This window comes from Triticum dicoccoides, chromosome 2B, assembly GCF_002162155.2.
Source record: "Triticum dicoccoides isolate Atlit2015 ecotype Zavitan chromosome 2B, WEW_v2.0, whole genome shotgun sequence".
Classification (NCBI taxonomy): domain Eukaryota; kingdom Viridiplantae; phylum Streptophyta; class Magnoliopsida; order Poales; family Poaceae; genus Triticum; species Triticum dicoccoides.
In genome coordinates this window covers 123,212,771-123,284,859 of record NC_041383.1, presented here as the reverse complement: position 1 = coordinate 123,284,859, position 72,089 = coordinate 123,212,771, and positions in this window count along the sequence as shown.

The following is a 72,089-nucleotide window of genomic DNA, read 5'->3' as shown; positions in this document are numbered from 1 at the left end:
TGATTTTTAGAAGTTTAGGACATTTTCTGAAATTTCCTGAATTAAAATAAATCCAGAAAATGATTTAACTGCGTCAGCACCACGTCACTGTGACGTCAGCAGAGTCAACTGGGTGTCCCAGGTCAAACCTGCCCAGTGGGGTCCACTGGTCAGTGACTGGGGCTGGTTAGTGCCGCTGACGTGTGGGCCCGGTCAACGGCCACATCAGCTTGGTCAAAACTGACGCGTGGGGCCGCTCTGGTTTAGTTAATCCTAAACAGATATTAAACTGGGTTAATTAGGGCGTGGGGCCTAGGTGTCAGTGACACGGTGCGGTGTTTAGTGGCTAATTAGGCCAGCCACGTCAGCAAGTGACGCCGGCGACCACGGCGACGGCGAGACCTCGCCGGAGCTGCTCGGGACGGCGCTACAGCCCGCGGCTGGTCGCGCTGAGGGCACCAAGAGGGAGCCCGTGCTCCCGCGCATCTAGGGGCGCACGCAGCTGGGCACGGGGAGGCCGGGGTCGACGGCGGCGACTACTTAGGCGGCGGCTGGAGCTCGGGTGGTGGCGGGTTTGGCGCTACGAGCGGTGGTTTGGCGCGCTGGGGGCACTAGGGAGGAGCTCTTGCTCGTCCGCATCCAAAGGAACGGACGGGAGGCCGCGAGGTGGCCGGAGTTGAGCACGGCGTCGACCTCGGCGGCGGCCGGAGGTCGGGCGAGCTCGGGGTGGGTGTTAGGGAGCACGGCAGGAGGAGCTGGTGCATGCGTTCGGCTCCTGGGAGCACGGTGAGAACGGCGACACGCTCAAAAGCGGGCGGAGGCAGCTCTGGCCGCGGCAGCGACATGGCACGGCGGCAGCGAGATTCGGGCACGGCAGAAGAGGCGGCTAGAGGGCGGGAACGAGCTCTAGGAGGAGGGGAAAAGGCGGCGGGGCTCACAGTGGATCGAACGAAGGGGTCGGCGAGCTCGGGGAAGCTTCTGCGACGGCGAATTGACGGCGGCGATCTCCGGCACCGGAGATGAAGACGACGATGCTCCGGTCGACTGGGGCCTCCTCTGGTCGCGTGCGTCGGGTGTGTAGCTCCACGGGGTCGAGACGGAGCTCAGGGATGCGGAGGGGGAGCGAGGGGGTGGCTGTGGCCGCGGCGAACGGCGTCGGTGGCGACGAGCTCCGCTCGGGCAGAGAGGGAGAGAGAGCAGAGGAGAGGATGGGGACGAGAGAGTGAGCGACGGGTTCCAGAAGGGGTGCGTGGCATCGTCCAGACGCGTCGGGGCAGCGGTGTGAAGCAGGAGGTGGCGCGCGCGTGCCCACGCGCGGCGACCACACGCCCTCCTGCCTACTGGCAGGAGGTTGAAGACGGTGGGGGCGACTGCTGGGCTGGGCCAGCAGTGCTGGGCCGTAGCTGGGCCGCCAGGTAGGTCCAGGTAAGCGACAGGTAGGTCTTCTGCTCCTTTTTTTATTTTTCTGTTCTGTTTTCTTTTATTTAATCTTTTGCCACTGTTTTGAATTTAAAATAATCCAAACAATGCCAAAAACTCCTCTGAATATTTTTAGTTTGCTAGATGGACTTTTCCAAAAGCTCATAAAATATTTCAGGGGTATTTGAAATTATATTCTAATTATATGAATATAATTCAAATTCAAATAGCTAATGATTTAAATTCAAAGTCCCAAGATTAAGTCCCTAAAAATGTTCAATATTTTGGTTGGGACCAGAACCCTTGCCAAAAATTATCAAACATTTAAGAAGAACATTTTTGGAACAATGAATGAGATTTTAGGGTTTTAGCCCTTCTTTTATTTAAATTTTGAGGCTTCCAAATTTCCTCAGTTCAAGTTTCAGAAATTTAGACATGATTCATGAGTGCTCTATGATGCAACTAATACAAGCAATAATCTAGGGCTGTGACATGTGTGGCATTGTGTTATTTTTTTTACTTTCTTCTTGTGGATGGGAGTTAGACAAACTACAACATATTCCAAATTTGTTGATAATTTGATAGTATATTTGTTGCTTCAATTTTTTTGTGAGAAATATGTTGAATTCTATATCCACTGAGTGAATCTTGTGAGAAACATACTTACACAATTTTATCAAACGTAATTGTCATTTTGTTTGTGAAGATCACTGATGACCCACAAGTATAGGGGATCTATCGTAGTCCTTTCGATAAGTAAGAGTGTCGAACCCAACGAGGAGCAGAAGGAAATGACAGGCGGTTTTCAACAATGTATTCTCTGCAAGCACTGAAATTATCGGGAACATATAGTTTTGTGGTAAGATAATTCGTAACGGGTAACAAGTAACAAAAGTAAACACGGTGCAGCAAGGTGGCCCAATCCTTTTTGTAGCATAGGACAAGCCTGGATGAACTCTTATATAAAGCAAAGCACTCTAGAGGACACATGGGAATTATTGTCAAGTTAGTTTTCATAATGCTCATATGATTCGCGTTCGTTACTTTGATAATTTGATATGTGGCTGGACCGGTGCTTGGGTGCCGCCCTTCCTTGGACAAGCCTCCCACTTATGATTAACCCCTCTCACAAGCATCCGCAACTACAAAAGAAGAATTAAGGTAAACCTAACCATTGCATGAAACATATGGACCCAAATCAGCCCCTTACGAAGCAATGCATAAACTAGGGTTTAAGCTTCTGTCACTCTAGCAACCCATCATCTACTTATTACTTCCCAATGCCTTCCCCTAGGCCCAAATCATGGTGAAGTGTCATGTAGTCGACATTCACATAACACCACTAGAGGAAAGATAACATGCATCTCATCAAAATATCGATCGAATACCAAATTCACATGATTACTTATAACAAGACTTCTCCCATGTCCTCAGTAACAAACGTAACTACTCACAAAGCATATTCATGTTCAAAATCAGAGGAGTATTAATTATCATTAAGGATCTGAACATATGATCTTCCACCGAATAAACCAACTAGCATCAACTACAAGGAGCAATCAACACTACTAGCAACCCACAGATACAAGAGATGAACTAGTGTCGGGGAAACGACACACATGGGATCACGTGGATCCCTTCTACGGTTCAGCAAGGGAAAAGGTGTGCACGAAGAGCAGTTCCAACGATCAACACGAGGGATTTTTACCCAGGTTCGGGCTGCTGAGAAGCATAAAACCCTAGTCCTGCCTTGGTGTATTGAGAGTTCTTGAGCTCTGGCTAGTTGCCATGCATGCAAACTGGGCCAGGAAGTCCAAAAGTCCCCCTCTGTATCGCCGTGGGCCTCCTTTTATACGTATAATGGCCTACCATAGTGGCGTACAGTGCATATAGGAGGTGTAAAGCTATTATAGTGTACGTGCTTATCACTGGCGTCTTACGAAAAATGCACTCAATGTGTCATTTATGTGTCCCCAACTTTCTTGGGGACGGGGAAAGAGCCCGTCCCGTCCATCACCGCCTCACCCCATCTCGACATGCATCCAGGACGACGAGGCCTACGATGCCAGGCTGGCAATCTAGTCGCTACGCTGGAGCGGTGGCAGGGTGTGGCGAAACCTTGCCGGTGAGAGTCTTCATAAAGATCTGCATGCCACCATGCAGACGCTACTAGATCTTGGCCTTGACATTGTCGATGGTGTCCAAGCTCTCAACCTCAAGGGTGATGGTCTTGTCGGGGATCCACAACCATCCCGACAAGAATCTTGCCGGGAGCCCAGCTTTAGGTCTTCTGTTTTCTGACTATTGGCTTGAATGCTTCCTTGCTCGTCTCGTATTTGCTTCCAGTTGTCCCCATCAAGCCTTGCCGCGGGTACGACTGCAACTGCCCCTGGATAACTATGGGGTACTAAAGGGCCCAAACTTTAGTACACTGATAGGAGCCCCCGGGCCTGGGCCACACACGGGTGCAAGGCGTTGTTGGGCTAGGCCCAAACAGTGCACGGGCACGTGTGGCAGGGGTTAACTATTCTAATCATCTCGTCTGCTGCACCCCCCACAATCCGCATTGAGTGCGTGACGTGGGATACGTGCACGGAATGGCTGTAGCAGCATCACGCTCGTGAAAATGCTTTCACATCAAACAGTAAAGAGGCAGGCTCACGCCTTACCCATAAAAAGAGGAATCCGCCGATGCATTGCTCATTTACCTCTCGCCCGTTCCAATCTAGAAACCGCAGCCGTCTTCTTTCTCTAGCTCAAAGCAAAGTTTTCCCCATCCGCCGTCGCGCTCTCATCGTCCTCGGCTCCTCGCCCCCTCAGTCACCATGGTGCCTAAGGCGAGCAGGGAGAAGGAAGTGCCGGAGAGCAAACTGGCAAGGTTGCGGAAGGAGCACGTTGTCTTCTCCCCAACGCTCAATGCAACACATTGAAGGAGCGGTACTTGCGCATGTGGTCGAGGGAGAAGAAGGCTCACCCCACCACTCGCGTGAGTCCAGCTTCCACCGAGGGTGGCCCAGATAAATTCCCCTTCTTTGATGACTACTTTTATTGCAGGCTCTGCCCTCCATTTTCTGATTTCTTTGTTGACATCATGTACACATTCGGCTTCCACCTCTTGGATTTTGCGCCGAATGCCATGACATGTATGTTAGTCTTCGCCCACCTCTGTGAGAACTTTGCCGGAGTTATCCCCAATACATCCCTCTTCCGCCACTACCTCATCTCCGTGTCTAGGCCGGAGAGGCCCTTCCTGGTTTTGTCACTTGGATTCCTAGGGCATGGAACAAAGAGATATATCCAGAAAGGGTCTTCCGTGATAAGTGGGATGAATGGCGGGGCAAGTGGTGCTGGGTTACAGAGAAAGACCCACAGCCCTTCTGTTCACCCCAACAAGCGAGGCTGACCCGCGACAATGATTGGAGTGCCCTCGACTCTCAAGACGAGAAGCTCACAATCACAATCACCAATATCAAACACCTCAAAGCTGCCGGGCTCACGATAGAGATGGTCGGCGCTAATTTCCTCCACCGCCGCATCGCCCCTCTACAGAACAAAGGGAGACCAGACTGGGAGTTTCGGAACGCAGAAGATATCATGAGGTTGCGCCCTGTCTTGAACAACAACTTGATGGTCATGCAACACACAGCTCTCTACCACAAGCTGTTCAGGGCCCACAGGTCGTACAAGTTACCGGCAAGCATCGTTCCCCTATGCAACAACTCTGTTCTGTCCTCAATCATCGTCATGATGCTGGTGTTCAATGCCCACGGCCTTGACGGAACTTGGGTCAAGCCATCTGTGGAGCACACACAGGAGTTCTTCGACAACTTGTTGGAGAGGGCCATTCTGGAGGAGTCGTACCTCATCAGCCCAACTACCGACGAAGAAATAGCATATATCACCAGCAGGGCAGAAGAGGTGAGTCTTGCCACAAAGGCCGGCAACGTCGGCTTCCTAGAAGAGGAAGCCAGCGAAGAGGGAAACCTTGCCGAGCAAAAAGAAACTGCCGAGGAAGCGGAGTGGCACAGTTGTCGGGGGCTCTTCTGTCAAAGATATAGCCGAGGAGCAGCTGCACGAGGAGCCCCCATCTTTGGGGAAGAAGAGTCGTGATAACCCACAAGTATAGGGGATCGCAACAGTTTTCGAGGGTAGAGTATTCAACCCAAATTTATTGATTCGACACAAGGGGAGCGAAAGAATATTCTCCAGTAATAGCAACCGAGTTCTCAATTCAACCACACCTGAAAGACTTAATACCTGCGACAAAGTATTTAGTAGTAAAGTAGTATGGAAGGAACGGTAACGGTGGCAAAAGTTACTTAGCAAAGATCAGTATGAAACGAGCTCGTAGGAAATGGATGAATGATGGATAATTATGTCAGATGGCATTCATCATGCAACAGTTATAACCTACGGTGACACAGAACTAGCTCCAGTTCATCAATATAATGTAGGCATGTATTCTGAATATAGTCATACATGCTTATGGAAAAGAACTTGCATGGCATCTTTTGTCCTACCCTCCCGTGGCAGCGGGGTCCTATTGGAAACTAAGGGGTATTACGGCCTCCTTTTAATAGACTACCGGACCAAATCATTAGCACTTAGTGAATACATGAACTCCTCAAACTTCGGTCATCACCAGGAAGTGTCCCCACTATTGTCACTCCGGAGTTGCCGGATCATAACACATAGTAGGTGACTATAATTTGCAAGATAGGATCAAGAACACACATATATTCATGAAAACATAATAGGTTCAGATCTGAAATCATGGCACTCGGGCCCTAGTGAAAAGCAGTAAGCATAGCAAAGTCATAGCAACATTAATCTTAGAACATAATGGATATTAGGGATCAAACCCTAACAAAACTAACTCGATTACATGGTAAATCTCATCCAACCCATCACCGTCCAGCAAGCCTACGATGGGATTACTCACACACGACACCGTGCATCATGAAATTAGTGACGGAGGATGGTTGATGATGACGATGGCGAAGGATTCCCCTCCCCGGAGCCTCGAGCGGACTCCAGATCTGCTCTCCCGAGGAAGAACAGGGCTTTGCGGCAGCTCTGTATCGTAAAATGCGATGAATCCTTCTCTCTAATTTTTTTTCTCCCGAACGTGAATATATGGAGTTGGAGTTGAGGTCGGTGGAGGTACAGGGGCCCACAAGGAGAGAGGGCATGCCCTAGGGGGTGGGCGCGCCCCCACCCTTGTAGCCAGGGTGTGGGCCCCCTTCAGTTGATTCTTTCGCCAATATTTTTTATTTATTCCAAAAGTTATCTCCATGAAGTTTCAGGTTATTCCGACAACTTTTATTTCTGCATAAAAATAACACCATGGCAATTCTGCTGAAAACAACGTCAGTTTGGGTTAGTTCCATTTTAAATCATGCAAATTAGAGTCCAAAACAAGGCAAAAGAGTTTGGAAAAGTAGATACGTTGGGGACGTATCAACTCCCCCATGCTTAACCCATTGCTTGTCCTCAAGCAATTCAGTTGACAAACTAAAAGTGATAAAGAAAAACTTTTAGAAATTCTATTTGATCTTGTTGTTGCAAATATGTGAAGCCAGCATTCAAGTTTTTAGCAAAGATTATGAACTAACCATATTCACAATAACATTTAGGTCTCATGTTTAGTCATATCAATGGCATAATCAACTAGCAAGTGATAATAATAAATCTCGGATCACAACACTTTCTCAAAACAATCATGATATGATATAACAAGATGGTATCTCACTAGCCCTTTCTGAGACCGCAAAACATAAATGCAGAGCACCCCTGAAGATCAAGGACTAACTAGACATTGTAATCCATGGCAAAAGAGGTCCAGTCACAATCATACTCAATATCAATTAATAACAATGCATACAAATGACAGTGGGGCTCTCTAACTGGTGTTTTTTATAAGAGGGTGATGACTCAACATAAAAGTAAATAGATAGGCCCTTCATAGGGGGGAGCATGGATTTGCAGAGGTGCTAGAGCTCAAGTTTTTGAAACAGAGATAAATAATATTTTGAGCGACATACTTTCATTGGCAACATAACAACAAAGAGATCTCGGTATCTTCCATGCTACATACATTATAGGCAGTTCCCAAATAGAATGGTAAAGTTTATACTCCCCCACCACCAACAAGCACATTCCACGGCTGGTCCAAAACAATGGGTACCGTCCAACTAACAACAATCCTGGGGGAGTTTTGTTTGCAATTATTTTGATTTGATTTGAGCATGGGAATGGGCATCCCGATTACCAACCATTTTCTCGTGAGTGATGAGCAGAGTCCACTCATCGTGAGAATAACCCACCTAGCATGGAAGATATAGACAACCCTAGTTGCTACATGAGCGATTTGAGCATACAAAACAGAATTTCATTTGAAGGATTAGAGTTTGGCACATGCAAATTTACTTGGAACGGCAGGTAAATACCGCATATAGGTAGGTATGGTGGACTCATATGGAACAACTTTGGGGTTTATGGAAGTGGATGCACAAGAAGTATTCCCGCTTAGTACAAGTGAAGGCTAGGAAGAGACTAGGAAGCGACTAACTAGAGAGCAAAAACAATCTTCAACATGCATTGAGATTAACCAACACTGAGTGCAAGCATGAGTAGGATATAAATCACCATGAACATAAATATCATGGAGGCTATGTTGATTTTGTTTCAACTACATGCGTGAACATGTGCCAAGTCAAGCCACTCGAATCATTCAAAGGAGGATACCATCCTATCATACTACATCACAACCATTTCAATAGCATGTTGGCACACAAGGTAAACCATTATAAACTCCTAGCTAATTAAGCATGTCATGAGTAACTATAATCTCTAGCAAACATGTTTCATTCATAATAGACTAAATCAGGAATGATGAACTAATCATATTTACAAAAACAAGATAGGTCGAGTTCATACCAGCTTTTCCTCATGTCAATCATTTCATCATATATCATCATTATTGCCTTTAACTTGCACGACCGAATAGTGTGGATAATAATAATAATACTGCACATGCATTGGACTAAGCTGGAGTCTGCAAACATTTATTCAAAGGAGAAGACAAGGTAATATGGGCTCTTTGTTAGATCAACAATAATGCATATGAAAGCCACTCATCATTTTCATCGTGGTCTTCTCCTCTCGACCCCCAAAGAAAAGAAAAGGATTTCAAAGAAACACACTGAAATGTTTTTGGAGTTTTTGTTTTTCTGAAGGTAGTAAAACAAGAACGAGAAAAATGATTTACACGGGAAAGCTCCTAACAAGCAAAAGAAGAACGAGAAATCTTTTTGGGTTTTCTTTAATAGTACTACTACACAAACATGGAAAGTAAACTAACTAGAAGCTACAACTATTTTTTTGTTTTTTCTCAAAGTTTTTCAAACATACAAGAAGAAAGCACGAAAAGAAAATAAACTAGCATGGATAATACAAAGAAAAAGTATGAACACTGACAACTAGAATGAGTGTGTGGACATGAATGTAATGTCGGTGAGAAATATGTACTCCCCCAAGCTTAGGCTTTTGGCCTAAGTTGGTCTAGGGCCACCACTGGCCCGGATGATATCCAAAATCATAGTTGGGGTCGTACTGTGTCGCGGCAGCTACCGCTTGGCGAGCTGCTTCCTGGAGGCGAGCGGCTCCGCTGTTCTCTCATACTCGTTTGCCTCCTCTCTAGTTATAAAATATCTCCCATTTACCTGAAAGTTAAAGAAGGCAGAAGCAGGAAGGGTAATATGGAAAACACACCGTCTGCCAAAGATTAGTCGGTACTGGAGGGACTAGTCGTTCCTCTCAAGAAACTGGTAGCGTACCATAGCATTATAATCTATAAAAGCGGGTGGCAACTCAATGTCATTCTCTCTTATAGATACACCAAGATAATTAGCTAAACGAGTTGCATAAATCCCACCAAATAAACGTCCATCTTTAACATTAAGATGTAACTTCCTCGCAACAATGCCCCCATGGTTATATCACTTATCACCCAACACCGCACATTTGAGGACACTAAGATCTAGAACACAAAGGTGGCTATGATCATGCTTACTATTAATGCATCTACCTATAAAGAGAGCAAAGTAATGAATAGAAAGAAAGTGAATGCTCCTTATGGTAGCTTGTGTGATATTTCTAGTTTCTCCCACAGTGATGATAGCAAGGAAATCATTATATTCAAATTTGTGAGGATCACTAAGAATGCCCCACCGTGAGATTTTGCAAACAGTATTAAAATCTTCAAGATCCATGGTATATGATTTATCATAAAGATCAAATAGAACAGTATGGGTATTGCGCCTGGATGAAAACTCAAACCTCCACACAAAGGAATCGGTAAGGGAATAGTATTGTCGGCACTTATATGATATGAAGTCCTCAAGATTAGCATTACGTACATATGCATCAAATTCATCCTTGAAGCCTGCATGAACCATAAATTCGTCCGACGGCCATTCACAAGGCTGCACTTGAGCTTCCCTTGGTGGTTCAAGGTCCGGCTCACGTATTGCGAGCCTCGGTGCTTGCTTCCTCGAAGAACCACCTTGGTACATTTTTCTAAACATTTTTCTTCCTTTGAAAAATTTCTGAAATTTTTACTGACTCAAAATAAAAGTGAACCAAACTCAACAAGATTGATAGAAACTATTCCTACAAGTGCCTAGAGGCTAAATCATGCATCAAAACTACTTTGGACCATATAAATTTGACATGCAGGCTCAAGAACAGGGTCACCAAAGCAGCACAAATTTGCAATAAATAAAGCACTAGAACAAAAACTAATTGGACTAGAGGAGTCACGTACCAAAGAACAATCCCACAAAGCAGTTTTGTGAATGGAGCTTTGAGCAAGGAGATCGAAAATGGCAGCTAAATGAACAAGAACACTAGTTTGAGCTACGTGATGATTCTTTCTGGAGGAAGACAAAGTGGATGGGTGCTGGAATAAGTGGAGGGGACCCATGTGGGGCCCACAAGACAGGGGGCACGCCCAGGGGGTAGGGCGCGCCCTCCGTCCTCATGGCTCACTGGTGCATCCCCCTAGTGTGTTCTCGTTGCCAGAAATTCTCAAATATTCTATAAAAATCATACTAAATTTTCAGGGCATTTGGACAACTTTTATTTTCGGGTATTTTTTATTGCATGGATAACTCAGAAAATAGATAGAAAATACTATTTTTTTTCTTTATTTAATCTAAATAACAGAAAGTAAAAGGAGGGTACAGAAAGTTGTTCCTTCTAAATTGATCCATCTCATGCTCATCAAAAGGAATCCATTAACAACGTTGATCAAGTCTTATTCACAAACTTCCCCCGAATGACATGAAACCGGAGAATTTTCAAATAACACTAGGTTACCTCAACGGGGATATGCATGTCCCTAACAATAAGAATATCATATTTCTTTTTGATAGTAGGAAGAGGTAATTCAAAACCTCCAATAGTAATAGTTGAAATTTTTCCAATAGAATTAATACTATGAACTTGAGGTTGCATCTTCGGAAAGTGTACCGTATGCTCATTACCATTAACATGAAAAGTGACATTGCCTTTGTTGCAATCTGTAACAGCCCTGCAGTATTCAAAAAGGGTCTACCCAGGATGATCGACATACTGTCGTCCTCGGGAATATTAAAAATAACAAAGTCTGTTAAGATAGTAACATTTGCAACCACAACAGGCACATCCTCACAAATACTATGGGTATAGCAGTTGATTTATCGGCCATTTGCAAAGAGATTTCAGTAGGTGTCAACTTATTCAAATCAAGTCTACGATATAAAGAGAAAGTCATAACACTAACATCGGCTCCAAGATCACATAAATCTGTTTTAACATAGTTTCTTTTAACAGAGCATGGTATAGTTGGTACTCCCGGATCTGCAAGTTTCTTTCGTATTCCACCCTTAAAAGTATAATTAGCAAGCATGGTGGAAATTTCAGTTTCTGGTATCTTTCTTTTAGTAGTGACAATATCTTTCATATACTTAGCATTAGGAGGCATTTTAAGCATATCAGTCAAACACATACGCAAAAAGATAGGTCTAATCATTTTAGCAGAGCACTCAAAATCCTCATCATCCTTTTTCTTGGATGGCTTAGGAGGAAAAGGCATGGGTTTCTGAACCCATGGTTCTCTTTCTTTACCATGTTTCCTAGCAACGAAATCTCTCTTATCATAACGTTGATTCTTTGGTCGTGGGTTATCAAGATCAACAACAGGTTCAACTTCTACATCATTATCATTACTAGGTTCAGCATCAACATGAACATCATCATTAACATTATCACTAGGTTCATGTTCATCACCAGATTGGGTCTTAGCATCAGAAATAGAAAAATCATTGGGATTCTCTAGTGTGTCAATAGCATGTTCACTAGAAGCATGCAAAGTCCTACCAGTTTTCTTTTTCTTTTTATTAGAAGGACTAGGTGCATCAGTATTAATTCTATGAGAATCTTACTCAATTGTCTTAGGATGGCCCTCAGGATACATAGATTCCTGGGTCATTTTACCACCTCTAGTCATAACCCTAACAGCATTATCATTGTTCTTATTATTTAACTCATTGAGGAAATCATCGTGTGCCTTAAGTACTTGTTCTACTTTAATTGTAACCATGGAAGCATGTTTACTAATAAGCTTAAGATCACTTTTAACTCTAGACACATAATCACTCAAGTGTTCAACCATATAAGCATTATGTTTCAACTGTCTACCAACATAAGCATTAAAGTTTTCTTGTTTAACAATAAAGTTATCAAACTCATCCAAGCATTGACTAGCAGACTTATTATGAGGGATATCACCTTCATCAAATCTATAGAGAGAATTTACCTTAACTACCTATGTCGGGTTATCAAGACCATGTATTTCTTCAATAGGCGGTAAATTCTTAACATCTTCGGCTTTAATACCTTTTTCTTTCATAGATTTCTTTGTGTCTTGCATATCTTCAGGACTGAGAAATAGAATACCCCTTTTTCTTTGGAGTTGGCTTAGGAGTTGGTTCGGGAAGTGTCCAATCATTATCATTACTCAGTATATTATTTAATAGAAATTCAGCTTGCTCAACCGTTCTTTCCCTGAAAACACAACCAACACAACTATCCAGTATAAAAGATATCAAGTATTTCATTTTTCTTGAGAGGATGATCAGGCAAATCATTAACTAATTAGAGAAGCCTCCCCCAAGCTTGTGGGAGACTCTCTTCTTCCATTTGCACAAAGTTAAATATTTCCTGTAAGGAAACTTGTTTCTTATGAGCAGGAAAATATTTTGCAGAGAAGTAGTAAATCATATCCTGGGGACTACACACACAACCAGGAGCAGGAGAATTAAACCATATCTTAGCATCACCCTTTAACAAGAAAGGAAACAATCTAAGAATATAGTAATAGCGAATTTTTTCCTCATGAGCAAATAGGGTGGCTATATCATTCAGTTTAGTAAGATGTGCCACGATGGTTTCAGATTCATAGCCATGGAAAGGATCAGATTCAACTAAAGTAATTAACTCAGTATTGACAGAGAATTCATAATCCTTATGTCTCGTGGAATTGTCACGTCAGATGTCCTAGTGAAAGGACTTAGTCGTGGAGCCATCGCAACTAGGAAGCTTGAAGGGTTTTTATCGGGACAAGAGACACGAGGTTTATAAAGGTTCGGCCCCTTACGGTGAAGGTAAAAGCCTACGGTCCAGTTTTGAGTGGGATTTCTTATGTCTTGATAACCATGGACCAAATCGCTTGACCTAGCTTTCGAGTTAATTATTACTTGCCCTGAACCACCGCCGGGTCGTCCCTTTATATACAGAGGTCGACGCCCAACGGCTCTATAGAGTCCCGGCCGGCTTATAAACAGTATCCACATGGTCTCTTAATACTTCTGCCTTACAACACAAGTCACACCTATACGGCGGTTCATCACTACGGACCTTAAGTCGCCGCTGGGCCTTGGGCTCTTACTAAGCCGCCGTCTTCAACCTTGAGCTTTGGGCTTCAAGGATGCTTATAGGTATAACCCGGCCCCTCCCGGCGGGTCATACCTAATAGTTATATCCCCAACATTAGGCCCCAGATTGATTTGAACTGGTTCATGTTAGTCTTTGACACTTAGAAAAAGTCTTCTGCTCCTTGCTTATGAAATTTTCTGTAACCTGCCATGACGTCATCCTTCGAATTTGTGGTAACCCGCCATGACATCACCTGTCATAAATGCATGTTTTCTCCAATACATCTCAACGGATCTCTGTCTTAATGCCCATCCGGAAATTGAGGCGCCTTTGTAGCTGGATAACTATGTTTTTTCGGCCTCCTCGTTTTTCGCACCCACCTAATAGGTTTTTCCTTATAAATAGACCCGATTAGGTCTCTTCTCATTCTCCATTCGCATCTTCTTCCTCTTGCCCCCATCTGCCACTGGAGCTTCGCCGCCATCGCCACTGCGCCCTTCGTCCTCGTCGAGCTTGACCGCTGCATCGACCTGATTTTGACCAGAGAACGACAAAGCTCCTCCTCCACAGATCCTCCGCAGTAAGTGCTTACCCCTTCCGCGCCATAGATCTGCATTAGGGCTAACGTGTTCCTCTGTACGGGCACAGTTCATCCGAGCTGTTGCGATTTTCTTGCCACGGCTTCGCCTGATCCAAAAAACCCCATGGAACTGATGCGGTTCGTGTTCCGCATCCATTTTGATTAACAGCAGATCTCCTTTCCTTGTAAGAAAACCTCATCATAGCATATGAACTTCTCTGCACCCTATTTTTAGGTCTAGTAATATTTCTTTTCTGAACCTTTATTTGATCCAAAATAACTGCTGCAAACTGTTTGTACAACACTTAGGCAAAAATCCATAATTTGTTAGATTTAGCCGGTGATGGCGACTCTGATCGCCGGCTTATAAGGAAGTAATGCTCAATTAATAATCTGAACCACCTCTGTCAGTTTAAATAATGCTGACGGCTTATAAGACCTATGGCGTCTTAGGTAACCAGGACGTAACTATCCTTATACCATTAGGACCCTTCACAAGTCGCCATATTGCAATTCACCGTAACACTTTTATCCTGCCCAGCTTAAATTTGAATCGGCCCCTTTTACTTTGTATTAGGATTTTAAACAGAATGACGCCCAAGGCACCTACCTCTTGCAACTGGGTGAAATCCATTGTCACTGACAGCACCTCGAATGACTTTGTGAAAACCGGCTATCTGCCGAAGAAAGAAGTCATGCCTTATCGTGCTCCTAACCCGGATGAAGAATTTCCTCAACCCAAAGACCGGGAGGTCATTTTTTTCATAGATCATATGAACCAGGGTTTTACTCCTCCCGGTTCAAAGTTTTTCTGAGATGTGCTGAAGTTTATTGACCTTCGCCCACAAGACATTGGACCCAATTTCGTGTCTAATATCTGCAACTTCCAAGTGTTCAGCGAAGTTTATCTTGGTGAAGAACCCAATTTACTGCTCTTCAGAGAACTGTTCTACTTGAACCGCCAGACGGAGTTTGCCAGCGGCCAGAGCTTGGAACTTGGCGGAGTTCCGATCCAGCGCCGCAGGGATGTGATCTTTCTCTATGCTAACCCGCCAAGCCATCCCAAAGATTGGAACACGACATGGTTCTACTGCAAAGATACCTCTCCGGCTGACGAGAACCCTCTGCCCGACTTTCGCGCCCTTCATCTTGACACCAATCATCCTTTGCCTGACAAGATTACTGCCGCAGAGCATAAATCCCTTGCTCCTACCCTGGCCAAGATCAAGGCTCTGCTGGGGAACGGGTTGACTGGTATTGAACTTGTTCGGGTCTGGCTTGCCTGACGAGTTATTCCGTTGAGCCGCCGCACTGTCTTAATGTGCGAATATACCGGCTCCAATAATGATCCCCTGCACCACAGCCCTGACGACTTACCTGCTCATGTTATCAATGACACAACCAAATCTCTTCTCAATATGAAATTTTTATCTTATTTTTTTAATGTTTCACCCATACTCATATATATGCTCAATCCTTGCGGGCGGGTGATAAATTTTGGAAAGTTAAATATGATCATGAAGCGGCCAAGAGAGCCAGAAAAGAAAAGAAAGCTGCCAGGAAAGAAGCTGTCAAAAGGAAGGGCAAGAAAGCTACCGCTTCTGACCTGCTTCGGCTGGCGGACTCTTCTAAGTCGGAGGTAGCCCTTGACTCCCTTGTCTTATTTTTTAATCATCTTATTGACACTGATCATCAGCAGGAGGACACCGGGACAAGCCGTAGCAAGGCCGATGAGGTAACTATCCTTTCCTCCGACTTCGAGCCTTTGCAAAGACAGAACATCCGCAGAGTGACCCGGAAAGTAAGATTTTCTCATCCTCTAGCTCATCATGATCCTCAATTTCTTTTGAAGCGGCAAACTCGTGAGAGCCGGAGGCAGACCCGGACCAGCAAGGATGCGGAGCTCTCCTCCGGCTTACCAAACGCTCCAAGGAAACACCGAAATGAGGTTACCTCTATTTTGAATAAGTTTTACCCCTTGGCGGGTCTCTTTAGTCAACCACTCAATCCCTCTGACTCGGATTATCAGGATACTTCCCCTTCCTCCGGCGAGTCATTGCAGTCTAATCTGCCAACCTTCAAGACTGCTCCAGGGTATACTAACCCGCTCATCTTGCATTTATTTAAATCCCTTGCACCTGTATTAATCTTTTATTTTGACACAGTGGTCAAGCCAAGCCCAGCAAAAGGGTTAGAAAAAACAAACCAACTGAGGACAGGGTTATGACTGAACCGGTTCTTGAGACAGTCGTACCAGACTCAACCACTCATGATCCGCCATTTGAACCAGCTCAAGACTTAACTCCTCCTGCCACCGACCTGCCCACTGATCAAGCTGTTGATGAATCAGAGAATTCGGAGGCTCCTAGCCCAGTCGGAACAGATGATCCTTCCAATGCTGATGTGGAGATTACCGGAACCGGCTATGTTGAGCCGGGAAGGCCAACTGTGCTGGCCAAATGCCCCGCCAAGGAAGAACTTCTAGACCAGCACCGAGTTAAGATCGATGTCACTAACTATGCTCATATGAGCATTGGAGATATCTTCTCTGGCTATGTGACCCAAGTACACAGCAGCCGGAACCTTGAGATTGACATGGTGAAGCAGATGCACCACAAATTCAAGGTATAACCCATTCTCTCTTGTTCATTATCCTTTAGTATGTTAGCCCCCAAATCTGCTGCTTATGATGCTTATGCTGTAGACTTAGAAACAAACTTAGCAACATAATGAAAGGTAAAATTTCCGGCTTACCATGTAGTCCCCAAGGGGCGGCTTAACCAATATGGTTGAGCCGGTTCTTTATAGAGAAATTCTTATGGTTCTTTGAACATCAGTACGCATTAGCCCCCAAGTGCCAAGTATTATTGCTTGCAAAATGCTTGGGACTTACTCTTATAAATCGCCATCTGATGAACCGTCATGGAAAAGAAAACTCTCTGGGACATTATCCCCCAAGTGACAAGTGTTGGTGCTGGCACAATACTTGCGACTTGAATATTGCATAAACAATTTGCTTGACTTGAACTTTGCACTTGTATAGGCCACCACGAGCCAACTCGAGTCTGAGGTGACTAATTTGAAGAGCCGCCTTGATACCCAAGAGTCGGAACTTGAAAAGGCCAACACCAAGTTCAAATTCAATGTTTCTGAACAAGAAAAACTGAAGAAAGAATTTGAGGCTGAAAAGAAAGCCTGGGTGGATGAAAAGACCGCACTGATAAGCCGAGCTGAGAAAGCAGAGGTGGCTCTAGAAGAGGTCACTGGTGAATTATCTGGGTTAAAGCGCCATGTCTCTCAAACGGTCTCAGCCATCTTTGGTAAGTCGCCTTACCATTGTGTAAATATCTAAGCCGTGCAATGGATCATAAGCCTGGAATTAACTCTCCTGATTATGCTTATACAGGCCCCAGAAGCTCAAACTTGAACCAAAACATGCTGACTAAACTAAAGGCAATGTACACCTTGGTGGAACAATTGTACACCGGGTCTCAACGTACAATTGCTTCGGTGGATCTGTCCAATGAAATGCCAATCCTCCTGGTATAGGTCTTGAGGAAGCTTTCAGTTCTTCCGCAACGGATCAATGAACTGAGATGGTCAGCTGCAAGAGCCGGAGCGATAAATGCTCAAAGTCGGGCTAAGGCCTAGTTACCGGAACTAGACCCGGCGGATATCGCCATCGGCTACCCAAGCCTGAAGGAGGATGGCACGCCTTTTGAGGACACGGATTTTCTCGCCTGTGTCAAAGAAATACGCCCCATGGCGACTCTGATAGCAAATGAAGTGGATCTTACCAAGTATGAGGCAGGTTACGATGAAGAAAACTGGAGAATTCCAACGCCTCAATATGACGTGACCAGTCTGATTCCCCCACTCCGTAAGCATACCTTTGCTCCTGAAGTCGACCCGGCTGACCTTGTTGACACTAAAGCTGAATTTGAAGCCTTAAACAACATTGACTGGTCGTCGTCAACCTTCCAGGAAAAGGAGCAGGGCAAAGGCGTGGAGAGGGCTAACCCGGACGCTGCAGGCCAACCATGAAGGTGAACCTGCTGTGGCGGCTCATACCTGGGGTGTAAAAAACAATGTGAACTATTTGGACTCAATGAGTCCTGTAATAGGATAGAGATAACTTTGTTGTGGCCGTGCCATCATGCACATTTTGATGCTTAACGTCATTAAGCCTTCGTGTTGTATCCATCCATGTTACTTGTCATCTGCTGACCATATGCTTGATCAGGTCTCAAAAACTGTCCTTCAACAGACTGCAAAAAATCCCTTGACACAACTATAGATTAGCTTGTTGCAAAAAACACAACTATGATCTTATGCTTAAGACTTCTCAAATTGGCACCACCGGTTTATATGACCTGGTAAGTAAGGGTGATAACCCAATCTTTGGATACCCGAAAATTTCGAAGATACAATGATGCTTATGGATCGGCGTCTCATCAGTCAATATTGAGGCGGGTTATAGCAATCATACTTAAAAGTTGTAACCCTCAGAAAAAATCTCAAGTCAAACAAGGGGGTTTCCAAAGACAACTTAAATCGAAAGAGAAGTAAAAAATGGCAAGGCTACTGATTCGAATACGACCAGTAAACCGTTCCAGAGGGGTTTAAGCTAGGATTCGAATATGATCATGTAGCCCCCAATGGCTTTGGCATTGCACCGATCAAGAGGGTACCGAGAGCTGTGTTCTCTTTGGTTCGAATATGACCTATGTTTGAACAGGAAGCCCCCTAATGACCTTGAGAGTTTTTAATGACTCTGATTCGAATACAATCAAAGTCGGTTCCCAAAGGGGTTAAGCTATGATTCAAATACGATCAAGAAGCCCCCAAGTGAGCTCGGTAGTGTGCCAATCAAAAGGGTACCGACAGCTATGTTCTCTTTGGTTCGAATACGCCCTATGTTTGAACAGGAAGCCCCCTAGTGATCATAATTTTTAACGGCTAGATTCGAATACGATCATAAGCCGGATCAAAACGGGCTAAGCCGGATCAAATGTGATCAGCTCCCAAGTGATCACGTGGGAGTATAATGATAATGATAATGACAAATTTACCTTGTGAGGAGGAAAAAAAGACAAAGGTCCTGCTTTATTATTTATCATAGTATATACATTGGCAAAATATATACATCAGGGGAGCCTATGGCTCAAGTGTAGTAGGGCCGAAGATGAGCAATATTCCACGGCCTCCGGGTCTCTTCCTCCGACTTACGTTAGTCTTTGCGATCTCGAACATCAATAAGGTAATATGACCCGTTCTTCAAGTTCTTGCTGACCACAAAGGGTCTTTCCCAGGGTGGTGATAGCTTGTGTGCATCAGTTTGATCCTGGATAAGCCGGAGCACCAAATCACCTTCCTGAAAGGCTCTGGACTTAACCCGGCGGCTGTGATATCGGCGCAAGTCTTGCTGGTAAATCACCGAACGAGCTGTTGCCAAGTCTATCTGTTCATCTAACAGGTCGAGAGCATCCTGACGCGCCTGTTCATTGTCTGCTTCAACGTAAGCCGCCACACGCGGCGAGTCATGATGGATGTCACAAGGGAGAACGGTCTCAGCTCCATAAACCATGAAGAAAGGCATATAACCCGTAGATTTGTTAGGAGTAGTGTTGATGCTCCATAACACAGAGGGTAACTCCTCAACCCAACAACCCGGCGTTCGCTGCAGGGGGACCAAAAGCCGGGGCTGGATGCCTTTCAAGATCTCCTGATTGGCTCTCTTGGCTTGACCATTGGACCGAGGGTGAGCCATTGATGAAACATCAAGCCGGATATGCTCACATTGACAGAATTCCTCCATGGCGCCTTTAGACAGATTAGTGCCATTATCAGTGATAATACTGTGGAAACCCAAAGCGAAATATCACCTTCTTCATGAATTGAACTGCCGTAGCTGCATCACACTTACTGACTGGCTCTGCCTCAACCCACTTTGTAAATTTACCAACTGCCACCAAGAGGTGGGTCTTTTTATCTTTGGACCTTTTGAAAGGCCCAACCATGTCAAGCCCCCAAACTGCAAACGGCCAAGTAATTGGAATCATCCTCAGTTCTTGAGCCGACGTATGAGCCCGTCTTGACAACTTCTGACAACTCTCACATTTACTGACCAGATCCTCCACATCAGCATGAGCCGTCAGCCAATAAAACCCATGACGAAAAGACTTGGCCACAAGGGATTTTGACACGACGTGATGACCACAATCCTTCATGGATCTCACGTAGAATTTCTTGGCCTTCTTCAGGGGAGACGCAACGCTGAAATGCCCCTGTAACACTGCAGTGATGCAACTCGCCATTGACAATCGTCATGGACTTAGACCGCCGGATTATCTGCCTGGCCAAGGTTTCATCCTCAGGCAACTCGCCCTGTGTCATATAAGCCAGGTACGACACCGTACAATCTAGAATGACATGAAGAGCCGCCACCAACTGTGCTTCTGTGTCAGGAATAGCCAAATCTTCCTCTGTAGGTAGCTTGACAGAAGGGTTATGTAAAATATCCAAGAAAGTATTAGGCGGCACCGGCTTACGCTGAGATCCCAGCCGGCTTAAGGCGTCAGCCGCCTCGTTCTTTCTACGGTCAATGTGCTCCACCCGATAACCCTTGAAGTGTCTCGCAATTGCATCAACTTCACGGTGATAAGTCGCCATGAGAGGATCCTTAGAATCCCACTTGCCTGATACCTGCTGAGCCACTAGATCTGAGTCGCCGAAGCACCTTATGTTGGAAATATGCCCTAGAGGCAATAATAAAAGGATTATTATTATATTTCCTTGTTCATGATAATTGTGTTTCATTCATGCTATAATTGTATTATCCGGAAATCGTAATACACGTGTGAATACATAGACCACAACATGTCCCTAGTGAGCCTCTAGTTGACTAGCTCGTTGATCAACAGATAGTCATGGTTTCCTGACTATGGACATTGGATGTCATTGATAACATGATAACATCATTAGGAGAATGATGTGATGGACAAGACCCAATCCTAAGCATAGCACAAGATCGTGTAGTTCGTTTTGCTAGAGCTTTTCCAAAATCAAGTATCTTTTCCTTAGACCATGAGATCGTGTAACTCCCGGATACCGTAGGAGTGCTTTGGGTGTACCAAACATCACAATGTAACTGGGTGACTATAAAGGTATGCTACGGGTATCTCCGAAAGTGTCTGTTGGGTTGACACGGATGAAGACTGGGATTTGTCACTTCGTATGACGGAGAGGTATCTCTGGGCCCACTCGGTAATGCATCATCATAATGAGCTCAAAGTGACCAAGTGTCTGGTCACGGGATCATGCATTACGGTACGAGTAAAGTGACTTGCCGGTAATGAGATTGAACGAGGTATTGGGATACCGACGATCGAATCTCAGGCAAGTAACGTACCGACTCACAAAGGGAATTGTATACGGGGTTGCTTGAATCCTCGACATCATGGTTCATCCGATGAGATCATCGTGGAACATGTGCGAGCCAACATGGGTATCCAGATCCCGCTGTTGGTTATTGGCCAGAGAGCTGTCTCGGTCATGTCTACATGTCTCCCGAACCCATAGGGTCTACACACTTAAGGTTCGGTGACGCTAGGGTTGTAAAGATATTAGTATGCAGCAAACTGAAAGTTGTTCGGAGTCCCGGATGAGATCCAGGACATCACGAGGAGTTCCGAAATGGTCCGGAGGTAAAAGAATTATATATGGGAAGACGAGTTTCGGCCATCGGGAAAGTTTTGGGGGTTACCGGTATTGTATCGGGACCACCGAAAAGGTCCCGGGGGTCCACCGGGTGGGGCCACCTATCCCGGAGGGCCCCATGGGCTAAAGTGGGAGGGGAACCAGCCCCTGGTGGGCTGGTGCGCCCCCCTGGGCCCCCCTCTGCGCCTAGGGTTGGGAACCCTAGGGGGGGGGCGCCTCCACTTGCCTTGTGGGGCAAGTCTCCCCCTCGGCCGCCGCCCCCCCTAGGAGATCCCATCTCCCAGGGCCGGAGCCCCACTTGGGGTCCCTATATAAAGAGGGGGGTGGGAGGGAAGCCGCACCCTGACACCTGGCGCCTCCCTCCCCACTTGCTACACCTCCTCCTCCCGCAAACGCTTGGCGAAGCCCTGCCGGAACCCTGCTGCATCCACCACCACGCCGTCGTGCTGCTGGATCTTCATCAACCTCTCCTTCCCCCTTGCTGGATCAAGAAGGAGGAGACGTCATGCTGACCATACGTGTTTTGAACGCGAAGGTGCCGTCCGTTCGACGCTAGGATCTCCGGTGATTTGGATCACGACGAGTACGACTCCCTCAACCCCGTTCTCTTGAACGCTTCCGCTCGCGACCTACAAGGGTATGTAGATGCACTCCCCTCTCTCATTGCTAGATGAACTCATAGATTGATCTTGGTGAACATAGGAATTTTTTTATTTTATGCAACGTTCCCCAACAGTGGCATCATGAGCTAGGTCTATGCGTAGTTCTCTATTGCACGAGTAGAAGACAAATCTGTTGTGGGCGTAGATGTTGTCAACTTTCTTGCCACTACTAGTCTTATTTTGCTTCAGCGGTATTGTTGGATGAAGCGTCCCAGACCGACCTTACACGTACGCTTACATGAGACAAGTTCCACCGACTGACATGAACTAGTTGCATAAGGTGGCTAGCGGGTGTCTGTCTCTCCCACTTTAGTTGGTGCGGATTCGATGAAAAGGGTCCTTATGAAGGGTAAATAGAAGTTGACAAATCACGTTGTGGTTATTCGTAGGTAAGAAAATGTTCTTTCTAGAACCCTATTGCAGCCACATAAAAGATGCAACAACAATTAGAGGACGTCTAACTTGTTTTTGCAGCAATTGCTTTGTGATGTGATATGGCCAAAAGTTGTGATGAATGATGAATGATATATTGTGATGTATGAGATCATGTTATTGTAATAGGAATCACAACTTGCATGTCGGTGAGTATGACAACCGGCAGGAGCCATAGGAGTTGTCTTAATTATTGTATGACCTGCGTGTCAATGATTTAACGCCATGTAATTACTTTACTTTATTGCTAAACCGTTAGCCATAGTAGTAGAAGTAATAGTTGGCGAGCAACTTCATGGATACACGATGATGGAGATCATGATGATGGACTTCATGGTGTCATGCCGGTGACAAAGATGATCATGGAGCCCCGAAGATGGAGATCAAAGGAGCTATATGATATTGGCCATATCATGTCACTACTATATAATTGCATGTGATGTTTATTATGTTTATGCATCTTCTTTACTTAGAACGACGGTAGTAAATAAGATGACCCCTTATAATAATTTCAAGAAAGTGTTCCCCCTAACTGTGCGATGTTGCTAAAGTTCGTCATTTCGAAGCACCACGTGATGATCGGGTGTGATAGATTCCTACGTTCACATACAACGGGTGTAAGACAGTTTTACACATGCAAAAACACTTAGGTTAACTTGACGAGCCTAGCATGTACAGACATGGCCTCGGAACACAGAGACCGAAAGGTCAAACATGAGTCGTATGGAAGATACGATCAAGATGGAGATGTTCACCGATGATGACTAATCCGTCTCACGTGATGATCGGACACGGCCTAGTCGACTCGGATCATGTAACACTTAGATGACTAGACGGATGTCAAATCTGAGTGGGAGTTCATTAAATAATTTGATTAGATGAACTTAATTATCGTGAACTTAGTCTAAAATCTTTGCAAAAATGTCTTGTAGATCAAATGGCCAACGCTCATGTCAACATGAACTTCAACGCGTTCCTAGAGAAAACCAAGCTGAAAGATGATGGCAGCAACTATAAGGACTGGGTCCGGAACCTGACTATCATCCTCACAGCTGCCAAGAAAGCATATGTCCTAGAAGGACCGCTAGGTGAAGCACCCATCCCGGAGAACCAAGACGTTATGAATGCTTGGCAGTCACGTGCTGATGATTACTCCCTCGTTCAGTGCGGCATGCTTTACAACTTAGAACCGGGGCTCCAAAAGCATTTTGAGCAACATGGAGCATATGAGATGTTCGAGGAGCTAAAAATGGTTTTCCAAGCTCATGCCCGGGTCGAGAGATATGAAGTCTCTGACAAGATCTATAGTTGTAAGATGGAGGAAAATAGTTCTGTCAGTGAGCACATACTCAAAATGTCTGGGTTGCACAACCGCCTGTCCCAGCTGGACATTAACCTCCCGGACGAGGCGATCATTGACAGAATCCTTCAGTCGCTCCCACCGAGCTACAAGAGCTTTGTGATGAACTACAATATGCAGGGGATGGTGAAAACTATTCCTGAAGTATTTTCAATGTTGAAGTCGGCAGAGGTAGAAATCAAGAAAGAGCATCAAGTGTTGATGGTCAATAAAACCACCAAGTTCAAGAAAGGCAAGGGTAAGAAGAACTTCAAGAAGGACGACAAGGATGTTGCCGCGCCTGGTAAGCCAGTTGCCGGGAAGAAGTCAAAGAATGGACCCAAGCCTGAGACTGAGTGCTTTTGTTGCAAAGGGAAGGGTCACTGGAAGCGGAACTGCCCCAAATACTAAGCGGACAAGAAGGCCGGAAACACTAAAGGTATATCTGATATACATGTAACTGATGTGTACCTTACTAGTACTCGTAGTAACTCCTGGGTATTTGATACTGGTGCCGTTGCTCATATTTGTAACTCACAGCAGGAGCTGCGGAATAAGCGGAGACTGGCGAAGGACGAGGTGACGATGCGCGTCGGGAATAGTTCCAAGGTCGATGTGATCGCCGTCGGCACGCTTCCTCTACATTTACCCATGGGATTAGTTTTAAACCTCAATAATTGTTATTTAGTGCCAAGTTTGAGTTTGAACATTGTATCTGGATCTCATTTAATACGAGATGGCTACTCATTAAATCCGAGAATAATGGTTGTTCTATTTATATGAGAGATATGTTTTATGGTCATGCCCCGATGGTCAATGGTTTATTCTTAATGAATCTCGAACGTAATGTTACACATATTCATAGTGTGAATACCAAAAGATGTAAAGTTGATAACGATAGTCCCACATACTTGTGGCACTGCTGCCTTGGTCACATTGGTATCAAGCGCATGAAGAAGCTCCATGCTGATGGAATTTTAGAGTCTCTCGATTATGAATCATTTGACACATGCGAACCATGCCTCATGGGCAAAATGACCAAGACTCCGTTCTCCGGAACAATGGAGCGAGCAACCAGCTTATTGGAAATCATACATACTGATGTGTGTGGTCCAATGAGCGTTGAGGCTTGCGGAGGATATCGCTATGTTCTCACTCTCACTGATGACTTAAGTAGATATGGGTATGTCTACTTGATGAAACACAAGTCTGAGACCTTTGAAAAGTTTAAGGAATTTCAGAATGAGGTAGAGAATCAATGTGACCAAAAGATAAAATTCTTACAATCAGATCGTGGAGGAGAATATTTAACTCATGAATTTGGTACACACTTAAGGAAATGTGGAATCGTTTCATAACTCACGCCGCCTGGAACACCTCAGCGTAACGGTGTGTCCGAACATCGTAATCGCACTCTATTGGATATGGTGCGATCTATGATGTCTCTTACTGATTTACCGCTATCATTTTGGGGATACGCTCTAGAGACAGCTACATTCACTTTAAATAGGGCTCCGTCTAAATCCGTTGAGACGACACCGTATGAATTATGGTTTGGGAAGAAACCTAAGTTGTCGTTTCTAAAAGTTTGGGGATGTGATTCTTATGTCAAGAAACTTCAACCTGAAAAGCTCGAACCCAAGTCGGAAAAATGCGTCTTCATAGGATACCCTAAGGAAACCGTTGAGTATACCTTCTACCTTAGATCTGAAGGCAAGATCTTTGTTGCCAAGAACGGATCCTTTCTGGAAAAAGAGTTTCTCTTGAAAGGAGTAAGTGGGAGGAAAGTAGAACTCGATGAAGTACTACCTCTTGAACCGGAAAGTAGTGCAGCTCAGGAAAATGTTCCTGTGGTGCCTACACTGACTGGAGAGGAAATTAATGATGATGATCAAGGTACTTCGGATCAAGTTGCTACTGAACTTCGTAGGTCCACAAGGACATGTTCCACACCAGAGTGGTATGGCAACCCTGTCCTGGAAATCATGTTGTTAGACGACGGTGAACCTTCGAACTATGAAGAAGCAACGGCGGGCCCAGATTCCAACAAATGGCTTGAAGCCATGCAATCCGAGATAGAATACACGTATGAAAACAAAGTATGGACTTTGACAGACTTGCCCGATGATCGGCGAGTGATAGAAAACAAATGGATCTTCAAGAAGAAGACGGACGCGGATGGTAATATTAACATCTATAAAGCTCGACTTGTCGCTAAGGGTTATCGGCAAGTTCAAGGGGTTGACTACGATGAGACTTTCTCTCCCGTAGCGAAGCTGAAGTCCGTCCGAATCATGTTAGCAATTGCCGCATACTATGATTATGAGATATGGCTGATGGACGTCAAAACGGCATTCCTTAATGGCTATCTTAAGGAAGAACTGTATATGATGCAGCCAGAGGGTTTTGTCGATCCTAAAAATGATAACAAGGTATGCAAGCTCCAGCGATCCATTTATGGGCTGGTGCAAGCATCTCGGAGTTGGAACATTCGCTTTGATGAGATGATCAAAGCGTTTGGGTTTATGCAGACTTATGGAGAAGCCTGCGTTTACAAGAAAGTGAGTGGGAGCTCTGTAGCATTTCTCATATTATATGTAGATGACATACTTTTGATGGGAAATGATATAGAACTTTTGGACATCATTAAGGCCTACTTGAATAAGTGTTTTTGAATGAAGGACCTTGGAGAAGCTGCTTACATATTAGGCATCAAGATCTATAGGGATAGATCAAGACACCTCATAGGTCTTTCACAAAGCACATACCTTGATAAGATATTGAAGAAGTTCAATATGGATCAGTCCAAGAAAGGGTTCTTGCCTGTGTTGCAAGGTGTGAGATTGAGCTCGGCTCAATGCCCGATCACGACAGAAGATAAAGAAGAGATGATTGTCATCCCCTATGCCCCAGCCATAGGATCTATTATGTATACCAGACCAGATGTAAACCTTGCCGTAAGTTTGGTAGGAAGGTACCAAAGTAATCCCGGCAAGGAACACTGGACAGCGGTCAAGAATATCCTAAAGTACCTGAAAAGGATAAATGACATGTTTCTCGTCTATGGAGGTGACGAAGAGCTCGTCGTAAAGGGTTACGTCGACACTAGCTTCGACACAGATCTGGATGACTCTAAGTCATAAACCGGATACGTGTATATGTTTAATCGTGGAGCAGTAATCTGGTGCAATTGCAAGCAGAGCGTCGTGGCGGGATCTACATGTGAAGCGGAGTACATGGCAGCCTCGGAGGCAGCGCATGAAGAAATATTGATGAAGGAGTTCATCACTGACCTAGGAGTCATACCCAATGCGTTGGGGCCGATCACTCTCTTCTGTGACAACACTGGAGCTATTGCCCTTGCCAAGGAGCCCAGGTTTCACAAGAAGACCAGGCACATCAAGCGTCGCTTTAACTCCATCCGTGAAAATGTTCAAGATGGAGACATAGATATTTGCAAAGTACATATGGATCTGAATGTCGCAGATCCGTTGACTAAACCTCTTCCGCGAGGAAAACATGATCAACACCAGAACTCTATGGGTGTTTGATTCATCACAATGTAACTAGATTATTGACTCTAGTGCAAGTGGGAGACTGTTGGAAATATGCCCTAGAGGCAATAATAAAAGGATTATTATTATATTCCCTTGTTCATGATAATTGTCTTTTATTCATTCTACAATTGTATTATCCGGAAATTGTAATACACGTGTTAATACATAGACCACAACATGTACCTAGTGAGCCTCTAGTTGACTAGCTCGTTGATCAACACATAGTCATGGTTTCCTAACTATGGACATTGGATGTCATTGATAACGGGATCACATCATTTGGAGAATGATGTGATGGATAAGACCCAATCCTAAGCATAGCACAAGATCGTGTAGTTCGTTTTGCTAGAGCTTTTCCAATGTCAAGTATCTTTTCCTTAGACCATGAGATCGTGTAACTCTCGGATACCGTAGGAGTTTTTGGGTGTACCAAACGTCACAACGTAACTGGGTGACTATAAAGGTATGCTACAGGTATATCCGAAAGTGTCTGTTGGGTTGACACAAATCGAGACTGGGATTTGTCACTCCGTATGACGGAGAGGTATCTCTGGGACCAGTCGGTAATGCATCATCATAATGAGCTCAAAGTGACCAAGTGTCTGGTCACAGGATCATGCATTACGGTATGAGTAAAGTGACTTGCCGGTAATGAGATTGAATGAGGTATTGGGATACCGACGATCGAATCCCGGGCAAGTAACGTACCGACTGACAAAGGGAATTGTATACAGGTTTGCTTGAATCCTCGACATCGTGGTTCATCCGATGAGATAATCGTGGAACATGTGGGAGCCAACATGGGTATCCAGATCCGCTGTTGGTTATTGGCCGGAGAGCTGTCTCGGTCATGTCTACATGTCTCTCGAACCCGTAGGGTCCACACACTTAAGGTTTGGTGACGCTAGGGTTGTAAATATATTAGTATGCAGCAAACCAAAAGTTGTTCGGAGTCCCGGATGAGATCCCAGACGTCACGAGGAGTTCCAAAATGGTCCGGAGGTAAAGAATTATATATGGGAAGTCGAGTTTCGGCCATCGGGAAAGTTTTGGGGGTTACCGGTATTGTACTGGGACCACCGAAAGGGTCCCGGGGGTCCACTGGGTGGGGCCACCTATCCCGGAGGTCCCCATGGGCTGAAGTGGGAGGGGATCCAGCCCCTGGTGGGCTGGTGCGCCCCCCCTGGGCACCCCCTCTGCGCCTAGGGTTGGGAACCCTAGGGGAGGGGGCGCCTCCACTTGCCTTGGGGGGCAAGTCTCCCCCCTTGGCCGCCGCCCCCCTAGGAGATCCCATCTCCCAGGCCCGGCACCCCCCTGGGGTCCCTATATAAAGAGGGGGGTGGGAGGGTAGCCGCACCCTGACACCTGGCGCCTCCCCCCCTTGCTACACCTCCTCCTCCCGCAAACGCTTGGCGATGCCCTGCCGGAACACTGCTGCATCCACCACCACGCCGTCGTGCTGCTGGATCTTCATCAACCTCTCCTTCCCCCTTGGTAGATCAAGAAGGAGGAGACGTCATGCTAACCGTATGTGTGTTGAACACGGAGGTGCCGTCCATTCGGCGCTAGGATCTCCGGTGATTTGGATCACGACGAGTAGGACTCCCTCAACCCCGTTCTCTTGAACGCTTCCGCTCGCGATCTACAAGGGTATGTAGATGCACTCCCCTCTCTCGTTGCTGGATGAACTCATAGATTGATCTTGGTGAATGTAGGAATTTTTTTATTTTATGCAACGTTCCCCAACACCTTACCCGGCTTAAGCTCATCTCTTTAGCCATCCGGAGACCATGGAGCAAGGCTTCATACTCAGCGGCGTTGTTAGTACAGGGAAACATCAACCGGAGCACATAACAAAATTTATCACCTCGAGGGGAAGCCAAAACAACTCCAGCCCCCGAGCCCTCCAATTGCCCAGACCCGTCAAAATGAATTGTCCAATATGTGTTGTCCGGCTTTTCTTCAGGTATCTGCAGCTCTGTCCAATCGTTGATGAAATCCACCAGCGCTTGGGACTTGATAGCTGTGCGCGAAACATATTTTAGGCCATGAGCCCAAGCTCAATGGCCCATTTGGTGATTCGTCCTGTGGCCTCTCTATTTTGAATGATATCCCCTAATGGGGCAGAACTAACCACAGTGATGGGGTGGCCCAAGAAGTACTGCTTAAGCTTCCGGCTTGCCATGAATACCCCATAGACGAGCTTCTGCCAATGCGGATATCGCTACTTGGACTCAATCAGCACCTCGCTGATGTAGTAAACCGGCCGTTGAACTGGGTGTTCCTTGCCAGCCTCCTTGCGCTCCACCATGATGGCCACGCTGACAGCACGCGTGTTAGCAGCCACGTACAATAGCAAGGGCTCCTTGTCAATGGGAGCAACAAGAACCGGGCTCAGCCAACTGTCTCTTCAGATCTTCAAAAGCAACATTTGCAGCATCACTCCAGATGAAGCTATCTGTCTTCTTCATCATTTGATATAATGGCAGGGCCTTCTCTCCTAACCGGCTTATGAACCGGCTTAGAGCAGCGATACGACCCGCCAAACGTTGAACGTCATTGATACATGTTGGTTTGGCCAGAGAGGTGATGGCTTTAATCTTCTTTGGGTTAGCCTCGATGCCCCTGTTAGAAACCAGAAAGCCCAAAAGCTTGCCTGCAGGCACACCGAAAACACACATGGCCGGGTTAAGCATCATCTTGTAAACCCGAAGATTGTCAAAGGTTTCCTTGAGATCGTCAATCAAGGTATCCTTCTCTCTGGATTTAACCACTATGTCATCCACATAAGCATGAACATTGCGCCCAATTTGTTTATGAAGACAATTCTGCACACATTGCTGATAAGTTGCCTGGGCACTCTTGAGCCCAAAAGGCATTGGAACATAGCAGAAGGCTCCAAACGGAGTAATGAATGTCGTTTTCTCCTGGTCTTTAATCGCCATCTTGATCTGATGATAACCAGAGTAAGCATCCAAAAAACTCAAATGCTCACAACCCGCTGTAGCATCAATGATTTAATCAATATGAGGGAGAGCAAAAGGATCGGCTGGACAAGCTTTGTTTAAGTCCGTGTAATCCACACACATACACCAAGTGCCGTTTTTCTTAAGCACAAGCACCGGGTTAGCCAACCACTCTGGATGAAATACATCGATGATAAACCCGGCTGCCAAGAGCCGGGCTACTTCTTCACCAATGGCCTTCTGCCTCTCTTCATTAAATCGACGAAGAAACTGCTTGACCGGCTTAAACTTTGGATCAATATTAAGAGTGTGCTCAGCGATTTCTCTCGGTACACCTGGCATGTCAGAAGGTTTCCATGCAAAAATGTCCCGATTCTCAAGGATGAACTCGATGAGCGTGCTTTCCTATTTGGGATCCAAATTAGCACTGATACTGAATTGTTTGGATGAGTCGCCTGGAACAAAATCAACAAGTTTAGTATCATCAGCCGACTTAAACTTCATGACCGGCTCATGTTCTATGGTTGGCTTTTTTAAAGATGTCATGTCTGCCGGGTCGACATTGTCCTTGTAGAATTTTAACTCTTCCGTCGTACAGACCGACTCAGCATAAGCCGCGTCACCTTCTTCACATTCTAGAGCCACCTTCCGGCTCCCGTGCACCGTAATGGTTCCCTTATGACCCGGCATCTTGAGCTGCAAGTACACATAACATGGCTGTACCATGAACTTGGCGTAAGCCGGCCGCCCGAACAGAGCATGATACGGGCTCTTGATCTTGACTACTTCAAACGCCAATTTCTCGGCTCTTGAGTCATATTCATCTCCAAAGGCTACCTCCAATTCAATCTTGCCGACCAGGTACACTGACTTACCGGGTACGACTCCATGGAAAACAATGTTGGACTGCTTAAGGTTCTTATCAGTTAGCCCCATGCGATGGAAGGTCTCATAATAGAGGATATTGATGTTGCTGCCTCCATCCATGAGCACTTTGGTGAATTTGTATCCACCCACTTGAGGGTCCACCACCAGGGCTAAGTGACCCGGATTGTCAACCCGGGGAGGGTGATCCTCTCTACTCCATATGATAGGCTGCTCAGACCATCTCAAGTAACGAGGAATTGCCGGCTCAACCGCATTCACATCCCTCTTATGAAGCTTCTGGTCCCGTTTACATAAACTGGTGGTAAACACATGGTATTGCCCATTGTTCAGCTGCTTTGGATTGCTCTGGTATCCACCCTACTACTGCTGCTAACCGCCCTGGCCAGACTGTTGGTTATACCCACCTTGGTTGCCCTGGGAATTTTGAAAATTAGAATTTGACCTGCCGCCCGAGCCATGAAAACCGCCACCACCTGAGCCGCCCTGTCCATTGTTACCGTCAAACATGTCAGAATTTTTGAAAGCTTTCATGATCGTACAGTCCTTCCACAAATGGGTAGCCGGCTTCTGCTGAGTGCCGTGTCTCGGACAGGGCTCATTCAACAATTGCTCAAGTGTGGGACCTGACCCTTCAGATCGGGGAGGTGGCCTCCCTTTGCGCCGCTGGTTATTACCCTGCACGCTCGTGTTAGCCATGAAATCCAAACTACTGCCAGCCTTACGTTTATTACCTCCTTGATTTGCCGGGTTGTGCTGAGGGCCTTTGCTGTTGTCGTTCTTCTTTCCCTTCCCTGCCTTGTCATCATCAGACTCGGGATCCTTGGTACTATCAGAATCGGCGTACTTGACTAGAGCCGCCATCAGCGTGCCCATATCATTACACTCACGTTTGAGCCGCCCCAGCTTTTGTTTCAGAGGCAAGAAACGGAAATTTTTCTCCAACATTAAGACTGCGGAGCCGTCATCCATCTTATCAGATGAATGTATTATGGCTTTAACTCGACGCACCCAATGGGTTGTAGACTCGCCCTCCTCTTGCTTGTAATTCGTCAGATCCACGATCGACATGGGCTGCTTGCATGTGTCTTTGAAGTTGTGGATGAACCGGGCCTTTAACTCCGCCCAAGAGCCGATTGAATTAGCTGGCATGCCTTTCAACTAGGTGTGGGCGGTTCCATCCAACATCATGGTGAAGTACTTAGCCATTGCAGCATCACTAACCACCAACAGCTCCATAGCCATCTCATAACTCTCAATCCATGCCCCGGGCTGTAAGTCGGCCGTGTAATTTGGCACCTTCCTAGGTCCCTTAAAGTCCTTGGGTAAGTGCTCGTTACATAGAGCCGGCACCAGACAGGGGAGTCCTCCGGTCCTGGTGGCTATTCCTGCCTCGATAGAAGTTGTTGGATAAACCGGATACGACTGGTAAGCCGTCAACTAAGCCACCTGCTCAGCCTCCTATTGAACCGCCCGCTCAGCCTCTTACCGAATTCTGTCTTGGTCTACCAAGTTAACGGCCTTAGGAAGCACCGGGTTAAGCCCACCTGGCTGGTCACGGCGTCTGACGTTGCTTGAAACAGCGATGAATCCATGTGCCTGCTATAACTCGGGCTTCGGCTTGGACGAGGGGTCGAGTGGATCCTGTCCCGGCTATATGAGTACGCCTCCTGCTGTGCCAAGGCCGTCTGAAGAAGTTCTCTGACCCGGCGGGTTTCAACCGCCGCCGAAGAGTCGCCATCAATCGAGAGAGCCACCAATCATGTTGCTGCCGCTATCATGTTCTCCAATGGGTTAGAATAGTGACCTGGGGGTGTTGGTACGTACTAAGGTGGCACCATGTTCACGCGGGGAGGTCCCATCACCGGTGGCTGAAATGGCGCGCCGTCCCCGGGTGTCACAGCATGGTCCGTTCCTGTGCACGGAGGGAGCCACGGGGGGTTGCCTGTACGTGGGGAAAGCCACAGCGGGTTACTGGGCCCTGCTCCTGGCGTGTGAAAAAGATTCTGAGGATCATAAACCGGGGGGAGTCGAGACGGAGTCTTCTGATGCCTTCTCCTCATGACCTCATTAGCCGCGTTCTGGTCTTGCGTGAGCCGGAAAGCGTGTTCCTGGATCTGCTGAGCCTGAACATCTAGAGACGCCCGCTCCACGGTTATCCTGACATCTTCTGCTGCTAGGTCTTCTTTAGCCTGCGCCATATCCAATTTTAACTGTTCCACCTCCGCATCATGATGAGCTTGATCCGCCGGGTTGACGATGGCGGTTAACAGGGCGGTCAGCTTGTTTGTGAGATCCATCAACACCTGAGCCGGCGAGCACACAGGGCCTCCTGCCCCGGCTGCTGCTGACCCAGAGGTTATGGCTGCTGCAGCTGTGGATTCTTGGATAGGTTGTGTGCCGGCCATGAAGGTCCCAACCCTGCTCGGCGGCTCAAGGCAATCCGGAATACTGCTGCCATCGGAACAGCCCCCAAGCCCGCCATCCTACAGTTGATACAACGAATGTGTCTCACCTGTGGACGACTCACCATAAGAGTAGATGGCTGTCTCTCCATCAGAGGCAGATCCTTCAGAGAGTCCTCCATGGATGCATCCCACGAAGGAATGCTTCACCGCTGGCGGAGCCTGGGCGGGTCTCGCACGCTGAGCCGTCTCGACGAGGTCGGTGTAGATGTCCGGCTCAGGGCCCGGCTCGCCGATCTTGCCAATGAAGATGTGGGTTCCGCAGAAGGGAACCTGGTACCCGTACTCAATTGAGCCGGCGTTGGGGCGCCATCCTGCATCGTCGATGTAGAGCTTGCCACAACGACTCTTGGTCATCCGGCCCATGGCGTATCCCTTGAGCCCTTCAATGCTGCCCTTCAAGAACTCAAATCCACCGTGCGCTTGCCCCACGGTGGGCGCCAACTATCATGGAATTGTCACGTCAGATGTCCTAGTGAAAGGACTTAGTCGTGGAGCCATCGCAACTGGGAAGCTTGAAGGGGTTAATCAGGACAAGAGACACGAGGTTTATACTGGTTCGGCCCCTTACGGTGAAGGTAAAAGCCTATGGTCCAGTTTTGAGTGGGATTGCTTATGTATCGATAACCAGGGAGCAAATCGCTTGACCTAGCTTTCGAGTTGTTATTACTTGCCCTGAACCGCCGCTGGGTCGTCCCTTTATATACAGAGGTCGACGCCCAGCGGCTCTACAGAGTCCCGGCCGGCTTATAAACAGTATCCGGCTCAGTCTCTTAATACTTCTGCCTTACAACACAAGTCACACCTATACGGCGGTTCATCACTACGGGCCTTAAGTCGCCTTTGGGCCTTGGGCCCTTACTAAGCCGTCGTCTTCAACCTTGAGCTTTGGGCTTCAAGGATGCTTATAGGTATAACCCGGCCTCTCCTAGCGGGTCATACCTAATAGTTATATCCCCAACATTATCAGTAACACTGATAGGTGAAGTAGCAAACTTGGGATTATATTGCATTCTAGAATTCAAAGACTTTTCTTTCAGCTTAACTAATAGTTTCTTAAGATCATTTCTATCATTGCAAGCAAAAAAGTCTCTAGCAATTTCTTTATCCATAATATAACCCTCAGGTACCACGGGCAATTCATATCTAGGGGGAGAATCATAATCATTAGTTTCAATAATATCATCAGTTTCAGTAATTTCATTTTCTCTAACCCTAGCAAGTTGTTCATCAAGAAATTCACCTAGTGTTACAGTATTATAAAGCAAAGAAGTATTATCATCATAAGCATCATGCATAGCAGAAGTGGCATCATAAATAACATGCGACATATCAGAATCAATAGCAGGTGTAGGTGTTGCAAGTTTACTCAAAACAGAAGGTGAATCAAGTGCGGAGCTAGATGGTAGTTCCTTACCTCCCCTCGTAGTAGAGGGATAGATCTTGGTTTTGTTATCTTTCAGATTCCTCATAGTGATCAAGAGATATAAATCCCAAGTGACTCAGAGAATAGAGCTATGCCGCCGGCAACGACGCCAGAAAAAGGTCTTGATAACCCACAAGTATAGGGTATCACAATAGTTTTCGAGGGTAGAGTATTCAACCCTAATTTATTGATGCGACACAAGGGGAGCCAAAGAATATTCTCAAGTATTAGCTATTGAGTTGTCAATTCAACCACACCTGAAAGACTTAATATCTGCGTCAAAGTATTTAGTAGAAAAGTAGTATGGAAGTAACGGTAACGGTGGAAAAAGTAACTTAGCAAAGATCAATATGAAACGAGTTCGTAGGCAATGGATAATTGATGGATCATTATGTTGGATGGCATTCATCATGGAATAGTTATAACCTAGGGTGACACAGAACTAGCTCCAATTCATCAATATAATGTAGGCATGTATTCTGAATATAGTCATACGTGCTTATGGAAAAGAACTTGCATGACATATTTTGTCCTACCCACCCATGGCAGCGGGGTCCTATTGGAAACTACGGGATATTAAGGCCTCCTTTTACTAGAGTACCGGACCAAAGCATTAGCACTTAGTGAATACATGAACTTCTTAAACTAGGAAGTGTCCCAACTATTGTCACTCCGGAGTTGCCGGATCATAACACGTATTAGGTGACTATAACTTGCAAGATAGGATCAAGAACACACTATATATTCATGGTAACATAATAGGTTCAGATCTGAAATCATGGCACTCGGGCCCTAGTAACAAGCATTAAGCATATCAAAGTCATAGCAACATCAATCTTAGAACATAATGGATACTAGGGATCAAACCCTAACAAAACGAACTTGATTACATGGTAAATCTCATCCAACCCATCACCGTCCACCAAGCCTACGATGGGATTACTCACACACGGCAGTGAGAATCATGAAATTGGTGATGGAGGATGGTTAATGATAACAATGGTGACAAATTCCCCTCTCCGGAGCCCCGAATGGACTCCAGATCTGCCCTCCCGAGGAAGAACAGGGCTTGGCGGCGGCTCCGTATCGTAAAATGCAATGAATCCTTCTCTATGATTTTTTTCTCCCCGAATGTGAATATATAGAGTTCGAGTTGAGGTTGGTCGAGGTCCATGAGGCGCACAAGGATGGAGGGCGCGCCCCCACCCTTGTGGCCAAGGTGTGGGCCCCCTTCAGTTGATTCTTTCACCAATATTTTTTTATTTATTCCAAAAGTTACATCCATGAAGTTCTAGGTCATGCCGAGAACTTTTATTTCTACACAAACATAACACCATGACAATTCTGCTAAAAACAGCATCAATGCGGGTTAGTTCTATTCAAATCATGCAAATTAGAGTCCAAAACAAGAGCAAAAGAGTTTAGAAAAGTAGATACGTTGGAGACGCATCAAGGCGTACTATTCGGAAAGCCATCTCCGGTGAGCCAGTCCAGCAAGTTCCCTTGAGTGGCAAGGTTCCCGACAAGGGGGCGGCCGACAAGGCTGTGCAGTAGCAAAAACCTCAATAGCAACTTGTGCGCTGTTCGGGGCTAGCGACCACGACAACAAATAAAGCAGCGGGGGCGGCTCACACGACGGCACCAGTAACCGGGGTGGGCCCACATCAACCTACCGCCCCTGCCACCACCAAGCGACCCAGGTCCCCTTCTCCACCCCCTCGCAAGGATGCTACAGTGGAGGTCGACTTCAACCTCTCTGCTTTTACCCCGGAGAGAGAAGAGATCCCAGAAAGAGACGAGAGTAAGTGTCCTGCCACCTCCATTATCCTCTGAGTTTCTGGTTTTGCTTATCTTATTTGTTCTTGATTTGTCCTCTCCCCGCAGAGATACAAAGACATTGGCGCAAAGGATGGTGAAGAAGGCCAAGACTTTGACGGGAGACGAGCCCCCGGCACGCACCGCAGGTGTGTTGGAGACCATCATTATCAGCCCGGAGTCCAGCCCATGACGCAGTCCAAAAACCCAGCCCCCTGCATGAGTCCACTACTCATTTCCCACTGGAGGGCGTTGGGGTGTACATCTTCACTGCTGACATCGCCAGGCTTGCAGGAGTAGGACGACAGCAATGAGGGCCACTGAGGGCTGCCCCCGATGTCCCGCCTCTGTCAACCATACCACCCAGGGATGGATCCCCGGCAAGGGCTTCCACTGACGAGCCCACTCGTGTGGAGGAAGAGCTGACAAGTATGGGCGCCGGCAGTCCTACACTAGCAACAAATGTTGCCGGGGAAGGAACCACCTCGCAACAGCTCGTCACAGGTAAGCCGCTTGCTTTCGGGCACTTGTCATTCTTCGTGTATGATCTTTCTCTCTTTTCTTTCTATCTTGAACTTCATCTTTGGTCTCATCTTGTTTCTCCTGCTTGGCTTTCATATTTCCCCTTGACAGAACAAATGGACACCAACGTCATCGTCAAGGAGACCACCAAGGACGCTGTCGCCGAAGCCGCTAGAGCCGCTGCTGACGAGGCCGCCAAGGACGTGCATGAAGAAGCCGCCAAGTGGTATGCTGGGGGGGGGGCAAGGAGACCGGCGACTGTACTGATAGTATTCCTACTGCAGGAGCGCCTGGCGCTACACCAATCCCGGAGCCCCTAGTTGTCGGTGAGGCGGTTGTCAAGGATCAACCGTCAACATACGTAGTCCCCTCTCTCAAGCAGATTCCTGATGGTGGGTGGCAACCTGTTCGTCAACATCCTAGGGACGGCAAGCACTAGAGTGCCAATCAAAGTAGAGACTTTCGACAAGGAAGTCATTACTGTTGTCGGGATCAAGATCGTTGACGAGCCGCGCACCGGCAGCAGTGGGTCCAATGAAGAGCAGATCCTCCAGGACATGAGTGACAACTTCCAGAAGCTCCAGGCGCTTCACCGCACCCGAAAGGAGAAGTTGTACTCTAGGGTAGCAGTTGTCGAAGCAGCAGAGGCAAACTTTCAGAGTCGCGTCAAGCAAATGCAGGGTTGGTATGCCGAGGCTTGGCAAGAGCTGAGGACTGGCCAGGAGTAGCTGAGCCAAAGTTGGGACAAGCTTCTCTTGAAGCAGTCCGACGTTGAGAAGGCACATGAAGAGGCAGCTCAACTGGCTGCTGCAGAAGAGGCTCACTTAATGGAGCGCCATGTTGGGCTCGATGCTTATGAAGAGGACCTTGCCGCTTGCAAGGAAGTGCTTGCCAGCAAGCTCCACGGCAAGGATGATGAAACTAAAAAGCTTGTCGCACAGCGGACCCAAGAGCTGGAGCAGAAGCACAAAGAAGCACTTGATGCTCTGGTCTCGGACCACATCGGCAAGCTGAAGGAAGCTGTCAATGCCGCCGAAGCTGCAGAGGCCGCCAAGAACGAGCTATCTGACAAAGTGAAGAAGCTAGAGGCGGATCTGGAGGATCACGGCAAGGATATCTCGACACTCAAGGAGATGCAAATTGCCACATCCGAAAAAACCAAGAAACTCTCCTCCGCCACTGACTGCATTGCCGATCTGGACCTAAAGCTGATCACGCTGAAGGAGTCCCTTGAGAGCAGCAGGGCTAGCGAGAAGACCCTGACCAAAGACCTCTAGAACGAGAAGGAGCTGCTCGAGACCGCCGCCACCACCTACAAAGACTATGAGAAAGGCGTGAAAATCTAGACCAAGCGCCTTGTTGACATCGCGAAAAGGCTTGCAGCACAAGTGTCCACCATGGGCCTACTGAACTTCAACTATTCTTCCGACGACAGGGTATCTACGAGCGCCAGGCTGACCATGTTCTTCGACGGCCTAGTCCACGCCCTGAAGCTGCTCCACTCTAGCCGAGCAACCCAACTGGCCAAAGAATCCCGCAGACTCTGCCGGGCTATCCTCCTGAAGGTGCTCATCAAGGTGGTGCACAGGAATCCGGACATCGACCTCACCAATTGCTTGACCCCTTGCCAAAGAATGCAGACCGCAAGGCACTCGAAGAGCTCGTTGACGGTGTCCTGGACTAGGGGGTACTCACCACGTCGTCTCCCGATTAATTGGATTAGGCCGAGGACCCCATGGCCGTATACTCATGGGCCAGTTCGGACATTTGCCGCAGACAAGGAAGATTCCACAAGACTTGGTGATCAAGACAAGGACTCCTCCCCCACCGGCGTATTCGGCTAGGACTCTTGTTACCCTAGGCCTATGGTACATTATATAAACCGAGGCTAGGCTAGTCGATAGAGGATTATGACATTACTCATCATACCTCTAGGGTTTAGACCACAACATATGATCTCAGGGTAGATCAACTCTTGTAACCCCTATACTCATTATAGTCAATCAAGCAGCATGTAGGGTATTATCTCATCAAGAGAGCCCGAAGCTGGGTAAAATCCCGTGTTCATGTTACCATTGATCCTAAGACGCACAGCTTGTGACCCCCTACCCGAGATCCGCCGGTTTTGACACCGACACTCGTCGCGCCCATCATCGATAGGGTGGACCAAGTCAAGAGAGTCGAAGGCGGGCGCAAGGACTAGCCACTTCACTTCTTCTTGCCACTACGAATCCATGTCCAAGACAGTCTATCTTAAGTTTAGAATTGTGGTGACTATTGATGTAATATAACTTGATGTGTTTTGGATGAATGCGTGCTATCTCCCTTGTCTGATTTCTCTCTGTATGGCATACACCCTAAGCTTTGTTAGGAACTTGTCGGTGCACGCACCCTTTGTCAGTGTCAAAACCAGCAGATCTCGGGTAGGGGGGCCCAAGCTGTGCATCTAAGGATCAATGGTAACAATGGACGAAGGGACACAATGTTTACCCAGGTTCGGGCCCTCTTAAAGGAGGTAAACCCCTACGTCCTTCTTGATTGTATTTGATGAGTATAGGGGTTACGAGAGTTGATCTACCTCGAGATCGTAATGGCTAAACCCTAGCTTGTCTAGCCTATGAATATTGTGATCCTGCCTCCGGTTTATATAGACACCGGAGGGGCCTAGGGTTGTACAGAGTCGGTTTATAGAGAAAGGAAATAGCATATCCGAACACCTAATCTTGTCGTTCACGCATACAGGAATCATAATTGGACATGGGAGGTGGTCTTCTTCCTTCATCTTTACAGCCCATCAGTCCGGCCCATATTGAATAGACCAGATGCCCGAGGACCCCCTAGTCCAGGACTCCCTCAGTAGCCCCTGAACCAGTCTTCAATGATGACGTGTTTGGTGCGCGGGTTGTCTTCGGCAATGCGAGGCGGGTTCCTCTCCTTGAATACCATGCATCAGCTTTCCCTTATAAAAGAACTGTATCCGGCTCTGTATAATTAACACAACCCTTAGCCATGAAGGCAAAATATAAAAATAGGAATAATGTCTTTACTAACAACTTTTTCCAGCGAAGCTTCAGACTTGACTCTTTATTGTTTTGAATAGTTTTCACACTCCCCGTTTCGTGTTTTGAGGTTGAGCCCCCTTGGCCTGTCTTCTCAAAACAGAGATCATGCTCGCTTATTACAGGATTCTCATCAATGGGATTTGGGTAACCCAACCGATCATGGCACACACTGTCATTGGGAATAGGTGAGTTTTAAGGCCTAAGTGGGGGACGGTTGGCATTTTCACCCCTATAAGAGGGCAAAAGATTCCTCCTTTTTTCCCCACGCCTTCTTCCAGCCTCTGCCTTCCAATCTGCCAAGCTCCAGCGTCCGAAAAACCTCCCATCTTCCTCACCGCCGCCACCTTCTCCAGCCATGTCCGAGTCAGGCTCCAAGGGCAAGTGGGAGGCCTCCTCCGTCACGGAGAAGGACGTGAAGGAACTCCGGAGCACAGGGTACCTGGACACAAACATTGCACACAGGCTCCCCGACAAGGACCAAATCATCCCCAGTCAGGCGCCCGGCAAAAGGGTTGCCTTCCTCCCCCATTTCCTCAGGGGGCTGGGGTTTTGATACATCTCCAACGTATATATAATTTATGAAGTATTCATGCTGTTCTTTTATCATTCTTGGGTGTTTTACAATCATTTTATAGCAACTTTATATCATTTTTTGGGACTAACCTATTGACCAGTGCCTAGTGCCAGTTGCTGATTTTTGTTTGTTTTTTACATCGCAGGAAATCAATATCAAACGGAGTCCAAACACCGCGTAACTTTTTGGAGATTTTTTTTGGATCAGATGGAACCCAATGGGCCTGAGTTGCACCTAGGGAGGTTGCCCCGAGGGGGGCACAACCCACCAGGGCGCGCCAGGGGTGCCCCCCAGGGCACGCCAGGGCCCCCTGGCGCGCCCAGATGGGTTTTTCCCACCTCGGTGGCCTCCCGCACCGCCTCTTTGCACTATAAATTCCGCTGGTTTTGACTCCGACATTGGTGCTTTCATTGAGAGTTCCACTGTGTGATCGGTGAAAGGATCAAAGGCTTGACTGCAGGTCAATTGCGATGTCGGTTTCTTCGTCACCAGCTCGACTGGTCACCTTGGCTTGACCGAGGAGTGCGTCCTACCTCCAATCGTCATGTTCGGATGAGGGCCTTCATCAACATCAACTCCGATCTCTATCGAGATCATGGAGGAGTCATCCATGGAGCTCGGTGGCTCAACATCGACATTGTCCTCGAGCGACCGTGCTGTTTTTCTGGACATCAAACTCGTATCCGCCGCCACCACCTCCTCGAGTGTCGCTTAAACGATTGCTTCGGTGGAATTATGCGGAATTAAGTCTACAACAACCCTGCAAAAATTTCGTCAAGTTCCGATGGAGGAATCTACGGCAATCTCCGATATACCGGAGCCCTGTTGAATCTGGACGAGAATCCGGACGAGTTTAGAGCATGGTGTCCAGCATCTAGCTCGGATGTCCTTTGGAAGATCCAACCGTTGATTTGCTGCGGAATTCCCATATCTACCACCTGCAAAACATTCAGCTCGATCCGACCGTCCAAACTCCGGGAACCTTCCGATTAGTGCATCACTTTTTTGAATCTATTTTCTGCGTGAGAACGAATCCGACCCAAGTTCATCTTCTTTACGAACGGGATTTCGGATGTCCTTTTTGAAGGACGTTTTTGTATGGGGTATTGTGTTTTATTCTCAAACACATCCCACTAGTATTAGAAGTATTCTTATAATACGAACTTCACCGTCGCGCCGGTGTCAAACCAGCCCGACAACATTACTCCACGGCGGCCGACCTGCGTTAGACACGTCGTCGCTTTGTTGAGCCGAGCTCAATTTCTTCGGATCATCATCTCGCCTAGCCGAACAATAGTTCGCCATCGCGAAGGATAAATCGTCACCAACATCGCCGCCCCACGGATTACACGGAGCGGGCACACCGGCATCGCCGCGCAGTCACTTCATCAAGCCAGCATTGACCGCGTCACAAGTTACGACCCGCGTCGGCATAGCCGCACTGTTGCTTCATCAAGCCTTTGTCGATCACGCCGAACTACTTCAATACCTCGGCTGACACGGCAGCTGCAACATCTCCTTATCGACCTGCTCCATCACCTCGTCTAGACCGCGGGCTTTGCCATCTCTTCATCAACTTACTTCAGAGACTTCGGCGTCACCAGCCGACCAGCTTCATCACATTAGCTGGACCACAGGCTTCGCCGTGGCGAGCCAACCTTTGCCAGGATCGCCATGCCATCGCTTCATCACCCATCAGGGAATGGGTGTGCGGATCGAGTCCCAATTTTGGGAGTAACCTTTCTTCGAACCGCTACAACAAATAAACCAGGTGCTATTAATCCTAGCAATTTTTGCTTGTTTGGGTTTATTTTTCCCAAGGAATTATTACTCTGCTTTGTTCCATCATGTGTACACAGGTCTATCTAATGGTGCCCGCATTAGCGACGATTGGGTGGTGGTTCAGTTAATTTCTGTGCATAGTTCGGCGAACGCCATATCCGGAACTCAGACCGACCTGTGAATTCGGGATTTTTCACGCCTTCACTGCGTCACACCGACGCCCTGCATCGACATTGACCTCGACGCTCAGGCCACAACTCTTTCATTATTTCCTTCACTTGTATTAAATAAGTAGAAGAATTTTTTTAATATACATTATTATCTTTATTTGTCATTACCTTTGGTTTGCGCTATTTTATCTGTGCAGCCAATTGACTCAGACTGAGCCACATTGTCGCCTCCTTCGACCGAATTGTGTTGTCGCCTTGACATGCCAACCTGCTCCATTACCGCGGCTGGGGGCTTCATCTTTTCAGGGTGCCGAACTATCTGCTCGGCCACCTCGGGACCAGCCTGGAGGCTGGAACCTTGTCCCGCATCAAGCTCAGACCGCGTCATCAATGCCGAACATATCAACTAGCTAAGTTGCTTTCATGCTCAAAAACTTTCAGTTTTAAATTTTGTTCGGTCCAACCAAGTATTATACTTTTTTGGTACAAAGTTGTTTGTGAAAAACTTCCTTGTCCAAACTTTGTTTGTGACACACATATTCAAATACCCCGTTTATTTGGGGCTCCCTTGATGGAGCTTTTCCTCTTGCATATGATTATACTTGTACGGCTTCGTTCCTTGTTCATGTATTATGCCACAATATGCACCATGTTGACTTAAGCGACTTGCAAGTTGGGTTGCCTGGCTCCTGTGCTTACCCCTACGTCCCTGATTGTTCGGCTAGGGAGTAAAAGGAGCACCTCTGCGATTGTCACGATCGGTTCATCCGAGCCGGACCTCAGACTGGGTGAAGCCGAAAGCTATCTCTCTTACTGTTTTCAACAATGGTCGGCACACAACGGAACTCATGAGTACAAAAAATCTATTGCACAAGTCTCATAATAATAATGAACAACCGAAGAAAGGTATTGGTGGGGGTACTATTTTCTCCAAAGATGCTTCTTACACTTCGTTAGTAATATAGCATAAGCTCCCTGAGCGCGCTTTGTCTGTTACAGCCTTATGGCCCCTATTGCCTGGTTATCAGAAACACTGTCGATATTCTCGACAGGTGGAGTACATAACACTCTTCGGTCCCTAACCGAAGAGGGAGAAGCCGATGGTCGGTTAAGACGCGTTCAAAGTTTGGGTGAACACAGATATGATATAAGTACTTCGGTACGCACAATCATTATAACATAAAATTCTTTTACCGAAATTACTTGGGGGCTCTTAAATTTATGTGAGGTGTTCTATAATAAGTGTTCTTATTCTTAGTCGTTGCAAAGTCTTTTTTCAATCACTTCTTTTTTCGACGGGAGTGTGTGGTCAATAGCAGGGGAGCCTAATTTCTCTCTCAAAGCCGCTCTAAACTGGCCCAACGAGAAGTACTCCGCCTTCGGGATAGGAGGTTGAAGCCGTAGGCTGACCCGCTTGAAGTCTTGAGATAAGATGTGACATGTTAAAGCACGACAGAAGCACATTTTTTTTTCTAAGACCAATTTTCTGATTGGCACCGAACAATTCATCTAGGTCGGACGTCGAGTTTTTACTGACGTTTTTTGGTTTTCCAATCCTATGGCACTTTTCAACTATTTGTGTGTTTTCCGCATAAGTCTCGCGGTGCAACGCTGGACACCTTTAGGGATTCGGCAAAAATTCTCGGATCTTGCTACATATGCATCGGTTTTGAATTGTGTCTTCGGTCAACAGTTGGGTTGCCCGACTCCTGTGCTTGCCTCCTACATTCCGCTTTGTTCGGCTAGGTGTGCAAAGGGAGAACCACTCCGATTGTGCTTCTAGCTCGCATGGTTAAGCACCGCAGTGGAGAAAGCCGAAAACTGACTATCACAATAAGCGTAAACTGGTCAGCGGTCCGATGACTGTATTAAATGACGGGCCGTTCATAACATTGGTCGAAGTGTTTATGGCTTGACCTCGGCTGTCGCCGAACACTAACCGGGGGGTTACTTGCTGGCCTCCCAACTTTTAGCTCCTATGACTAAGTGAAAGTTATAAAGCCCGCATATCTGATTGCCAAGTTTCCGCTAACACAACCGCCTTCGGGCACCGAGACGTCGACTAAGGGTTGTTTTGTTATTGCGGAAACACCCTGCATAGCATCTACAAGGGGTAGAAGCCGACGATGGTCTACTTTCAGATTATCAACGATCGCAACGGAGGTGAAAATTTGGGTTCATTTAGACCACAGAGTTCGGAAGCTTTCCCTGAACTAAATCCTCAGTATCTTCCTACCACATGGATCAGAGTTGCGGTTTCATGATCATGCTTAGCACGACAACCCAAAGAAAGGAATCGATAGCGGGACTATTTTCTTTGGACGATGTTTCTTATGTTAAACAATAATATAACATGTCTCTCTGTGTACCTTTGTTTATAAAACCGTATGGCCGGACTGCCTTGTTTGCCTTAAATCTTTGCCCTCATAAAGGCTTTATAAAGTAGGACAAACACTCCTCGGCTGCTGGCCAAGGAGGTTAAAGCCGATGGTCAGTCAACAAAGTTTTGTACAATGCAGACCGGAGCATTAATGACGTAAAGTACTTGGATACATAGAGTCATTACACACAATTTGTGATTTTACTATGGATATCGATCCTTAATTCGGCCTCTCGTGCCCGCATTAAGGCTCCGGGGCTACTAGGCTTCAGGCTTATTATTTACAAATATTAAAAGGGCACATCGATCCCCTAATCCGGTGTTGCCACCCGACCAGTGTCTCGGGGGCTACTGCATTGACAATCCAATGCAGAAAATTTAAAGTGCAATATAGTTTTCGAGGAGATTATTATCCTCATGTCGGTCGGCCGCACCCAACCTGAGTCTCGAGGACTTTGCACACCGCGTTTCTATTCCTATGTATGCTGCCGAGCTAGGAGTTGATCCTCAAGCCGATTTCGCACATCGACCTGAGTCTCAAGGGCAACTAGGATCAGCGGTTTCATGTTTTTCTTCAGGTGCATCTCGGGTTTTAGACCGATGCACACACCTTGAGGGCTACTGGCTAAATATCTCGGCAGAGAATAAATTGCACCAATCAAAAAATCAGCCTACAGTCAGGGGTGGTGCACCTCCTCGGAAGCAGTCCGGCATAAAGCTCAGGCGCCAGTGGCTGGCTCCATAGAGGGCATTCCCGGCATTAAGCTCGGCTAAACTCCTTCAACCTTTTTTGAAACAAGATGATCTATGACATCTCGGATATAGTTCGGCGTTGGAGCTTGGTCACAGTCCGGCGTTGGAGCTCGGATACATTCCGGCGTTGGAGCTCAGAAGCAGTCCGGCGTTGGTGCTTGGCTGCAAAAGATACCTCGAATGCAACCCGGCGTTGGAGCTCGGATGCAAGAGGACACTGCCGCCCGGGAATAACTTCAAACCCGAGGTGTGGCATAAAATAACAAGGCATTGATAAAGGCTGGAAATTTAAAGGGGCTCCTCGGATACCCGACGTGTAAACTCTTCGGATTTACTTCAGCGATCCTCAAGATCGAAGATGAGAAGATTTGTTGAACCAGTTTTCAAGACCGACGACTGAAGATGAAGAACAGTTCGGAAGAATCGAGGAGTGTCCCCAACTTGAAGACCGGTTCAGGGGGCTATTGACGGTGTCCTGGACTAGGGGGTACTCACCACGTCGTCTCCCGATCAGTTGGATTGGGCCGAGGACCCCATGGCCGTATACTCATGGGCCAGTTTGGACAATTGCCGCATACAAGGAAGATTCCACAAGACTTGGTGATCAAGACAAGGACTCCTCCCCCACCGGCGTATTCGGCTAGGACTCTTGTTACCCTAGGCCTATGGTACATTATATAAAACAAGGCTAGGCTAGTCGATAGTGGATTATGACATTACTCATCATACCTCTAGGGTTTAGACCACAACATATGATCTCAGGGTAGATCAACTCTTGTAACCCCTATACTCATTATAGTCAATCAAGCAGCATGTAGGGTATTATCTCATCTAGAGAGCCCGAAGCTGGGTAAAATCCCGTGTTCATGTTACCATTGATCCTAAGACGCACAACTTGGGACCCCCTACCCGAGATCTGCCGGTTTTGACACCGACACTCGTCGCGCCCATCATCGATAGGGTGGACCAAGTCAAGACAGTCGAAGGCGGGCACAGGGACTAGCCACTTCACTTCTTCTTGCCACTACGAATCCATATCCAAGACAGTCTATCTTAAGTTAGAATTGTGGTGACTATTGATGTAATATAACTTGATGTGTTTTGGATGAATGCGTGCTATCTCGCTTGTCTGATTTCTCTCTGTATGGCATACACCCTAAGCTTTGTCGGGAACTTGTCGGTGCATGCACCCTTTGTCGATGTCAAAAACGGCAGATCTCGGGTAGGGGGGCCCAAGCTGTGCGTCTAAGGATCAATGGTAACAATGGACAAAGGGACACAATGTTTACCCAGGTTCGGGCCCTCTTAAAGGAGGTAAAACCCTATGTCCTTCTTGATTGTATTTGATGAGTATAGGGGTTACAAGAGTTGATCTACCTCGAGATCGTAATGGCTAAACCCTAGCTTGTCTAGCCTATGAATATTGTGATCCTGCCTCCGGTTTATATAGACACCGGAGGGGCCTAGGTTTGTACAGAGTCGGTTTACAGAGAAAGGAAATAGCATATCCGAACACCTAATCTTGCCGTTCACGCATACAGGAGTCCTAATTGGACATGGGAGGTGGTCTTCTTCCGTCATCTTTACAGCCCATCAGTCCAGCCCATATTAAATAGACCAGATGCCCGAGGACCCCCTAGTCCAGGACTCCCTCAGTAGCCCCTGAACTAGTCTTCAATGATGACGTGTTTGGTGCACGGGTTGTCTTCGGCAATGCGAGGCGGGTTCCTCTCCTTGAATACCATACATCAGCTTTCCCTTATAAAAGAACTGTATCCGGCTCTGTATAATTAACACAACCCTTAGCCGCGAAGGCAAAATGAAAAATAGGCATAATGTCTTTACTAACAACTTTTTCCGGTGAAGCTTCAGACTTGACTCTTTAGTGTTTTGAATAGTTTTCACACTCCCCGTTTCGTGTTTTGAGGTTGAGCCCCCTTGGCCCGTCTTCTCAAAACAGAGATCATGCTTACTTATTATGGGATTCTCATCTATGGGATTTGGGTAACCCAACCAATCATGGCGCACACTGTCATTTGGAATAGGTGAGTTTTAAGGCCTAAGTGGGGGACGGTTGGCATTTTCACCCCTATAAGAGGGCAAAAGATTCCTCCTTTTTCCCCACGCCTTCTTCCAGCCTCTTCCTTCCAATCTCCCAAGCTCCAGCGTCTGAAAAAGCTCCCATCTTCCTCACCGCCGCCACCTTCTCCAGCCATGGCCGGGTCAGGCTCCAAGGGCAAGTGGGAGGCCTCCTCCGTCACGGAGAAGGACGTGAAGGAACTCCGGAGCGTAGGGTAATGGGCCGCAAACATCGCGCACAGGCTCCCCGACAAGGACCAAATCATCCCTAGTTTGGCGTCCGGCGAAAGGGTTGCCTTCCTCCCCCATTTCCTTAGGGGGCCGGGGTTTTGATACGTCTCCAATGTATCTATAATTTATGAAGTATTCATGCTGTTATTTTATCATTCTTGGGTGTTTTACAATAATTTTATAGCAACTTTATATCATTTTTTGGGACTAACCTATTGACCTAGTGCCTAGTGCCAGTTGCTGATTTTTGCTTGTTTTTTACATCGCAGGAAATCATTATCAAACGGAGTCCAAACACCGCGTAACTTTTTGGAGATTTTTTCTGGATCAGAAGGAACCCAATGGGCCCGAGCTGCACCTAGGGAGGTTGTCCCGAGGGGGGCACAACCCACCAGGGCGCGCCAGGGCCCCCTGGCGCGCCCAGGTGGGTTTTGCCCACCTCGGTGGCCTCCCGCACCGCCTCTTTGCACTATAAATTCCCAAATATTTCGAAACCCTTCGTGGTAGCCCTAGATCAGAAGTTCCCCGCTGCAAGGCCTCTGTATCCACAAGATCCAATATTCACCCCATTTTGGCACCCTGCCGGAGGGGGGAATCATCACCGGTGGCCATCTTCATCATCCTGGCGACCACCACAATGAGGAGGGAGTAGTCCACCCTCGGGGCTGAGGGTTTGTACCGGTAGCTATGTGTTTAATCTCTCTCTCTCTCTCTCGTGATCTTGAGATGTCATGATCTTGATGTATCGCGGTCTTTGTTAATATAGATGGATTATTGATACATGTCGCATAATTAACGCACTGGTACTCACGGTGACATTGGGGTATCTAGGTGACATTAGAGTTGGTTGATATGTATCATATGGTGTTATTTTAGTATGAACTCTTGATTAAATCGATCAGAAAGAATAGCTTGCTGTTATTTTAGTACGGTCTCTAGGATAGATCAATCAGAAAGAATAGCTTTGAGGTGGTTTCTTACCCTACAAACAATTTCTATCTTTTGTTCTCCGCTAATAGGAACTCGGGAGTGATTCTTTGTTGCACTTTTGCAGGATAGTCATATGATCCAACTATGTTAGCATTGTTGAGAGATTGCACTAGTGAAAGTATGCACCTAGGCCTCATTTTCCATCATTGCAATACCGTTTGTGCTCCATTTTACTATTTACTACCTTGCTATTTTTCTATTGTTCGCACTACAAAAACTCATATCTACTATCCATACTACACTTTTATCACCATCTCTTCACCGAACTAGTGCACCTATACAATTTGCGATTGTATTGGGTGTGTTGGGGACACAAGAGATTTCTTGTATTTGATTGCAGGGTTGCTTGAGAGAGACTATCTTCATCCTATGCCTCCCACATATTGATAAACTTTAGGTCATCCACTTGAGGGAAAATTGCTACTGTCCTACAAAACTCTGCGCTTGGAGGCCCAACACGTGTCTACAAGAATAAAGTTGCGTAGGAGACATCAAGCTGTTTTCTAGCACCGTTGTCTGGGAGGAGAGTGCTTGAAGGTATATCTTTAGATCTTGCAATTGTATCTTTTAGTTTCTTGTTTATCACTAGTTTGGTTTTATAAAAAGAAAACTACAAAAAAATGGAATTAAGGCTGCATCATATTATTGATCATCTTTATAATATCCTTCTTGAAAGTGATGGTTCGGAAAATTGTGCTCAATTGATAGAAGAAGAATTTAATAAAATGATTGGCATGAATGATGATCATGATTGCAATGTTGTTAGTATTAATTCTTTGAATATCCATGATGCTAATGATATGCAAAGCCATAAGCTTGGGGATGCTATGTTTGATGAAGATGATATTTTTAGTCCCCCAAGTTTTGATGAGCAAGTTTATTGTGATGAAAGCATGCCTCCTATCTTTAATGATTATGGTGATGGCATGTATGCTATAAATAATAATGATAACCATGAAACTTGTCATCATGATTTTAATTTTCACTCTCATGATAGTTATTTTGTTGAGTTTGCTCCCACTACTATTCATGAGAATAAATTTGCTTATGTGGAGAGTAATAAAGTTTCTATGATTATGGATCATGAAAAGAATGCTTTATGTGATAGTTATATTGTTGAATTTATTCATGATGCTACTGAAAATTATTATGAGAGAGGAACATATGCTTTTTCATATCTCAATAATATCAAGTTTCCTCCCTATGTGTTGAATGTTTTGAAGTTGCACTTGATTTGCCTTCCTATGCTAGTTGATTATTGCTCCCGTAAGTTGTTTTCTCACAAAACCCTATGTATAGGAAGTGGGTTAGACTTAAATGTGGTTGCCATGTGAGTCATGATGCTCTTGTTATGTTTCAATTCTATCTTTTATGCGAGCATCATTGAACTCATCATGCCTAGCTAAAAGGCATTAAAGAAAAGCGCTTGTTGGGAGACAAGCCAACACTTTTACCTACTCGTGTGTTCACATGATTAGAACACTGTAGTAATAATGTTTTATTGTCTTTGTTTCATTAAATTGCCAAGTAAAGCCTTTGGGATCATGTTGGGTACTAGTTGATTTGATCTTGCTGAAAAACAGAAACTCTTGCTCTGACGAAAATAGCTCTCATTTTTACCAGAAGAGTGATTTTGAGTTGATTCTTTTTGCATAAGATTAATATACAAATTTATCACGTGGTCATATTTTGTTTCATAATTTTTGGAGTAGCAGAAGTATAGTTTGAGTACAGATTACTACAGACTGTTCTGTTTTTGACAGATTCTGTTTTCAATGCATAATTTGCTTGTTTCCTCGTTTCTATGGATTATATTGCTCAATATAAATTGTGGAAATGATATGATACATTAGGAATTGTGTGTAAACAATTATGAATCTTGTCTTTGACAGTACAAAAAGTGAAATGGTTTGCTCTTTATCATACTAACCTATCTCACAAGGTTCTGTTAAGTTCTGTGTGATTGAAGTTTTCAAGTTTTGGGTGAGATGTCGAGATGAGGAGAATAAGGAGTTACAAGACCCTAAGATTGGGAATGCCCAAGGCACCCCCCAAGTTAATATTCAAGGAAGATCCAAGCAACTAAGCTTGGGGATGCCCCGGATGGCATCCCCTCTTTCGTCTCCAACATTATCGGTAACCTCACTTGGAGCTATGTTCTCATTCATCACATGATATGTGTTTTGCTTGGAGCGTCAACTTATTTTGCTAGGATTTGCTTGCTGTTATTTATAGTAATGTTTTGCATTTTGTATTTCAATAAAAGTGTCAATGATAGCCTTTCCCATGCTTATTTTGCAAGTATACTTATTGCTATTTGAAAACAGAAAGTTTATCGGTGTTGCAAAATTTCCGTAGAAAATACAGAATATGATAAATTGTTTAAACATTTTGCAAGTTAAGCTCTGATAAATTTTATACAATTTAGTATTTTTATCATAATTTTGGAGTTAGGGAAGTATGATGAATCTTGCATTATTTACATACTATACTGTTTTGGCAGACTGCTGTTATGTTTGCATTGTTTGCATATGTTTGCTTGTTTAATGATTCTATTTGAGTATAGGAGTATTAAATATGCAGATACATTTAGTATGCAATGTTGAATAATAATTTTTGTGACTTGCTACAGTAGAGAATGATAAAGGCTTTGCATTGATTTATACTAACTTATCTCATGAGTTCTTGTTGAGTTTTGTGTTGATGAAGTTTTCGAGATTTAGGAAAAGCATGATATGAGAGGAATTAGGAGACACAAAAGCTCAAGCTTGGGGATGATCAAGGCATGCCAAGCTAATATTTCAACAATTCTGAAGCATCTAAGCTTTGGGATGCCCCGGTAGGCATCCCACCTTTCTTCTTCAACAATTATCGGTCAGTATTGGTTGGTCCTAAGTTTTTGCTTCTTCACATAACATGTGCTACCCTTGAAATGTAATTTTATTTTCATTTTGCTTGCTGTTTTAATAAAATACTTAGATCTGAAAGTTTTTGAATAAGAGAGAGTCCTCAAATAGCTACCTATTTACTTAACTACTCGCATGATCTTCACTTATATCTTTTTGAAGTAGTTTGCCATTTACTCTTGAGCTTCACTTATATCCTATGAGTAAATTGTTGAATAAATTGAATGTCATGAATTTGAAATCATATCGTGCCTGGTAGTGGCTTCACATTGGGTTTAGAAAGTGGAAGCTTTTGAAGCTTGACAATCACAGTATCGGGCATACAAGCAATTCATGAATAATTAGTATAAGGAAGAGAACTTTCACATGCAAATACACTATCTTGTAAATCTTTTGTGATTGTGAGCCCCATCAAAATATTATATGCCAAAATTGTTGACGTTGGACAAGGAAGACAACATAATGATTTATGTTTGCTCATATTCACATAGAAGTCATATTGTCATAGATCCTTTAACATGTGGTGAATTCCTCCCATCTTTGCTAGCCAAAAATTCCGCACCAAGTAGAGATACTACTTGTGCATCCAAAAACCCTTAAACCCAAATCTTATTTTCAATAGTCCACCATACCTACCTAAGGATTGATCAAGATCCTTCAAGTAAGTTGTCATTGGTGCAATAAGGAAATAAAAATTGCTTCTAAAAGTATTAGATCATTTAGTGTAAGAGAAAACTGAGCATTGTATGTACTAGTGATGGCAAAGAATAAAAGCGACATACTGCATAATAAAGGTTTCTATCAGAAGGGGCAATATAATGTGACGTTCTTTTGCATTAAAGGGTTGAGCATACAAACAAATAAGCGCATGGCAACCTCTACTTCCCTCTGTGAAGGGCCTATCTTTTACTTTTCAGTATTTACTTTTATGCAAAGAGTCAAAGTTTTTCTCTCTATTCCTTTTTATTTTTATCCTTTGCCAAGCATCATGTGGTGCAGTTGAATATGTCCAGTTGAATATGGGTAGCATGAGTTATTATTGTTGACATCACTCAAAGGTGAATATGTTGGGAGGCGAAGTTATAAGCCCCTATATTTCTATGTGTCCGGTTGAAATGTTTTGCTCATGTGTATGAGGTGAGTGTTAGCAATCATAGAAGACTATACGATGGTTGAGTATGTGGAGCTCTTACTTAGACTCTGTTGAATAAGTTGAATTGCAATTGCTTGGTGACTGAGAGCATAGGTTGTTGAGTTTCAAGAGAGTTCATTGTTTGAATCTTAACATGTGAATTGGTTGCTACTATAACATGAGAAATTTTATAAGAAAGAATTGTTGTTATGATGCTAGAAAAGGTGATTGAAATTATCATTCATCAAACTTATGCACTTTGCTAGCATTCACACATCATAAATTATTTCTTTTATCATTTACCTACTCGAGGACGAGTAGGAATTAAGCTTGGGGATGCTGATATGTCTCCAACGTATCTATAATTTATGAAGTATTCATGCTATTATTTTATCATTCTTAGGTGTTTTAATCATTTTATAGCAACTTTATATCATTTTTTGGGACTAACCTATTGACCCAGTGCCTAGTGCCAGTTGCTGTTTTTTGCTTGTTTTTTACATCACAGGAAATCAATATCAAATGGAGTCCAAACACAACATAACTTTTTGGAGATTTTTTCTAGACCAGAAGGAACCCAATGGGCCTGAGCTGCACCTAGGGGGGGTGCCCCGAGGGGGGAACAACCCACCAGGGCGCGCCAGGGCCCCCTGGCGCGCCCAGGTGGGTTGTGCCCACCTTGGTGGCCTCCCACACCCCCTCTTTGCACTATAAATTCCCGAATATTCCAAAACCATTTGGGGTAGACCTAGATCAGAAGTTTCATCACTGCAAGGCCTCTGTATCCACGAGATCCAATCTAGACCCCGTTCTGGTACCCCGCCGGAGGGGGAAATCATCACCGATGGCCATCTTCATCATCCCGGCGGCCACCACGATGTAGAGGGAGTAGTCTACCCTTGGGGCTGAGGGTTTGTACTGGTAGCTATGTATTTAATCTCTCTCTCTCTCTCTCTCTCTCTCGTGATCTTGAGATGTCATGATCTTGATGTATCGTGGGCTTTGTTAATATAGATGGATCATATGATGTTTCTCCCCTCTTTACTCTTGTTGTGATGAATTGAGTCTTTACCCTTTCAAGTTTTGTCTTGTCGGATTGAATGTTCAGATCTGAAAACACATGATGTATCTCTTGCCGTATGAATACTTGAGGTGACAATGGAGTATCATATTGATTCACTTGATATATGTTATGGCACTCAACTTGTGGATTCCCGCGGTGACATTGGGGTAATCTATGCATAGGGTTGATGCACGTTTTTATTATCTTTTCTCTGATAGAAACTTTGGGGCCCCCTTGTAGTTCTTTGTGTTGGATTGAGCATTATGGATCTGAAATTGTTTGATACATATCATATAATTAACTCACAGGTACTCGCGGTGACATTAGGGTATCTAGGTGACATTAGAGTTGGTTGATATGTGTCATATGGTGTTATTTTAGTACGAAATGTTGATTAGATCGATCGGAAAGAATAGCTTGCTGTTATTTTAGTATGAACTCTAGGATAGATCGATCGCAAAGAATAGCTTTGAGGTGGTTTCGTACCCTACAAACAATTTCTATCTTTTGTTCTCCACTAATAGGAACTCGGGAGTGATTCTTTATTGCACTTTGAGGGATAGTCATATGATCCAACTATGTTAGCATTGTTGAGAGATTGCACTAGTGAAAGTATGCAACCTTGGCCTCATTTTCCATCATAGCAATATCGTTTGTGCTCCATTTTACTATTTACTACCTTGCTGTTTTTTTATTGTTTGCACTACAAAAACTCATATCTACTATCCATACTACATTTTTATCACCATCTCTTCGTTGTTTTAGTGCACATATACAATTTGCTATTGTATTAGGTGTGTTGGGGGCACAAGAGATTTCTTTTATTTGATTGCAGGGTTGCTTGACAGAGACTATCTTCATCCTACGCCTCCCATGGATTGATAAACCTTAGGTCATCCAGTGAGGGAAAATTGCTACTGTCCTACAAAACTCTACACTTGGAGGCCCAACACGTGTCTACAAGAATAAAGTTGCATAGTAGACATCAGGTTTCCCCTCCACCCTTTAGTCCGTGGCCTTATGTTCTACTACGGGCTAGATTTCCACGATCTAGCCCTGATTTCTTTCCTCCACATACCAATGTTTATTGTCGTGTGTGAGGATCTGCTTCACATCCCACCACACTTCGGCCTATGGCTCAAAGTCTTCAACGTGAAGCCAAAGGTGGTCGGCGGACAGCATGCGGACTGCGGCAGGGCCATGGTAAGCAAGTTGCCGAATGCCAAATGGCCCAAAGTGGCTTTCATCGAGACCGTCAAGGTCTGGCAGCAGGAGTGGTTCCACATCACCGACCCCTGCCGCGCCAACTGGGTTGCAAGTCTGGAGTTCAGATCCGGACCCCCCAGGAGGCTCACCTCCTGGACCTCTAAGGGCATCTATTGGGGGTCCCAGACGGAGGTGCAGATGCTTTAGAAGCGCATCACCAACATGCTGGGCGAAAACGTCGGTCTCACCATTGTGGTGCAGATCATGCTCTTTTGTCGCATCCTCCCCTGCCAACGCCAGGCCTCCCACATGTGGGAGTTAAATCCGGAGGAGCCGTGGACCATGAAGCGCTTCTTCAGCACCACGCACGAAGAGATATGGAAGCTTCTCTTCAAGGCCCAGAATAGCTGGCCCATGAAGACCGATGACATCGGGCTCGACATCGAGAATCTGGGTACAGAGGTAATTATTAATCTTTCCGAAGACGTGTCCGGTCAATGCTTTAATCAATAGGAATCTTATCAGCTCGCTTCTTCACAGGGCTGTACAACCAAGGCGGAGCGGATAGATAGTCCGGCTCCGCTGCCAGAAGACCGAGCCACTCCCCAGCTGACAGAGATGCTGGTCCCGGTGCCCTACCAGGCACCGGAGAAGAAGGGCAAGAAGAAGGGCAAGGAGCCCAAGGGCGGCCCCGTCTAGAGGCCCTTCGGACACTGTGTCCGGAGAGACCGAGATCGTATCCTCCCATGAGGGAGATGAGGAAGAAGAGGACAAGGAGGTGGTGGAAAGCGACCCCCCCCCCCGCAAGGGGAGGAGGAAGAAGAGGATGGCCTCCGAAGACCCGGAGGGGGTGGCGCTGTAGAGGGGGAAGATAACCCTTTCGGTCAGTTCAGACTCAGAGTCTGAACACATCCCGAAGAGGGTCCCCAGGGTGAAGCCCCTGGCCGAATCGTACGTATCTGAAATCTTACTTGTTGAGTTTCCGCTTACCTGCCTCTGTCATGTAAGTTATACCATTGTTTGCTTTTCAGCCCTCCCCGTGAGGTTCCGAACACCCCATCGTCAGAGGGGAACTCCCTGCCGCCTGAGCAGGAGGAGAGAGACGCGCCATCGCGAGCCTCCTTGCCTACTGCCATGGAGGACACCGAGGTGTTGTCCCAAAGGACTTGTCCTGGTCGGGAGGAGCGGGCAAGGTCTTCGAGAAGGCGCTTGAGGTTGACACCTCGGTTGCCAAAGACCTGGGGGAGGCGACCCCAGGACCACCAACAACGGGGAGCCCCATTAGTCCGGTCCCCCGCCGCACACCATCCCGGTGGCCGATGCGGCTCCGAGAAGGAATGCACAACCCCCTTCAAGAGAGGGTGGAGGAGCAACAACTCCATCAATGGCCTCCATTAATCCGGAGGCTCCTCATGCTCTGGAGGAAGCGCTGCAACGCGCTTCCATCATGGAGGAGCACCACACCATGATGGGTGAGGTTATGGGGAAGGCTCAGTCTGCCAAAATCCGTTTGAACGAAGCCTTCAACAGCCTACTAACTGGCTTTGAGGTATGCGGCATAATGTTCTAAAAGATTTTTTATATGATAGGATGAACCCATATATAGACAGTAGCCCCTGAGACTATGTCCGGATTAGAATAATCTGGACAAGGATCCCATGATAATTCAGACATTAATATATTGTGCTAATGCGTGTAACAGGTGGCTACCGCCCAGGCCGCAGAGGTTTCTGAGCTTAATTGGAATATGAGAGTGGCCGATGAGGATCTCGACCACATCAACAAGCGGTTCAAGGAGACGCAAGTTATGCGGAAGTTATATATCAGTAGTGATATGTATAATGAGTCTTTTAACTCATTGGATTTTGTGATTATGATCATAGTTGGCGCAGCTGAGGGTTGAGTTCCTCAAAGGCGCGCTTGCCTAGGACAAGAAGGAGGTGGAGGCAAACAAGGCAGCTGCTGACAAGGCGGCTAAGGAGCTGGAGGCGGAGCAAACTGCCTGCCGCCAACATGAAGCTCGGGTGGCCGAAGTCGAGCAAGAGCTCAAGGACGCCATTAGCAAGTGCGAGTCCTTTGAGCAGAAGACCTCGGACCAAGCATCCGAACTCGCCAAGGCTCTCCAAGATGTTAAGGAGGCCCGGGTTGAGTCCCGGAGCACTCATGGGGGGATCTAGCAGGCGAGGCAGATAGCGGTTGGTAAGGCCTTTCTTCTACAGAGTAAATTTGGAAGTAGGAGGTCTGTCTTGCTGACCCGAGTTTGGAGTTCTCCAGGCGCATTTGTGGATCTTCCAAGGAGTGTCGCCGATGCCGCGCAGTTCTTCCTAGCCCAGGAGGGGAGCTCGATTAAGAAGCTGTTCTGGTCGCAGTATCTCCCCCAGAGCATCCGACGCTTCTTAGTGACCAGCTGAAGCAGCCGACCGAGCTGCACAGGGTGGCTGGCTTGGCTATGAAGGGTCTAATAGTCCAACTTTGGCCAACCGAGCCCATGCCCAGCAGCTACTTTAGCCTCGTGAAGCGGCTTGTCAACGCTTGTCCTTAGATCGATGCCATAAAGTGGTCGGCCTGCATAGAAGGTGCCCAGATGGCCTTCGCCTGTATCAGGATGCAATGGGAGAAGATGAAGGCCACCGAAGTGGCAACCGCAGGGCCGCCTGAGGGCAAAGATCATCGGAAGCTGAAGAGGTACTTTGAAGATGTCCTAGAAGGGGCCCAAATGGTAGAGGGCCAATGTTCGAAGGATGTTATGTTAGATTAGATGTACTTGGGTGGAAGGAACTATGTTAAGAATCCGTGCTATGATTGCGCCTTTTGTGTTAATTTATCCTCCTGTGCGGCCGTTTATTGTTTCAATTTCTCTGAAGGTTGCTAGTCATCGGCTTATGCCCCCATGTAAATATTACAGGGGTGTTCGTGAACGCATGCACTACAATAAAAAGACACATCCATGACATTTTGGGCCAAACGAATTTTATTCTCTCATACTTATGACACTTCTATGACGATAATTATGACAAAACCCTATATCATCATAGATGTGGTGGGCTTATACTTCTATGACAAAAAATCATGACAAAAAATGGCTTTTATCCTGGGCGGGTCGAAGACGCACCTGCATGACATTCTTTGGGTTGTCCATGATGGCAAAAACCGTGGTAGAAGCGAGGGCGAAGAAAATTTCAGGGACTTCCCGATTACGGTGGGTGGTCGGGGCCGAGCGATGCTCGAAGGTTTGCGCGTTTCTCTCATACACGTATGCGCGGGTGTGTGAGGCGTTGCGCTCTAACTGACCCCGAGCGAGGCGTTGGCTCTAACTGAACCCGAGCGATTGCACTAGCTACGTTACTGAACCCCAACCGATCCCTTGCTGTTAACTAAACCCGAGTGATTCCTTCGCTACTGCTGCTAACTGAAGCTGATTGAACCTTCTGCCTCTTGATGAACAGTGAACGTTGGGGTTGGTTGAACGAGTCGAGACATACGTTGGGGTTGGATGAACAGTTCTCGGTGGGGATTGGATGAACAGGATCCCGATCGAGGAGGTGGGGGTGGATGAACAGTAGCCATTGGAGGGAGGCCGTGTAGGGCAAGTGGAACAGGACCCCCGTGGAGGGGCTGGTTGAGCAGGACCCCATAGAGGGCTGGTTGAACAGTAGGCGGTGGAGGCTGGATGAACACTACCCCATGGGGGGCTGGATGAACAGTTGTTGGTGGAGGCTGGAGGAAGTCGATGGTGGATGAACTGTAGCATGTGGAGGCTACAGAAAGTCCACGGTGGATGAACAATAGTCCCGTGGAGTCCCGTTTTGCGGTACGCCACACCCCTCCGGATGAACAAGACCCCTATTTCGATCGTAGGAGGTCAAAGAGAAGTCTGTTTCCTCCATTTTGCATTACGCCACACCCCTCCCGGTGAACAAGATCCCGTTTTGACTTTAGGTGGTTGACCAGAAGGCCATTTCCTCTGTTCTACGGTACACCAGGCCTTGTTTCGGCTATTCCGTCCAAGCCGGTTGGCTCTCAATGAACACACAACGCATTCCAACCCAGTCGGTTGCCTCCTGATGAACAGGACGCGTTCTGACCCAGTCACTTGGCTCCCGGCGAACACGTCGTTGTTTCCTCCATTCCGACCCAGCCGGTTAGCTGAAGATGAACAAGACAACGTTGCTGCCGTCCGTTGCCTCTCCATGTACACGAGCACTGGTCGTCCGTATGCGCGAGTACGCATTTTGAGACCCCTCTCATATGTATGTATGTGGTCATATATTTTGGCATGTGGCTGTATGTACGTGTACACGGTTTAGACAGGACAGCCATAACTGCTATGTCGGGGGCTCTACTATGACGTGTGATGCTACTTACTCGGCCACGATTCATCGTTGCAGAGCGACCGATCGACTAGTATGTGCGTACACGTTCGCGACAAGGCAGACAACACTATGTATGCTTTGACCGGGTGGGTCCCAGCTGTCAGGGAGGATAAGGACGCACTTCCTTGTGTGCGAAGATATAGCTGCTGGGTCCCAACTGTCAGGGGGAAATCATTTTTTTTGCCTGTAATAAGGACGCACTTCCTTGCATGCGAATATGTCGGCGTTCTGGGAACGGGGGTCCCCAGACTTTCCTTCCTGCGGCCTGCGGCGTGGCTCAAGCAATGGCTCAGCACGACCCGTATTCATCAACCCAAGCTCAATACCCTCGCGGGGCGGACAGGGCAAGGCTTCCTCAGGGGCGGCCTCACCAAGCAGGCTCGTGAGGAGGCGGAAGATCAAGGCGAGGAGTACCTCGCGAGGCGCTCATGACGCAAGCCATGACGATCCAGACAACCGACTCTAATGTCACCTAGATACCCCTCGGTACTCTGCGTCAGCCTGTGCAGTGTCCTCGTTTCCTCTTTGGTGCAAAGGGGGCAAGCGCAGCCGTAGAGTACCAAGGCATCAAGCAAAGGTTACCATATCGGTGCAACGAGACCAAGACCAGCAGTGCGGCAGGACGGAGGTCACCGTGGAGCCCAGGACGGCGTCATCGCCAGTGCCTTTGGCAGTCGAAGACCAACTTTAGTCAGGATAGCTTGTACTAGCTGTTCCCCTTCAAAATGGCCGTTGTTGGCTCCCTTCCCGCTCAATATTTGGGAAGAGGACCAGGGCCCCTATAAATAGAGATAGCCACCATCGTAGAGAGGGCATATCGTCTAGAGCTGATCGAATCCATCCCAAGTAGGACACCGCACCAGTTCAAGAACACCCCTCGCGAGGCTGTTCTTCCTCTGTACTGTTCATCATCAGCCCTAGAGGCAATCCACCACACCACACACTAGAGTAGGGTAGTACACCACAACGGTGTCCCGAACTAGTATAAAACTTGTGTCCCTCGTGTTGTTCATCATGTAGCTTAGATTCGCGACGAGGCTTTGGGACGTGGATTGGTAGGGAGAAGATCTTCGTGCGCACCCTAGAGGTTGAACCTTAAGGGTTAGGCCGGAACCCGATATCCAATATTTGGCGCGCCAGGTGGGGGTGCGCCAAAATCCTCTTTCCGCGGTTCCGTGTTCCATCGTTCTGTCACATCCATGGAGGACGCTCGCCGAGCGTCGGGCTGCTCTTTCCGCACGCGTCGCCCAGACGACCCCCGTCGGTGGGCCTCCTCATCGTTCTCCGTCGCCTGCCGCCAACGCCGCCACCGGCCCGACGGGGAACGAGCAGCAAGCATCGTTGCTGCATACCTCGGTGCGGCGGGAAGGCCGCACCACCACTCCGTCGCTGACTCCAGCTGGTTCATCGTCTCACGCTCGTCGCGCTCCCACGGACGTGCAGTCCGCGTTGCTCCTGGCACGTGAGCTCCTGCACTACCACCCCATCGACGACCTCTACGAGGAGTGACTCACACGCATCACCGAGCTTGTCAGTGTTGCAGGGGGCTCTCCTGCGCCGTCCCTCTCGCTGCCTCGCCCTCCATCCTGCGTGGGCGACACAGCTCAGGAGGTGCCTCCGCCACCTCCTCCCCAAGAAGGTGCCCTGGCTCCAAGGCGCGCGGCCCCTGGACGAGACCCACCACATCCAGCGCCCGTGCGACAAGAGGGGAGCTGCCAAGAAATCCCTCGTCCCCAAGAAGGCGCTCGCGTGCTCCCTGCTCCAGCATGTCAAGATCACGTCCCTGCGCCTGCACGTCAAGACCCCGTGCTGCCCCTGGCGGCTGCGCGCAGGAATCTCCAAGAGCAAGCCCCTCGTCTACAAAGGGCTCCGGTGACCACCGCAGGCTGCCGCACCTTCACCACCGAGCTACGCAGTGTCACCTGGCCGGGCAAGTTCAAGACAGATCTGCCTCCTCGCTACGATGGCACTGTTGACCCCGCGGAGTTCCTGCAGCTCTATGATCTGGGCATCGAGGTGGCCAACAGAGATGAAATGGTCATGGCGAACTTGTTTCCCATGGCGCTAAAAGATGGTGCCTGCACCTGGCTCCTGAACCTGCCTCCCGGCTCGATCTCCTCTTCGGACGAGATGCGCACCCGCTGCATTGCCAACTTCCAGGGCACTCGCAACCGTCCTCTAGTCGTGGGTGACCTCCGCCGCATCAAGCAACAACCTAGAGATACCTTGCAGAAGTACATCCAGCGCTTCAACAACGCTCGCCTCAAGATTCTCAAGGTAACCGATGAGGCCATCATCTTAGCATTTTCTGACGGCGTCCGCGATGTCAAGATGGAGGAGATGGCTATCCACGAGGATCTGTGCACATCTCTGGAGCTGTTCAACCTGGCGACCAAGTGCACAAGAGCTAAGGAGGGACGCCTCTCACTCCTTGAGCTTCCAGCTGCTGACCCAAAAGAGAAGAAAGCCAAGGCCAAGGACGTCAAGCACAAAGGAGCAGCTGTGCTCGCAGCAGAACCAGAAACGAAGCGCGACAGGGACCAGCCGGAGTCGTCCAAGGGCAACCGATTCTGTGCCTACCACAACCTCTACACCCATAACACCAACGAATGCCAGGAGCTCAGAGCCGTTCGAGAAGGACGCATCGGTCGATGCCCCGAGCGCAATGGCCGGGGCTATGGCCGAGGAGGAGGAAGAGGTGGAGGACGATGGGACGACCGAGGCCCTCACCAGGAGTGGTGTGACCGCCCTCGCGAGGATCGTTGGCAGGACCAGCCTCGCGAGGGGGCTTGGAGGGATCAGCCTCGTGAGGACCGCCCTCAGGGCAACGCAGGCCTTCCTCCTCTGCCACCACCGCCAAGAAGGAATGATGACCACCACCAGGACAAGGGGGCTGGAGGCTTCCAGGAGCCTCATGCTATCGCTTGCATCTTGGGCGACGGCCAGGCCCCAGCCTCTCAGTGCATCTTCAAGCAGTTTGCTCGCGAGGTGAACACAGTCCTCCCCAAGCTCGAGGCCACGCGCCCTTTCAGGTGGTCCACGTGCGCCATCATGTTCAGCTCAGCGGATCAGCTCAAGTGTGCGGCGACAGCTGGTGTCCTCCCAATGCTTTGCTCCCCAGTCATCAACAATGTGAAAGTTACCAGGACCCTCATCGATGGTGGCGCAGGACTCGACGTTCTGTCCGTTGAGACGTTCAACAATCTCCAAGTGCCATATGATCAGCTCCAGCCAACTAAGCCTTTCTCAGGAGTCACTGACGGCTCCACCACTCCGATAGGGCAGGTTCGCCTTCCTGTCACCTTCGGACAGCGCAAAAACTACCGTACTGAGCTCATCGACTTCGACGTTACCCACATTCGCCTGCCATACAATGTCATCCTCGAGTATCCGGCCCTGGCCAAGTTCATGGTTGTGACTCACCATGGTTACAATGTCCTCAAGATGCCGGGAAGTGGCGGAATCATCACAGTCCCCTGCAAGGAGAAGGATGTGGTGTGCTCCCTCGAGCGTGCCTTCCAAGCTGTATCAGTCGAGGACCCAGATGGCAAGAGCGGGAACCCTCCCGAGGCAGTTCCCAAGAAGAAGAAGACATCACCCAGCTCAAGGCCTTCGGAGGTAGGCGTCTCCGGAGGCGCCACATCAGGATCAGCGCCCGTGCGAGGGGTGCCTCCCACCATCGCATAGGAAGGCGTGCCCGGTGTCGGTGTCAAAACCGGTGGATCTCGGGTTGGGGGTCCCGAACTGTGCGTCTAAGGCTAATGGTAACAAGAGGCGGGGGACACGATGTTTACCTAGGTTCGGGCCCTCTCGATGGAGGTAATACCCTACTTCCTACTTGATTGATCTTGATGATATGAGTATTACAAGAGTTGATCTACCACGAGATCATAGAGGCTAAACCCTAGAAGCTAGCCTATGATTATGATTGTTGTTGTCCTACGGACTAAACCCTCCGGTTTATATAGACACCGGAGGGGGCTAGGGTTACACAGAGTCGGTTACATAGAAGGAGATCTACATATCCGAATTGCCAAGCTTGCCTTCCACACAAAGGAGAGTCCCATCCGGACATGGGACGAAGTCTTCAATCTTGTATCTTCACTAGCACAATGCCCGTGCGTTGCAACGGGAAAAAACAAATCCTAACACGTTTTACCACTCTCTTCGCCATCATGGTCATGTTGTCCATCTATTCATGACGAACAAGATCAATCTCAGGTGATGATCTTGATGATCACAGTCTAGCACACTCCTTTAGCAATCTTATCATGTGCCTCGCAACAGAAAATTTATCCCTACACCCTCCTACCAGAACAGAACACATCTAAGTTGATGCCTACAAATTGTTATACAAAGAAAGCCAAATTTGTCATGCCCCTATGCTAGCAATTTTCTAGTTAAATCGAAAAATTAATATAAATTTATTTTTAAGCTACCAGAACTTTGATTACCTATTACCACTGACACAGAAAGTCTGGAATCGAGGCACGTATTATTCAGTACATTAAATTATTCAGAGTAGTGGTGGAAAGAAGAAAAACAATAAAAGTAGTCTTTAGAAAAGAACTACATGGTTCACATGGGGGCTCTATTTTTATCCATGTAATTAGAAATATATGCATATGAGTCATGGGCATCATACTGAATGCAGTACAAAATTTATCAAATTTGTAGTGAGAGGTTAAAAATTCATAATAGAGTCGACCTTTGAGTAGTTAACTTTCTGTTATTTTTTTAATCCTAATGTAATGCATGGCCGCAACTTGAGTAATCAGGCAGACACAAACCATGCCTTGTGAGCTTATAAAGAAAGCAGGTTGAAGATGCTCACACTAATGTCCACATGTCCAAAAGTGAATCGCAGACCACCAGTCTTTTTCAAAAATCCACCTATCGTCTGCTCTGATGGCCCGTTGTAACTGTGTTGAAACAAAACCGATGATTCACTGAGCAGCAGTGGCGCCAAGAAAAAAGAAATATTTGAAAAATATAGGGTTTTGCTCACTGTTCACACAGTATGTTGGCTCCTGCTACGCCATGTCCTTCATTGATTACATCAGACAGATTGATAGTCAAGATCAATTTATCAGATTACATCAGGTGGATGGATGCCAAGGGGAAAGAAAATAAATTATCAAGGAGAAATTTTAATGAAAAGCATTCTCTGTAGAAAAGTGTCAATAAAAAAATTGAATTTACATGTGGGTCTGCATCTGTTAAATAGAATTGAACAACAACAAAACTGAAATACTGTATTTATGTTGTGTCTTCCTAAGCATTCAACATGCATATGCAGCTGCAGAACTTGTCATGCAAGTCAGAAAAGGGCAGCTCCTCACCCACCCGCATGCATGCATAGGACAGATCAGAATATAAGATATACCTGTGAGTTTTGAGTGATTGATTTCCCGATGGTGGAGGAGCGACGAGCTTGAGTAGCAGGCGGCCGTTTTGACATCAATACAATCCCCTGTTGTTGGCTTGTTGCTAATCTGGATACACACAATGATTGAGCGCCTTCGCTAAGGCTCATCATCTCCCTCAACAAAGCAGGTAGACATGAAGACAGAGGGGAGTGGTCACTGCATGCCCCTGGAGCCGCCGGTCCATGCCATAGATAGCCACACAGCCGCAGCCCACGATCCGCACGGCCTCGTCTCGAAGGTTGCAGAACCTCGTGAGTCGTGACACAGCAATCTCGAACCTCTCCTTCTCCGCGAGTCGCCCATCGTGGCCAACTTCGTCGCCCAGATCATGGCGGCTACTTGGGCGGTCGTGCGAGCGCCGGCGTACGTCGCAAGTTGTGCCAGGCCAGGTTGCGAGGGGCTGGCTTTTATATCGATCTTATCTTGGCTGGGGACAAAGGACGAGTCCTCTCGAGAGAGTTCTCGTTGAGAGTCGTAGCAGGGCCACCTTATCCCGCCCGATCCCCAATCTCGAACGGCGGAGATGCTGGACAGGGAGAGGTGCATGAAGCTTTGTATATAATCCAGCTAGTTCTTGGTGTTGAATTGTACCGTTGTATGTATTGTATACGCATTGTATGAGATGTGATGGTTGTTGTACCTAGGCCTAGTCTTCCGCCATGACCACGCCATCCACTCCCTGCATGTAGGGAGTTAGGCTACGTGCTGCTGTGTATATGTAACAGACTGCTCAATGAAATAGATCACAGACTCATTCCGCCATTCTTCTTGGTAATCAGAGCGCAGGTCTCTTCCTTCCTATGTCGACCAGCCCTCCCTCCTCTCCCGTCGACGACGGCCTCGGCCACATCCCCTCTGCCGATGACCTCGCCGCGGCCGCTGCCGCCTCTGAGCGCCCACGCGCCTCGCTAACCCCGGATCTCTCCAACTCCGGCGGCCTGCCTCTCGCCACGTCCTCACCCAACCCTATTCCCCCGATCCCTCTTTCTGTGCCAACCACCACCCCACCTCCCGGCGGCCTTCCTCCGAGCATCGCCGGGGTCGTCGACTTCAAGTTGGCCCTGGATGGGACTAACTTCACTCGCTGGCGCAACTACTTCAACCTCCTCTTCGCGCGGTACCACGCGGAGACGCACGTGCAGGCCGGCGCCTCGGCGCGCCTCGCCGATCCACAATGGCGCGACGACGACAACACTATCCGCCTCTGGTTCTTCTCCACGATCGAAGGTGATCTCCTCGACCTCGTCGCCCCGCCCGACTCCACTGCTTACACCATTTGGCAGCGCCTTCACGAGTACTTCCTCGCCAATGAGGCCGAGCACGCGATGCACCTCGGCCAGGAGTTCCGGGCGTGCGTTCGCAGTGACCTCTCCATCAGCGAGTACTGTCGCCGCCTCCAGGGCATCGCCGCCGCCCTCGCTGACGTCCGAGAGCCGGTCACCGACCGCACCCCGACCCTGCAGATGCTCGATGGCGTCGGCAAGAAGTTCAAACTGCCGGCCGCCATTATCCAGTCCACCGTGCCGCTGCCCAAGTTCGCCCAGGCACGGTCCCGCCTCGTCCTCGCCGAGCTCGCCATCGACAAGCGCGCACGCACCGAGGGCGCGCAGGTGCTGGCCGCGCTCCACGACGACGCCAGGGGCGCCGACGGACACGGTGACCGCGGTGGCGGCCGCGGTGGCGGCCCTCCTGGCGGCGGTCCTTCGCCTGGCGGTAACGGCGGCCGTGGCGGTCCTCCAGGCGGCAACGGCGGCGGGCATCCCGGCGGTGGCAACCGCGGGCGTGGCGGCCGTGGCCGGGGTCGCGGTGATCCTGCTGGCGGTGGTGGCGGACCGCAGCCATGGCTGGGCTACTTCGCCCCCATGGGCATGCCCTTCCCGCCGCCGCGCTCTCCGTGGATCCCGCCCAACTCTGCGGGCGTACTCGGCCCACGTCCGGGAGCGCCCCATCATGTCTACTCCGCGTACACGACGGCTCCGACTCTGCCTCCACCACCTCCGTACGCCGCTGCCTCGCCCTACTCATGGGATGCCACCGCCATGTTCCACGCCGCGCCAAGCCAGGGGCACGACTACCCACCTCAGGCCGATTGGATCATGGACACTGGCGCGTCCTCCCATGTCACCGGTGACCCAGGTACCTTGCTCGAGTCTCATCCCCTTTTAGCGCATAATACTCATCATATCATCGTCGGTAATGGGGCTCGTCTCCCTATCGTCGCCATCAGTAACACTCGGCTCCCTCCTCGCCCTTTCTATCTCACTCATATTCTTCTCTCTCCCAATATTGTGCAAAACCTTATCTCTGTACGTAAGTTTACGCGTGATAATCTTGTTTCCGTGGAGTTTGATCCCGTTGGTTTTTCCGTGAAGGATCTTCACACCAAGGAGGTTCTTCTGAGGTCCAATAGTGGTGACGACCTCTACCACTTCTCCGGCGACCATGGCGGCACCACACCAGCGGCGTGTGCACTTGCGACTTCGGATCTCTGGCATAAATGGCTCGGGCACCCGGGCTCTTCTTCTTTAGCTCATTTCCCGTTTGATGTTTCATCCAAATGTAATAAACCCCCCAAGTCTCCCACATGTATTGCTTGTCAACAGGGCAAACACACCCGCCTCCCTTTCTCCACCTCGACCACCTATACCACTGCGCCATTTCAGCTTTTGCATTGTGACTTGTGGACTTCTCCCATTGTTAGTTTTTCTGGCTACAAATATTACCTTGTTATTTTGGATGATTATACTCATTACTCTTGGACCTTCCCTCTTCGTGCTAAATCCGATACATGCACCACTTTGCAGCGTTTCTTTGCGTTTCTCCTTACTCAATTTCATGTCCTTGTGCAATGTTTGCAGTGTGACAATGGCGGTGAATTTCTCTCCACTAACCTTCGCGAGTTCTTCTCTACTAACGGCATCGTTTTCCATCTCACGTGCCCGCACACGTCTCCCCAAAACGGCAAGGCCGAAAGGTTCATCCGTACCACCAACGACGTCATTCGCACGCTTCTCTTCCAAGCACGCCTACCGCCGCCCTTTTGGGTCGAAGCACTCCATACCGCCACCACCCTGCTCAACATTCGCCCCTCCCGTGCTGTCCACTTCTTTACACCCCACTTTCTTCTCTACGGCATCCACCCAACATACCACCATCTACGGACTTTCGGCTGCTTGTGCTTCCCAAACATCTCTGCCACCGCGCCGCACAAGCTATCGCCACGCTCCACCAAGTGTGTGTTCATCGGCTACCCTCGCGAGCAGAAAGGCTACCGATGTTTCGATCTGTCCACCCGCAAGGTCATCACCTCTCGCGAGCAGAAAGGCTACCCTCGCGAGCAGAAAGGCTACCGATGACTCTGCTGCCGACCCGGCTGTGGCCACAGAAGATCCCACCCCACCTGCCGCACCCACCACGATCCCCCTCGATCCGCTCACCTCGTACTGGGCCCCACGCGCACATCCGCCCCCCGCCGCTCCGCACCTGCCGCTCGTCCCAACCGGTCGCTCTCACCAGCCCCACCCGCGACCAGCTCCACTCCTCCACCCAATCGCCACGCCTCCACCACGATCTGCGGGGTCCGCCACCCATGCATCCCCATGCAATTCACGTACTCCCGCTCCCTGCATGCCTCGGTCCGCGCGCGACACCAGCTGCAGCCCGCGGATCCCGAGATCTCTACCCGCTTCCTCGACCGGGAGCAGCCCCTCCTCGGGATTGGCGCCTGCTCCCCGATCCCCGTCTCGTCTTCTGTCTCCCCCACCGTGACACGTTCCCCCTCGTGCTATTCCCGTTACACCGCACGCCAATCCGCACCAGATGATCACGCGCCAGAAAACTGGTTTCGCCATGCCAAAGAAACATTTCGACTTATCCGTCACCACTGCACCGTCACCACTTCCCTCCTCTTACCGTGCGGCTCTCAAGGATCCCCATTGGCATGACGCTATGTTAGACGAGTTTAATGTGCTAATTCTTAATGACACTTGGTCTTTGGTGTCGTGTCCTGCAGGTGTCAATGTGGTGACGGGCAAGTGGATTTTTCGGCACAAGCTACATCCTGATGGCACCTTGGCGCGCTACAAGGCGAGGTGGATGGTTCGGGGCTTCACGCAGCAGCCCGGTGTTGACTATGGGGAGACCTTCAGCCCCGTCGTCAAGCCTGCCACGATCCGCGTGGTCCTCAGCCTCGCCACGGCAAGCAATTGGCCCATCCGGCAAATGGACGTCAAGAATGCCTTCCTCCATGGTGACCTCGTTGAGACTGTATACTGTCAGCAACCCTCCGGTTTTGTTGATTCTGCTCATCCCACACACGTTTTCCGCCTCAACAAGTCCTTATATGGTCTTAAGCAGGCTCCGCGGACATGGTTCCTTCGTTTCACCCGCCACCTTCACTCGCTCGGTTTTGTCTCCCCCAAGTGTGACACTTCTCTTTTCATTCTTCATCGAGGAGATGCCATGGCCTACCTGCTCTTGTATGTTGATGATATCATCCTCACAGCTAGCTCCACCTCTCTCCTCACTTCCCTCGTGGCGTCTCTCACCAAGGAATTTTCCATGAGCGATCTGGGTGATCTCCACCATTTCCTTGGCATTACCGTACACCACACCACTGCTGGGCTCTTCTTGTCCCAAGAGCAGTATGCTCTCGAGATCTTGGACCGTGCCAACATGCTGAACTGCCACTCCATTTCTACGCCGATTGACACTAGCTCCAAACTCTCCCTCTCCGGTGGTACACTGTAACGCCCTCGATGCGACTATATCTCCCACGTGTCGAGGCACGACTTAGAGGCATAATCGCATTGAAGGCATATGTCGCAAGTGAGGTAATCTTCACACAACCCATGTAATATAATAAGGAAAGGGATACATAGTTGGCTTACAATCGCCACTTCACACAATTACATGAATAAAGCATTACATCAACCAAATACAATCAGGGCCCGGCTACGGAACCAAAATAAAAGAAGAACCCCAAATGCGACAAAAAGGCCCCCGATCGACCCCAACTGGGCTCCACTACTGATCAAGTAGAACGAAACACCACAAAGGACAAGATCTTCATCGAGATCCTCCTTGAGCTTGGTTGCGTCATCTGCACGGACTCAACGGCACCTGCAAGCTGGTTTTGGAAGTATCTGTGAGCCACGGGGACTCAGCAATCTCGCACCCGCAAGATCAAGACTATTTAAGCTTATAGGAAGGATGGAGTAATGAGGTGGAGCTGCAGCAAGTGACTAGCATATATGGTGGCTAACATACGCAAATGAGAGCGAGAAGAGAAGGCAAAGCACGGTCGATAAGAGTATGATCAAGAAGTGATCCTATAGCAACCTACGTCAAGCATAACTCCAACACCGTGTTCACTTCCCGGACTCCGCCGGAAAGAGACCATCACGGTTACACACACGGTTGATGTATTTTAATTAAGGTCAACTTCGGGTTTTCTACAACCGGACGTTAACAAATTCCCATCTGCCCATAACCGCGGGCACGGCTTTCGAAAGTTCAAATCCCTGCAGGGGTGTCCCAACTTAGCCCATGACAAGCTCTCACGGTCAACGAAGGAATAGACCTCCACCCGAGACATTCCGATCAGACTCGGTATCCCGGTACAACAAGACATTTCGACAGGGTAAAACTAAACCAGCAACACCGCCCGAATGTGCCGACAAATCCCGATAGGAGCTGCACATATCTCTTTCTCAGGGCACACTCAGATGAGACTAGCTACGAGTAAAACCAACCCTCAAGTTTCCCCGAGGTGGCCCCGCAGGCAGCTCAGTTCGGACCAACACTCAGAGGAGCACTGGCCCGGGGGGGTTAAAATAAAGATGACCCTCGGGCTGGCCGACCCAAGGGAAAGAAAAGGCTAGGTGGCGAATGGTAAAACCAATGTTGGGCATTGCTGGAAGAGCTTTACTTAAGGCGAACTGTCAAGGGGTTCCCATTATAGCCCAACCGCGTAAGGGACGCAAAATCCGGGAACATAACACCGATATGACGGAAACTAGGGCGGCAAGAGTGGAACAAAACAGCAGGCATAAGGCCGAGCCTTCCACCCTTTACCAAGTATATAGATGCATTAATTAAATAAGATATATTGTGATATCCCAACAAGTAAACATGTTCCAACAAGGAACAACATCTCCATGTTCCAACAAGGAACAAACTTCAATCTTCACCTGCAACTAACAATGCTATAAGA